General features: G+C 44.0%; 1 protein-coding gene and 1 pseudogene across 1 annotated transcript; both read right to left on the reverse strand.

Annotated features, from left to right (window-relative positions):
- Positions 1-813: 813 nt before the first annotated feature.
- TRIM69 (tripartite motif containing 69) lies at positions 814-39,031 on the reverse strand. Its single transcript, XM_008710840.2, has 6 exons — positions 39,026-39,031; positions 5,545-6,021; positions 4,654-4,749; positions 1,815-2,048; positions 1,035-1,057; positions 814-952 (listed from the first exon to the last, which is right to left on the reverse strand). Exons 1-6 carry the CDS (start codon positions 39,029-39,031, stop codon positions 814-816), a joined length of 975 nt encoding a protein of 324 aa, XP_008709062.2.
- Positions 39,032-53,164: 14,133 nt separating this feature from the next.
- LOC121101629 lies at positions 53,165-53,706 on the reverse strand (annotated as a pseudogene).
- Positions 53,707-72,089: the final 18,383 nt, after the last annotated feature.

Genomic DNA, 72,089 nt, shown 5'->3' on the forward strand with positions numbered 1-72,089 from the left:
AGATGTTTACAAAAGTTTATACATTTGTCAAAACTCATCAAATTGTACACTTAAAATTGGCAAATTTTATTCTATGTTAGTTAAAACTCAACAAAGCTGTGTTTTCAATGTCAATTACTTGGAAAATTTGTTAACAGGAATAAATTTGTGATTTTCATTAAATCACTAACTATAAGCAATAATAATAATGAATCTATGTGAATTTAAAAACATATTAAAAAACTTTATTTAGAACTTTATAAATAAAGCCGGCTTTATTTTAGAACTTTATTTTATGTTCTTGAATTGCCATTTGTATTCTTTTCTCCTGCTCAGTCCTTTGGTATCTGCAGGATAAATAAAAACTTTGTCCTTATTTGGCCCATCTGTGGAAATTATTGGTTTTCTTTTGAAGCACTGAAGATCTCTAAACAGTCTCCTAAAATGTTATACTCTACATTATGAACATCAAACACAAGGGGATCTATAAAGACTCTATTACATACAAGAGTATATGCAGTAACCTCCTCACTCAGGGCAGAGAAGACCAGGGATTTATAGAACTGATTTAGCAAAACAAGGTAAAATGAATGGTTGTCACGTTTGATAGAAAAATGAAACAAAATCATAGGCTGAGAAGTAATTCTCACATCAGACTCTATTTACCAGTGAAAAGTCATGGTACCAGAAGAAACTCAGTCATACTGATGGAAGTCATACCTAGTCTTCTTTTGGCTAAACTCTACCGTTCCGCCATCCCAAACTCTATAGTACTAATTAGTGCCACAGAAGAGGTCCCACAGAAGGAACATAGATTCCAGGAACCAGTAACCACTACCCATTGATACCTGGAGAGAGAGAAAACTGCATTTCCCTCCACATCATGTATTGGATGGGACCTTTGTACAGGCCAGGGTTCAGCTTTCTGGAGATAAGCTCTCTGGGCATCAGCACCTTTGTTCCTTGTTCCAATCTGCAGGGCACATAAATCATTTACTCTTAAACATCCTCCAGGGACTGAAGGAAAGATATTAATACCATACAGAAACACTTACCTATCCAAGAAAGAAGAGATATCCTAGAAGAGAAAAGGAGTAATAAAGAAGTTAGATGTCTGCTTATCAACACCAGAAATTTCTTTGGCGATACTGGCCACCACCACAATTTGACCATCAATACTGGGATCCTGTGCAGATGTCCCCATTCTATCACCACCAACTCCTCCCATCCTCCATATGCCTTTTCTGCTCAGGTGTCCTTCATCTAACCCAGGACAAACTGACTTTATCTTATTTTGATTTTCTAGAGTTCCCTTTTACATGGAATAAGAGGAATTAATAGTTAGGCTATTTCTACCTATACTGCTACATGGTTTCAGTAGAAAAACACCATAGGTCTTTCAGTCCCAAAGCCACTTTTCCTTACTCTGGCTAAGTAAACTTCTGAGTGCTGAGGTGATAATCAATGACTCTTTAGAGGTCAAGCTTCAGGTAGTAAAGACTGGCAAACACTTTCAAATATGTCATTTGAAAGCCAGTCTAAGATACAACTCAGGTTGCAACATTCTTATCTTCAAGAAATAAACCTTCAAAGTTCTTTATGAAGAAATATTAAAATATTAATAGATACCATTATTAATGACATTTATTATCTTTTCAGGAGGGTGAAAGTACAGCTTCCTATTGAGTGTAAGGCAAAAGTAGCCTTCTGCTTTTCTCCCAGGGAACACTACAGTAGGTTTTCCCCCTCCTGGTGGGGGAAAAGCTGCTTCTCCATCTTTCTATCCCTCTTCTTCCCACTAGTGTACCCATAATTATGTTGATAGGGAGTCTCACTTTGAGAAAGTCGAAGGGATTCTGCTGTTCCATCCGTGCTTGGATGCTCACCAGCATCTCCTTGGCTAAGAGACACTGTTCTTGAAACTGGTTCAGATTCAGCTCCATCTCCTCATTCAAGGCTTTCCCCTCTTCTCGGAGCTCATTTAAAATGTTCTTTTCTTTGCTGTGCAGGAACTGATGTAGCTTTAGAAACTCCAAGGAGATGTGTTGCTGCAGATGTAGCTTGTTTTCCTGGAAACCTCCACGATCATCACCATGGTAATTACTGAGACTAGCACTTGGGGATGAGGACCCACACCACCCGTACTCATACAACTTGGGAAATACCATAACAGGAAAATGCATTAAAATGGCTCTTGAGTATCATCACTCAACCATATTAAATAGTAGGAGTCCTTTGGGAAACTTACTTTGTTTTTCTCAGTTAGGTTAATAGTTCAGGAATGAAATAGTCAAAAGTGGTCTCTAGGTACCTATTGCAGTAGCGAGGGTGGTAACCAATGCCATATTAAATAAGGCTGTGAGGTTAATTAATTAATTAAACATTCTAGAATGAATGATAGTACCCTCCTACCCAGAAGTACAAACCGATGTCTACCAAGTGATGCTGTTAAACTAGGGCCATAAGGAGGCTGAAAGAACTACTCTTATCTAGAAATCAGAGTTGGGGGGATGCAACTTCCACTGCCAGGACAATATAGAAGAAAGAGGAGATGAACAATGTCTGAAGCACTGAACTTGATAACTGCTATACCCCTTTTCTAAACTGCAACATCCTGAGGGGTGAACCATCTGCCTTATCCTCCTCATTTCTAGTGATTTCAACCTTTATCTACTCATTCTCTTAATCACACAGGACTTTATCATCCCCAGCAATTTCACTATCTCCAAAATTAATTTCTTACTTACTCAGGTACTTCTATTGCAACAATTACTGGGTCTCATTGAAACCTCTTACTCACTGACCCCTTCATTTCTGTTCCTCACCTTCTTCTGTTCCATGTCTCCTCTTATCCAGCTTGGATTTTACGGTCCATCGTTATAACGGCACTCTTAAAATTCACTCTATTCTCTAGCTCACACTTTTCCAGTTTTCCTTTTACCTATTTCATCGCTATTTCTCTGTCTTATTTGTTGATTCTGTCTCCTCTAACCGAGCTCTAAATATTAGAGTTATTTGACATTCTGTCCTGGGCTCTTTCCCCTTATTCTACATTCTCTTTTTAGGTAATATCCTCTCCTTCCACAGATTTAAATCAATCTCTATGCTGACTTCTTATTTCCAGCCTAAACCAACTTCTGAGCTCCAGATTCCTGTATCCAACTGTCTATTTGACATCTCCACTCACCCCCTCACATCTAATCAGTCACCACATCCAGGTTTGTTGTTGTTGTTGTTGTTGTTGTTTTTAACTCTAAATCATGTGCTGAAGCTGTTTATTTTTCTCTATCTCTGCTGCCCCTCTAGTGCAAGCCACCATCATTACTCTCTGGGATCACTGCATAGCCTTCTAAAATTATCCTTGTCATTGTCTCTCTTCACACAGCCACTAGACTCCTATTTTCAAAATGAGATGAAATCGTGTCCTATTTAAACCCTTTAATGGCTTCTTATTCATAGGATGAAGTTCAAATATCCTAATGTTATCTACAAGGACCTACATAATCGGACTCTTATCTACCTCTTCAGTCTCATCTGGTATACCATGATCCAATTTTATTGGCCTTCTCTCTGTTTAACATAACAGCTAGCTTCCTATATCAGGACTTTTCCATATGCTCTTTGCTCTTCATAGAACATTCTTCTCCAGGCCACTTCCTTCATATTCCCCTCAACCAGTTCACTTGGCTAAGTTACTTATCCTTCAATTCTCAATTTTTAATGGGTGATTTCTTCAGAGAATACCCTTCCCCTAGCCTAGATTAGTTCTTCATGTATATATTCTTATGGTATCCTTTATTTTCATTTATAGTAATTATCACAGTTGTCATTTTATTGCTATTAATGGGATTACTTAATCCCATTAATCTGTCTCCCACCCTAGGAGGTATTACCTAGTGGGTAATACCTTACCCACTCAATAAATATTTTTCGAGTGAATGAATGTCGACTGTAATAGCTGAACTGGGAACTCTTACAACAGAAACAACATTCTCTGGAGACATTATTATTTCCATCTATCCTTCTTCTTTCCCTCATCGTACATATTTCTTCTTCCAGATGCCAAAAGCCAGAGAAGATTCTCCTCCATAGAATAATTAGTGAAGAAATAGAACCCCCAATTTAGCCCCATAACCTAGGGTCTGCTTTGCCAAGTTTCTAACTATTAATGTTCTCCTAGAGCTCCTGTGAAGCTCTAGGTAATAGTTTATTTAGTTTGGGGGAAGCTAGGAAAGATCAAATTGGATGGTAAAAACCAGCAATCCGAGAGACCTTCAATCAGAGGTAGCCTGGTTATAAACCCAAAGAAAAGAAAGGTATTTCTTTGGACATAACAATCTTCAGTGGATTTTTCTGATAAATTCCATATTTTGCCATATATAATGGGAAAGACCAGACAGATCACAACCTCAGAACAATCACCTAGTGACTGAGCCATCAGAAGGATCAGCATTTAACAGGAAAGGTCAGTCTGCTCTCTCTGTTGATCAACCATTGAGAACTTATTTCACTGCTATACTTCTTTCCACCCTACAGTGTCCACTTTCTAATTCTATAGCCCACGTGCCATTTAGTGTATTGATAATATATGTACAGGCACCTTTCTACTCATATAGCTGAAGTTACAAGGAAGGTGTTTCAGTTCTATCTCAACCCCTCTACCCTGCTTCTCACCTTGTAAGCAGCAATAGCATCTTTCTGCGTATTCTTCAGGGACTGAAGTTCCTTCAGGATTGCCTCCAGTTGACCTTGATGGAGGGTGAGCTCCTTCTGAGAATATCACATAGAATTAACCCACATTAACTTGGGAGATGAAGGGCCATAGGGCTATCTCTTCTAAAGCCCCAGGGTGTCAGGGTCTGCTGCAAGTCTTCCCTTTCACCTAAATCATAATTCCTATCTCTTCTAAGAATTGTAAAGAAAATAACCAGCAGCAAAAAAACTCAGTTTTATGCTCTTATTAGCTTACTACAGGGGTTTGAAGAAGATAACTCTACATATTCTTTTCTAGTTAAACTGTTCTCACTAACTATACTTTTACTTACATTGTTCTCATTTAGAATACTCATTTCTTCCTTCTGCCCATTCAAATGCAAATGATTTCCCAATTCAAGCTTTCATTCACCATACAACCCCTATTTCAGTTTTCTCTAATCTTCTTTGAAATTCTAAATCTTTATGAATTACAAGTGTGACAAAATTTAGCTTTCAATAGTAGACTATTTTGCTTCTGTTGTTTTATTCATTTTAAACTTGACTAAATTTCAAGACTTTTATAACAAGCAATATCTTGTACACCATATTCTACACAGTGTCTAGCAGAGTGCTGTCATGGCAGGGTACAGGTAAATATTTGATTGATTGAGGGAGTAGACCAGAGCTACTCCACTGCTCCTTTCCTATAATCAGCAACTCTAGAGAAAGAACTTTGCAAGATATGTTGTATTTTCTGAGCTTCCTAATAATCATCTGAATAAAGGGGTATGGTTGAAAGAGAGAAGAGACCCTACAAAAGATTTTTCCCAGCTTTCCTAAGGCATTATTCAAGGCCCGGGGCTCACCCACCATGAAGAAACGGACAGCATCAGAGATCTGCAGGAAATCTTTAGACTGCCCCACAGACAACCGAGCATCTTTGCATTGAAAGCAGATCAGTTTCCCATCTGGCTTACTGAATAGTTTCAGATTCTCTCCATGCTCTGGGCACTGTGGATGGCCCTTAAGTAAGGGTAGCTTCTTTATCTTCTCTACCAGCTTCTCAAGTACAAGGTTGAATGTACAGTTGCTATATTGACATAGCATCTTACACTCAGGACAGAATGTTTCCTTTGCTTGCTGCTTCCAAAAGTTTTGGATGCAGGCCTGGCAGAAGTTGTGGCCACAGCTTAGCATCAATGGATCATGGAACCAATCATTACACAGTGGGCAGTGTAGCTCCTTAGTAATATCTTGTATCTGCGCTTTAGAGGGTATCTGGGTGATCAGATCACGCACTTCCCCATAGTTGCCTGGGTCGAGGTTGGAGGAGGGTCTGGAAGATACCTTTGGAAAAGAACAACTAAAATGAGTTTCTCTTTCTTGTTGCCCATTTCAGCACTGCAGGGGAGTAGGCTCCATTCTTAAAGGAGCTGAGAATAGGTGCAGCCAGAGTAAAAGCACCAGTCTTCCATATAACATAACTTTTGAGAGTCATCTGTGTTGATACACATAACTGTGTTGATACACATTCATTTTCACTTCCATATTAATATTCTATTGAAAATTTATTTACTCGTTTTACTGTTGATAGCCAATTGGACCATTTTGGTGTTTTGCCATACAACCAATGCTACTATAAACATTCTTTCACATGTTTCCTGGTATATATACATAATGGTTTTTCTAGGTTATTTAATGTTAAACCAGCTTTTCTTTCCTGGAACTAACCTATCTTGATCATGATATATTTTTTATGTATTACTAGATTTGGTTTGGTAATATTTTATTTAGGATTCAACCTCTATGTTCATGACTGAGATTGCTTTTAATTTTCTTTTCTTAAACCATCCTTGTCTGGTTTTCTTATCTAAGTTATACTAACTGATAAAAGTAGTTGGGAAGTGTGCCTTCTTTTTCTCTTCTCTGAGTTTGTGTAAAAGTAATACAATTATCTGTTCCTTGAGTGTTTGGCCAAATTCACCAGCATAACTTCTGAGATTGATGCTTTGTTGTTGTTGTTGTTGTTGTTGTTGTTGTTGTTGTTTTGCATTATCTGAAAGTACTGATTTACTTCTTGAATAGTTATGGGATCATTCAGATTTTCTATATTTTTCTGACACATTTATGGTAATTTATATTTTTCTGGGAATTTACTTTGCCTAAGTTTATAAATATATTGGTATAAAACTATATTCTCTTACTATCTTTTTATTGTGAGATATAGATTCATAAGAGTGTATAAAGCATTTAGATTTTAAATAATAATAACAAAGCAACACTTTGTAATTACCACCCAGGTTAAAAAGTAAAACACTAATTGCCAGTACCTTTGTTGTCCCCTGTGTGTTCTTTTCTAATTGCATGTGCACGTGTCTCCTTTTTTTCTCATAGATACCCAATATTCTGCCTTTTGACTTAAACATTACTATACTTTTCTCTATTATGTCATCATCTATGATTGCATCCATAGCTAATATAGTGTTTAGTTTTTCTTCTGGAATTATATGGTATGTATTTTTCTATGACTTGTTTTCTTTTTTTTTAACATTATGTTCATAAGATTAATCTGTGGCAAACCCATGCAACTGTTCCTTTTCAATTATATATAGTATTTCATTATGTGAATATATCACAACATATGCATCCAGTCTACTGTTAGTAGACATTCATTTCAATTTTTCTGACTATTACACCCAATGCTTTTAATAATATTCTTGTATGTGTCCCTTTGTGAACATGTATAAGAGTTTCTCTAGCACCTATACCTAGGAACAGAATTGCTAGATCATGAGATATGCATCTCTTCACCTTTACTAGATAATACCAAACTGTTTGCCAAAATAAATGTAGCGATTTACACTCTGGTAGTAGAGAATGAGAATTTTGGTTATTCTACAGCCTCATCAACACTTATTGTTGTTATATTTTCTAATTTTTGCCAAACCAGCAGCTGTGTAATGGTATCTCAGTAGAGCTTTAATTTGCATTTCTTAAATTACTAATTCAGTTTAACATTTTTCATGTTAGTGGATCCTTTTTTGTTAAGAAATGTCTAAGTCTTGCTCATTTTTCTAATGGGTTGTCTTTTCCTTATTGACTCAGAGTAGTTCTCTAGTCCAGGTAGTAGTGCTATTTTTTAAAGATTTATTTGTTTATTTGAGAGAGAGAATGGGGGAGGGACAGAGGGAGAAAGTCAAGCAGACGCCTGGCTGAGTGCAGAGCTGGCTGCCGGGCTCAATCCCAGGACCCATGAGATCATGACCTGAGTCAAAACCAAGAGTCTGATACTTAACTGACTGAGCCACCCACGCACCCTGATACTAGTCCTATTTTGGTGGCTTGGGTTATAAATATCTCCTTCCATTTCTCAGTACATGGCTTGTATTTTCACTTCCATTATGGTGTCTTCCCATGAATAGAAGTTCTTGATTTTAGTGTAATTCAGTTTATATATATCTATTTTATATTTTGCCTAGATTAAAGATGAGTCCTTCCAGGGAATATTTATGTTTACTTCTTCTTGAAGATACAAGTTACTACCAACACTCCACCATTTTATATTAATTTTATCGGTTTCAAGTCTCTAGATCATAGGGAGATTATAAATTTTAAGCCTACTCCTGTATGAGGGCAAGCTGTGGTTAAAAATTCTCCAGGGAGTCTCTTATTTTTCATTCAGACCCCAGATCAAAATAGTTTGGATTCTTTATTATCTCTCACTGCCACTCCTTCACCAAGGTTGTACCTCTTCAGATGTCCCAGCTTTATTCAAAAGTCTCAGGTCCAACTCCTTACTTGGTGCAGATCTAAGGAAGAGGGAGTATATTACATTGGAATAATTTCACTTCCAGTAATAATAGCCTGATTTTGTCCTATCATTTGAATGATAGTTTGTATAGATTTCAAATTTTAGGTTCAAACATTTTCCTCTCAGTACTTTATGGACATTTTCCATTATTTGCATTCAGTGTTGCAGATGAGAAATCCAGTGCCAGTTTAATTCTAATTTCTTTCAGGAATGAGTCTCTTNCCCTCTAGATGTGTGTAGGATTATCTTTTTCTCTTTACAGTCACAAATTTTTAGCAGGATGGCTCTAAGTTTTTCTTTTCAGTATTTCTCAGTATTAAGTGATCCTTTCAGCCCTAATCAATTAAAACATTATTTAGCTAAAAAAAAAACCCATTATTAGGTAATTTTTATTTAACTTTATTGGTTATTTCTTCCTGTTTATCTTCAGTTTTCTTCCTTTAGAGTTTATACTGGATGGACATTAGATTTACTACATCTACCTTCTGTGTTTCTTAATTTTTCTCTAAAGCTTCTTTTTCTCTTTGTTTACATCCCAGGAGAATTTTTAAATTTGGTATTTTAACTCACTAATTTGCTTTTGGCTGTATTAGTTCTAATATTCAACCCTTCCGCACAGCTGGGTTTTGGCTAGAAGACAATCATGTTTTTAATTTCAAGACTGCTTTCTTGGTCTCTAGATACTCCACTCTCAAAGACAGGATGAACCTGTTCTCCTAATTGCTATTAAGGTGTAGATGAGATTTTTTAAATTCTCTTTTATGTCCTGCACTAACTCTGTTTCTTAGGTGGCTATTTATGTAACTTGAGGCTTTTCTTTCATGTTGCTAGGATTTCTCAAATTTCTGATGATTCTTGGATATCCGTCTTTATAAATGAGAGCCTAGATCTATTAATAATGAAGTTCTGTGGCCTCTTTGGCATACTAGAAATCATTGTTCTCCAGGAAGTTAATGCAGTGGCAGACTTAAGTGAATCAGATGGGATGTGCCCAGAGATAAACATCCCTAAAGGGTGTGAAGGTTCCACTTGTGTTGTGGAATTTGAAGTTCTCTGGAGCACTGTCCTGTTTTATTTCCAGCTTTCACTCCCATAATGACAGCATACTCCTGCTTTATTTAGTGAGAGGGTCTTGGCCAGCTATACTTGGAGTTGACCCAAAGCCTGAATTGGTCCATCTTTGCCAATCTCTCAATTTATACTTAGCTGACTCCTCCTTAGCCTCATTCTGCTGTGAGCATAAGTGACTGAATTTAGAATTTTTACAGAATTTTGTCAAGATTGAACACTTCAGCATCTTCTCTTTTTCTAGTGTTGTGCTACAGATTTTTCGACAGTTTGATTTCTGTATCACTAAATCCCATTTTCTTTATATTATGCAAAAATTCCCTAGTGTTTTTGGTCTGCTGCGAGGGTATTCCCTGTGTTCTAGCACCATTATATTCTTTGGTATATATACTTTATGAAATTTTTATGGGATTTTGACAAGGTGGACAAGTATGTGCAGCCTGCCATTTTGACCTGGTAATCCAAAGTAATACATTAAATTGTTTTAACTGGAATATAGCTGACATACAATATCATAAAGATTCAGGTGTACACCATATAGTGATTCAACATTTATATACATTATTAAGTGATCACAGTAAACCTAGCTATCATCTGTCACCATACAAAGTTGTTACATCTTATTAACTATATTCCCTATGCAGTACATTGCATTCCCATAGCTTATTTATTTTGTAACTGGAAGTTTGTACCTTTTAATCACCTTCTCCTATTTTGCCCATCCCTTCATCTCTCTTCCCTCTGGTAACCACCAGATTATTTGCTCTATCTGTAAGTCTGATTCTGTTTTATTTTGCTTAGTCATTTGTTTTAATTTTTAGATTCCACATATAAGTGAAGTCATACAGTATTTACTTTTTTCTGTCTGATTTATTTCATTTAGCATAATATCTCTAAGTTCATTCATGTTGTCACAAATGGCAAGATTTCAGTCATTTTTATGGCTGAGTAACATTCCATTGTGTATGTATGTATTATATATGTATATATACAATACACAAATAAACTATCTCTCTCTCTCTCCATATATATATATATATCTCACATCTTTATTCATTCATCTGTTAAACCCTTAGGTTGCTTCCATATCTTGGCTATTGTAAATAATGCTGCAATGAACACAAGGATGTACATATCTTTTTAAATTAATGTTTTTGTTTTGTTTGGCTAAATTCCCAGGAGTGGAATTGCTGGATCAGGTTGTGTTTCTATTCTCATTTTTTCGAAGAAACTCTATACTCTTTTCCATAGTGGCTGCACCAATTCACATTATCACCAATAGTGCATGAGGGTTTCCTTTTATCCACAGCTTCACTAACACTTGTTATTTCTTGTCTTTTTCATACTAGCCATTTTGACTGGTATGAAGTGATATCTCATTGTGGTTTTGATTTGCATTCCTCTAACAATTAATGATAATGAGCATCTTTTCAGATAATGATAAGCCATCTGTATGTCTTCTTTGGAAGACTGTCTATTCAGGTTTTATGTCCATTTTTTAATTGCATTGCTTGTTTTTTCTTTTTGGTGTTGAGTTGTATGAGTTTATATATTTTAGATAGTAACCTCGTATCAGATGTATCATTTACAAATATCTTCTCCCATTCAGTAGGTTTTTCTTTTCATTTTGTTGATGGTTTCCTTCACTGTGAAAAAGCTTTTTAGTTGGATATAGTCCACATTGTTTGTTTTTGCTTTTGTTGCCTTTGCCTGAAGAGACTGATTTAAAAAAATATTGCTAAGACTTTGCTGCAGTAAACTCTTGGAGTTTTATTTGAGGAGTTGTATGGATTCAGATATTACATTTAGGTTTTAATCCATTATGAGTTTATTTGTGTATGGTATAAGAAAATAGTCCAGTTCCATTCTTTTGCATATTAGCTGTCTAGTTTTCCCAATAGCATTTATTGAAGAAACTGTCTTTTCTCCACTGTATATGCTTGCCTTCAATTAATCATCATAGATTAATTGACCACATAAGCATGGGTTTATCTCTAGACTCTCTATTCTGTTCCATTGATATATATGTCCATTTTTTGTGCCAGTACTACACTGTTTTGATTAATGTAGCTTTGTAGTATAGTTTGAAATCTGGGATTGTGTTATCTCCAGCTTTGTTCTTTCTAAGACTGCTTTGGCTATTCAGAGTCTTTTGTGGTTCCATACAAATTTTAAGATTATTTGTCTAGTTCTATAACAAATGCTATTGATATCTTGATAGGTATTACATTGACTCTGTAGATTGCTTTGGGTAGTATGGATATTTTAACAATATTGATTCTTTGAATTTCATGAGCACAATATATCTTTCTATTTGTGTCATCTTCAGTTTCTTTCATCAGTGTCTTATAATTTTCAGAGGATAGGTCTTTAACCTCTTTTGCTAAATTTATTCCTAGGTATTTTGTATTTTATTCTTTTTGGTACAATTGTAAATGGTATTGTTTTCTAAATTTCTCTTTCTGCTACTTCGTTATTAGCATATAGAAACACAATAGACTTCTGTATAGAATTTTTATAATTTTATATGCACATATATAATTATATATGTAATAATATATGTAATCCTACATCTTTACTGAATTCGTTTATTACTTCTAATAGTTTTTGGAGGAGTCTTTAGGGTTTTCTATGTCTAGTATTATGTCATCTGCAAATAGACAGTTTTACTTCTTCCTTACCAATTTGGATGTTTTTTATTTCTTTTTCTTGTCTGATTGCTGTGGCTAGGACTTCCAGTACTATGTTGAATAAAAGTGGAAAGAGTGGACATCCTTGTATTGTTCCTGGTCTTAGAGGAAGGCTTTCAGCTTTTCACCATCAAGTACGATGTTAGCTGTGGGTTTGTCATATATGGCTTTTTTATGTTGAGTTATGTTCCCTTTATGCTGGTTTTGTTGAGAGTTGTTATTGGGAATGATATTGAATTTTTTCAAATGCTTTTCTGTACCTGTTGAGATGATCATATAATTTTTAATCCCTCACTTTGTTAATGTGGAGTATCACATTGATTGATTGGTGGATATTGAACCATTCTTGCATCCCTGGAATAAATCCCACTTGATCATGGTGAATGTTCCTTTTAATGTATTGTTGAATTTGGTTTGCTACCATTTTGTTGAATATTTTTGCATCTATGTTCATCAGGGTATTAACCTGCAATTTTCTTTTTATATAGCATCTTTATCTGATTTTGGTATGAAAGTTCACATAATGAATCTGGAAGCATTTCTTCCTTTTTGATTTTTTGGAATAGTTAGAAGATAGGTATTAACTATTTTTTAAGTGTCTAGTTGCATTAGTCTATGAAGCTGTCTGGTCCTGGATTTTTGTTTGTTGGGATTTTTTTGTTTTTTGTTTTTCTTTGTTTTGTTCATTCAGTTTCAATACTAGTAAGCAGCCTGGACAGATTTTCTATTTCTTCCCAATTCAGTCTTGGAAGATTGTATGCTTCTAGGAATTTTTTTTAATTTTTTATTTTAATTCAACTAATTAACCTATAATGTGTTATTGGTTTCAGAGGTACAAATCTGTGATTCATCAGTCTTATATAATACCCAGTGCTCATTACATCACATGCCCTTCTACTGGGAATTTACCCCGAAATACAAATGTAGTGCTCTAAAGGGGCACCTGCACCCTAATGTTTATAGCAGCAATGTTCACAGTAGTCAAACTATGGAAAGAGCCAAGGCGTCCATCAACAGACGAATAGATAAAGAAGATGTGGTGTATACAGAAAATGGAATATTATTCAGCTATCAGAAAGGATACTTACCATTTACATTGACTTGGATGGAGCCATCCTTGCACCCTAGGGATAAATCCCACTTGGCCTGGTGAATAATCCTTTTGATATACTGTTGGATCCTATTGGCTAGTATCTTGGTGAGAATTTTTGCATCCATGTTCATCAGGGATATTGGTCCGTAATTTTCCTTTTTGGTGGGGTCTTTGTCTGGTTTTGGGATCAACATAATGGTGGCTTCATAGAGTTTGAAAGTTTTCCTTCCATTTCTATTTTTTGAAATAGTTTCAGAAGAATAGGTATTAATTCTTCTTTAAATGTTTGGTAGAATTCCCTTGGGAAGCCATCCAGCCCTGGGCTCTTGTTTGTTGGGAGATTTTTGATTACTGTTTCAATTTCCTTGCTGGTTATGGGTCTATTCAGGTTTTTTATTTCTTCCTGTTTCATTTTCGGTAGTTTATATGTCTCTGAGAATGTATCCATGTCTTCTAGATTGCCTAATTTGTTGGCATATAGTTGCTCATAATATGTTCCTATAACTGTATTTCTTTGGTGTTGGTTGTGATCTCTCCTCTTTCATTCATGACTTTATTTATTTGGGTCCTTTCTCTTTTCTTTTTGATAAGTCTGGCCAGGGGGTTATCCATCTTATTAATTCTTTCAAAGAGCCAGCTCCTAGTTTCGTTGATCTGTTCTGTTCTTTTGGTTTCTGTTTCATTGATTTCTGCTCTAATCTTTAATATTTCTCTTCTCCCGCTGGGCTTAGGCTTTATTTGCTGTTCTTTCTCCAGTTCCTTTAGGTGTAAGATTAGGTTGTGTATTTGAGACCTTTCTTATTTCTTGAGAAAGGCTTGTATTGCTATATACTTCCCTCTTGGGACTGCGTTGGCTGCATCCCAGAGATTTTGAATAGCTGTGTTTTCATTTTCATTTGTTTCCATGAATTTTTTAAATTCTTTAATTTCCTGGTTGACTCATTCATTCTTTAGTAGGTTGCTCTTTAGCGTCCATGTATTTGAGTTCTTTCCAACTTTCCTCTTGTGATTGAGTTCAAGTTTCAAAGCATTGTGGTCCAAAAATATGTAAGGAATGATTCCAATCTTTTGGTACTGGTTGAGACCTGATTTGTGACCCAGTATGTGATCTGTTCTGGAGAATGTTCCATGTGCACTTGAGAAGAATGTGTATTCTATTGCTTTGGGATAGAGTGTTCTGAATATATATGTGAAGCCCATCTGGTCCAGTGTGTCATTCAAAGCCCTTATTTCCTTGTTGATCTTCTGCTTGGATAATCTGTCCATTGCAGTGAGGGGGTGTTCAAGTCCCCTACTATTATTGTATTATTATCAATGTGTTTCTTTGATTTTGTTATTAATTGGCTTATATAATTGACTGCTCCCATGTTAGGGGCATAAATAATTACAATAGTTGGATCTTGTTGTTGGATAGACCCTTTAATTATGATATAGTGTCCTTCCTCATCTCTTATCACAGTCTTTGGTTGAAAATCTAAATTTTCTGATATAAAGATTGCCACCCCAGCTTTCTTTTGATGTCCATTAGCATGATAAATGGTTTACCACCCCCTCACTTTAAATCTGGAGATGTCTTTGGGTCTAAAATGAGTCTTTGGCAGATAGCATATCGACGGGTCTTGCTTTTTTATCCAATCTGACACCCTGTGTCTTTTGATTGGGGCATTTAGTCCATTTACATTCAGAGTAACTATTGAAAGATATGAATTTATTGCCATTGTATTACCTGTAAAGTGACTGTTACCGTATATTGTCTGTTCCTTTCTGGTTTATGTTACTTTTGGACTCTCTCTTTGCTTAGAGGATCCCTTTTAAAATTTCTTGTATGGCTCGTTTGGTGATCACAAATTCTTTTAGTTTCTGTCCTGGAAGCTTTTTATCACTTCTTCTATTTTGAATGACATCCTAGCTGGATAAAGTATTCTTGGCTGTATACTTTTCTCATTTATCACCCTGAATATATCATGCCAGTCCTTTCTGGACTGCCAAGTCTCTGTGGATAGGTCTTCTGCCAATCTAGTATTTCTACCCTTGTAGGTTACAGACCTCTTGTCCTGGGCTTCTTTCAGGATTTTCTATTTGTCTCTGAGATTTGTAAGTTTCACTATTATATGTTGGGATGTTGACCTATTTTTACTGATCTTGAGGGGAGTTCTCTGTGCCTCCTGGATTTCGATACCTGTTTCCTTCCCCAGATTAGGGAAGTTATCTGCTATAATTTGCTCCAATATCCCTTCTGTCCCCCTCTTTCCTCTTCTTCTGGCATCCAAATTATTCTAATATTATTTTGCTTTATGGTATCACTTATGTCTCAAATTCTCCCCTCGTGACCCAGTAGTTGTTTATCTCTCTTTTTCTCAGCTTCTTTATTCTCCATCATTTGGTCTTCTGTATCACTAATTCTCTCTTTTGCCTCATTTATTCTAGCAGTTAGAGCCTCCATTTTTTATTGCATCTCATTAATAGCTTTTTTTGTTTCAACTTGGTTAGATTTTAGTTCTTTTATTTCTCCAGAAAGGGGTTCTCTAGTGTCTTCTATGCTTTTTTTCAAGCCCAGCTAGTATCTTTATAATCATTTTCTGAATTCTAGTTCCAACACCTTACTTATTTCCACACTGATTAGGTCCTGGCAGTCAGTATTGCCTCTGGTTCTCTTTTTTGAAGTGAGTTTTTCCACCTTGTCAATTTGTCCAGAGAAGAATAGATGAACAAGAAAACAGAATACTAAAATGGCAACAATGACCACAGAGAAATATATGCTAAACAAATCAGAAGAGACCTGAAACCAGGAGGAAAAAAAAAAGAATATAATCAGACAGGTGAGCAGAATAGAGCAATACACTGGATTCTGTGTGTATTTTGGTCTGTTTTTTAGAAAACTAGATCCCCAAATCATAAAGAGATAAAAACTTATATATGTACAAAAATAAAATTAAATGCAATGAAAAGATAGAATGTAACTATCAAAATGGAAATAAAAGACAAGAAAAAAACAAAATAGGAGGAAAAAAAACCCTAACAGCAACAACAACAAAAGGAAAGGATATAAACAGACAGGTGGACAAAACAGAGCAATACACTATCTCCTGAGTGTATTTTGGTCAGTTTGTTAGAAGAAACTACATTTCAAAATTGTAAAGAAAGAAAAACTTATATACACAAAAATAAAATTAAATACATTGAAAGGATAGAATGTAACTGTAAAGATGAAAATTTAAAAAGACTAACAAAAAGAAAAAAGAAAAAGAACAAAAACAAAAACAAAGCAAAAGGAAGAAGAAAAAAAAACAAAAAAGAGAAAATGATCAGACAGGTGAATAGAACAGAGCCATACACTAGATTTTGGGTGTATTTTGGTCTGTTAGAAGAAACTGCATCCCAAAGTTGTAAAGAAAGAAAAACTTATACATATACAAAAATAAGATTAAATACAATGAAGGGATAGGATGTAACTGTAAAAATGAAAATTAAAAAAGATTTTTAAAAGAGGTGCTAAAATAAGAATTGGTTGAAAAAGAAAAGAAAAAAATTAAAGTTCAAAGACTAAAGAATCATCATGGAGGAAAAACCAACAAATTCTATGTGCTGTAATCCCCTCCTCTGGAGTTTTGTTTGGCAGTCCTCATTGATCAGTAAACTTGGTCTTGGCTGGGTGTTCTTCCTCATCTTCTGGGGCAGGGGCCTGTTGCCTAGATTCTCAAAAGTCTTTGCCCCAGGCGGAATTTTACCACCCTTGGCAGGCGGCCAGCCTAAGTAATCTGCTCTGATTTGTTTTATGTAGCTTTTGTCTGCTGATGGCTTTCTGTGCAGTTTTAGAGGATGAGAATGAAAATGGTGGCCTCCTAATCTCTGGCCCTGGAGCCAAAAGCTTGGGTCCCCACTCCTCAGTGAGCCCTCAGAGAAAAACAGATGATCATTTCTGTCTCCCTGGTCTCCAGACATGCTCCAGGCTTACCTGGCCTGTGACCAAGTGCTTCTATCTCAGGCACACAACCCCGTTTTGAGTCTCCAATCCCTGCAGACTCCTGCAGTGTGCTCCTGCACTGCTCCTCCCGGGGGAGGAAGGGGGGTCTCGCCAGTTCTGCCACTTGGTAGGCCCCTGCTCAGAGAGCCATCACCCGACTGTGTCACGGTTTGTGGTCTATGGCAACCGCAAGCTGAGAGCTCTCCCAAGGACTCACTGATTGCAGCCGGCTTCCCCACTCTGATGCCTGGGAGCTCCGCCACACACAGGCACCCTCGGTCTCCTATGACCTCGAGGATCCTGAGACCACATTGTCCCAGCTAGGCATCTGTCTCTGCTTAGCCACCTGAACTATGCCCCCCCACCGGAGTAGAGTTCTTAAAGTTATGATTTTGTGCTCCGCTGTTGTATCACTTGCTTGTAGCCAGCTGACAGAGGCTACCCCCATGCAGTCTATCTTCCCATATATCACCTTGGATTCACTTCTCCACACCTCCTACCTTGCAGAAAGTGGTCACTTTTCTATTCACAGAGTTGTAGCTATTCTTTTCTTGATCTCCGGTTGAGTTCATAGGTGTTCAGATGATTTCATAGCTATCTAGCTGAATTCCTGGGACCAGATGATATTACAGTCTCCTACTCCTCTGCCATCTTGGACTCTCCCTGTTTCTAGGAATTTATCTACCTCTTCCAGGTTGTCCAATTTGTTGACATATAATTTTTCTATTAGTCTCATAATCCTTCATGTTTCTGTGGTGTTGATTGTTACTTCTCCTTCACTTCTGATTTTATTTATTTGAGTTTTCTCTTATTTTTTTCTTGATGAGTCTGGCTAAAGGTTTATCATTTTGTTTATCTTTTTAAAGAACCAGTTCTTAGTTTGATTGGTCTTTTCTGTTGTTATTTTTAGTCTTTATTTCATTCATTTCCACTCTGATCTTTATTATTTCCTTCCTTCTACTAACTTCAGGCTTTGTTTATTGTTCTTTTTCTAGTTCCTTTTGGTATAAGGTTAGACTGTTTATTCAAGATTTTTCTTATTTCCTGAGATAGGCCCGTATCACTGTAAACATCCCTCTTAGAACTGTTTTTGCTGCATCCCAAAGGGTTTTGGAACATTGGGTTTCCATTTTCATTTGTCTCAAGGTATTTTTTTTATTTTATCTTTTATTTCTTTGTTGACCCATTGGCTGTTTAGTAGTGTGTTGTTTAGCCTCCATGTCTTTATGTTTTTTCCAGTTTTTCTTGTAATTGATTTCTAGTTTCATATTGTTATGGTCAAAAAAGACACCTGACATGATTTCAGTCTTCTTAAATTTATTGAGATTTTTTTGTGACCTAATGTGTGATCTGTCTTGGAGAATGTTCCATGTGCAGTAGAAAAGAATGTATATTCTGCTGTTCTGGGATGGGATGTTCTGTGTGTATCTGTTAAGTCCATCTGGTCTAATATGTTGTTCGAGGCATTGTTTTCTTATTGCTTTTCTGTCTGGATGATCTGTGTATTTATGTCAACTGTCAACTTTTCCCTTTATGTCTGTTAGTATTTGCTTTATATATTTAGGTTCTCCTATGTTGGGTGCATAGATATTTACACTTGTTGTAATCTCCTTATTGGATTGATCACTTTATCATTATGTAATTCTCTTTTTGTCTCTTGTTACAGTTTTAAAGTCTTTTTTTGTCTGATATATGTATTGCTACCCCAGCTTTTAATTTTTCACTTCTATTTGCATGGAATATATTTTTCTACTCCTTCATTTTCAGTTTGTATATGTCTTTGGGTCTAAAGTGAGTCTCTTATAGGCAGCATATAAGTGGGTCTTGTTCTTTATCCATTCCATCACTCTATATATTTTGATTGGAGCATTTGTCCATTTACATTTAAGGTAATTATTGATATGTGTTTATTGTTATTTTGTTCATTGTTTTCTGATGTTTTTATAGTTCTTCTCTGTTCCTTCCTTCTCTTGCTCCCTAAATTGATGACTTTTTTATTGTTATGCTTGGATTCCTTTTTCTTTATTTTTTATGTATCCATATCCATTATAGGTTTTTGGTTTGTGATTATCATGAGGTTCATACCTCATACATACACAGCAATCTATTTTAAGTTGATGGTCACTTAAGTTTGAATACATTTTCTAAAAGCACTGCATTTTTATTCTGCCCTCTCCATGTTTGGTGTCATATTTGATGTCTTCTTATTTTGTGTATCCTTTAACTAATTATTATAGATATAGTTGATTTTACACTTTTTTCTTTTAACCTTCATACTAGCTTTGTCAGTGAATGATCTACTACCTTTATGTTTGCTTTTACCAGTGAATTTTTTTCTTTAATAATTTTCTTACTTCTAGTTATGGCCTATTCTTTTCTGCTTAAAGAAGTCTCTTTAACATTTCTTGTAAGGTCAGTTTAGTGGTGGAATAAACTCCTTCAACATTTATTTGCCTGGGACACTTTTTATCTCTCCTTCAAATCTGAATGATAATCTTGCTGGGATAGTGTTCTTGGTTGTAGGGTTTTTTCCTTTCAGCACTTTGAATATATTATGGCACTGCCTTCTGACCTGCAAAGTTTCCATGAAAAATCAGCTAATAGCCTTATGGGTGCTTCTTTGTATGTAACTAGCTGCTTTCCTCTTGCTACTTTTAAGATTCGCTCTTTATCTTTAATTTTTGACATTTTATTATGTGTCTGTGTGGACCTCTCTGGGTTCATCTTGTTTGGGACTCTGTGATTCCTAGGCCTAGATGTCTGTTTCCTTCCCCAGATTAGGAAGTTTTCAGCAATTGTTTCTTTAAGAAGGTTATCTGCCCCTGGCTCTCTTTTCTTCTTCTTCTGAGACCCCTATAATGTGACTGTTAGTACACTTGATATTGTTCCAGAGGTCCCTTAACCTGTCTTCATTTTTTATTTTATTTTTTTTAAGATTTATTTATTTATTTTAGAGAGAGAGAGTGCATGAAAGAGCAGGTGGAGGGGCAGGAAGAGAGGGAGAAAGAGACTCCTCCTCAAGCAGACTCCCTGCTGAGCATGGAGCCTGAGATAATGACCTGAACCAAAATCAAAATCAACCACTTAACTGACCGAGCTACCCAAACACCCCATCCTCATTTTTAAAAAAAAAAAAATTTTTTTTTTCTGTTTAGTCTGGACACTTTCCATTAATCACCCAGTCTTCCTGATTACTGATTCATGTTGCATCATCTAATTTGCAGTTGCTTCTCTCTGGTGTGTTTTTCATTTCACTTATTGTATTCTTTAGCTCTGATTGGTTCTTTTTATATTTTCTGCCTTTTTGTTGAAGTTCTTACTGAGTTCATCCACTCTTCTTCCAAGTTCATTGAACTATCTTTATGACCATTACTTTGAACTCTTTATCAAGTAAATTGCTTATCTCAATTTTTTTTAGTTCTCTTTCTGAGTTTTTTTCTTGTTCTTTTATTGGAACATATTTGTCTTCTCATTTTGTCTGATGCTCTGTGGTCAGCTACATTTCCTGTTCTTGAAGGTAGTGGTCTCATGTAGAAGGCATCCTGTGGAGCCCAGAAGTGCAATCCCTCCTGGTCAGCAGAACCAGGCCCTCCAAGGGTGTCTCCTCTGTGGGCTGCCTGTGTCCTCCTGTTGTGCCTGGGTTGCACCTCCTGTGAGCATGCTGGTGAGTGGGGCTGGCTCCTAGTATATCTGGCTGCAAGGCCTGGCTGTGATCATTTCAGGTGTGCTGGTGGGTGGGGCTGGCCCCCTTGCCTCCCAGGACAGGAGTGATTTTTCTTTTCTTTTCTTTTCTTTTTTTTTCTTTTCTTTTCTCTTCTTTTCTTTCCTTTCCTTTTCTTTTCTTATCTTTTCTTTTTCTCTTTCTCTCTCGCTCTCTTTTTTTTAAAGATTCTATTTATTTATCTGAGAGAGAGAGAGCACACAAGAGAACACAAGTGGCAGGGAGGGACAGAGGGAAAGGGAGAATCAGACTCCCTGCCAACTAGGGATCCTGATGTGGGGCTCAATTCCAGGATCCTGGGATCATAACACTGGCTGAAGGCAGACATTTAACTGATTGAATCACCCAGGTGCCCCCAGGAGTCACTTTTCAAGGCACTGCTCCCAGCTGAAGTGGCCCACTTGGTGTGGTGGTTGGGGGGCAACCACTTTGGCAGAACACTTGATGAGTCAGAATGGTTATGGTGGGCCTGCAGGGGAGCACTGGGGCTGGGAAATCAGTGCTAGCAAGGTGCATGGAGAGTGTTAGAACTGTTATCTGTCAGCATCAGTCCAACTATGCTGAAAGAGGACAAGAAAAATGATGCCTGCCATACTTCCTGGAGGAAGTTCCTACAGATCCTTGCCCTGAGAGCACAAACCTAATATTAGTTAATAAATACCTTTCACCTATACTCCAGATGCTTTTCAAATGACTATCTCTGTGCTGAGTCTGGGAGCAAGAGAGATTGTTTGTGGGCCCTTTAAGAGTAGAGTTTTTGTTTCCTATAGCTCTCCAGCAATCCCAGATTTAAGCCCCACTGATTATCAAAGCCAGGTGTTATGAGGACTCATTTTCCCAGTGCAGATCCCCAGGCAGAGAGTACCTGATATGGGGCTTGAACCCCTCACTTCTCAGGGAGGACCTTGGTGCCTGTGATATCCTTCTCCCTTGTGGGTTACCACACCAACATTTGGTTTCCAACCAGACTGTGTCACTGCCCCTCCTGCCTTTCTCAATGTGGCTTTTTCATTATATCTTTGGCTGCGGAAGAGCTGTTCTACTAGTCTCCAGGTCATTCTCTGGGAGAGTTGCTCTATATGTGCTTGTGGGCTTGGTATGTCCATGGGAGGAGGTGAGCTTAGGATCTTCCTACTCTGTGATCTTCCTCTCCAATCCCAAGTAATACATTTTAAATCACAGAATTTCAGACTTGAGTATATAAAATTTCTTTTAGATGTTGCTTTCCTGGTTCTGCTCTAATCATATCACTTACATGACCACCTTTGTCTATGTATAAGGCTACCCAAGAGGAAGTTGTAAAAAACAGAAAAAAAAAAGAAAAAGAAAAGAAATGAAGAGGAAAAGAAGAGAGAAGTCTAGCCAAGGTTCTTTTCCAATGGGCCAATTGGGACCCAGATTCTGATTGATTTCCATAATCCAGACTTTTTACTATTGATCAGTTATTTTGAGCTAGCAGATCTGCTCTTATTTATTCTAGATAGACTCAGGTGCCCAAGTCCAAAGTCAGTGAACTAAGCAGATACTATAATTACCTAGTATTTCCAACCCCTCATTTTGAGAAGAGTACTTAGGAGAAAAATTATTTCTCTGTAGTTCTGAACACTTTTGCAATTTTGGTTTTGGAAGCCAACAGAGGCTCCAGACAGTACTTTAAGAACATCAATCAATGAGGGGCGCCTGGATAGCTCAGTCTGTAAAGTGTCTGCCTTCAGCTCAGGTCATGATCCCAGGGTCCTGGGATTGAGCCCCGCATTGAGCTCCTGCTCAGCGGGGAGCCTGCTTCTCCCTCTCCCTCTGCTGCTCCCCCTGCTTGTGCTCTCTCGCTCTCTCTGTCAAATAAAAAAAAACAAAATCTTTTTTTTTTTAAAGAACATCAATCAATGAAACAAGAGTAGTCAGGAAAAGGATTAAACTGAAAAAGGAGCCCAGTCCTTCCTATTGTTTGAAATGGTAACCATTGCATACTTTTCTACAAGGTAACATTGAAATGGGCCTTTAGCGGCTGCTAGATTCATTTTATTTCCTCACCTAAACTAAATATGCTTAATCTCTAAATTTTAATTTTAAGTGATAAATGCAGAAGATTGAAAAAACTGAATCTAGGACTGACATACTAATAAGGGCAGAATAGGGAATTTCAGGGAGAACTCCACAAAAACAACTATTAAATTTGCAAAACTGTGAGAATTAACTTTTGCAGAACTTTGGGATCTAGTCAAAAACTTATAACAACCAAGGGAAAACTTAAGGAAGAAGCTGCCACATGGTAGTGAGAGTATACTTGTAGCATTTTAAATCATTCATCTACATTTTTCACTCCCTAAATTGTAGGTTGCAGTAGGTGCAGTTTGCTAGTGCCAGAGGGAGTATGGACCTTATTCTCAAAGAACTGTGGTGTGTTCTGTTCTGTCTGGTGGCTCCCTTGAGGACCAGAACAAGGGCTTGCCTTTCTTTTGCCCAACTCAGAGTTCCCAGGGCTGAGGCAGCTTCCTGGGATGCATTTGCTGAAGGTATGTAAAGGCAAAAGGTTAGGAGACAGCAGCCGTTGGGAAGAGAGGATAGTTAGGACAAGAAATAGACTTAAATGCCTAGGAAGGAAGAAGTTGAAAAATAAGATACATGGGGAATAAGAGCTTTTAAAAGCTCCCATGTATGGCAAGGAATCAAGAAGCCCATGTGCATGCCCAGGTCTGGATACCTGCTCATAAACAGCCTGAGAAGACCCTAAGTTTTCACCTCTTACTGACCTTCAGGGTGCATGTGAGCAGGAAGTAAAGGCCACAGCAGAGTTTTAAGTGGCCTGGCTAAGTGTTCAAGGAGTGCCCCATCACAGAGCCAATTAGAAAAGATTAGAAGAGTACTTTTCCTTTTTTTTTTTTAATTCTCTTCTTGGCTCCAAGCATTTAAGGAAACTCCGTCAAACTGCTAGCTGACCATTAATCTCATGGAAAACAGGTTTCAGTGGCCACATGTGACAAAAATAACACACTTAAAAAAAGTAGTTTAGAAAAGTTATTAAGCAGGGTGCCTGAGCGGTTCAGTCAGTTAAGCGTCTGCCTTCAGCTCAGGTCATGATTCTGAGTCCTGGGATTGAGTCCTGCATTGGGCTGCCTGCTTGGCAGGGATTCTTCTTCTCCCTCTGCCCCTCAACCTGCTCGTGCTCGCTCTCTCTGTCTCTCAAATAAATAAAGAAAATCTGTTAAAAAAAAAAGATAGAAAGAAAGAAACAAGCAAAAAACAACAACCCCCAACAAGCAGCAACAACAAATACCAGGGAAGGGGAAAATCTGATTTCCAGAGTTGCCACATTAAAATATTCAGAATATCCAATTTTAAACAAAAAAGGCATGCAAAGAAACAAGAGAGTATGGCCCATTCACAGAAAAAAACAAAACAAAACAAAAAAACCAACCCAATTGATACTGTCCTTAAGGGAACCCAAGGACAAACTAGACAAAGACCTTAAACCATCCATATTAAATATGCTTAAACAGCTAAAGGAGCCATCAACAAAGAACTAAAGAAAGTCAGGTGTACAATATCTCACCAAATAAAGAATATCAATAAAGAGATAGAAATTATAAAAAAGAACCAAATAGAAAATTTGGAAATGGAAAGTACAATACTGAAATTAAAAAAATTCACTGGAGAGCATAAAGAGAAAAGAATGAACAAATACAAACAGAGCCTAAGAGACCTGTGAGACACTATCAAGAATACCAACATATACATAATGGGAGTCCCAGTAAAAGAGAAGAAAAAAAGAAGTGAAGAAAAAATATTTGAAGAAATAATGGCTGAAAACTTCTCAAATATGATGAAAGACATGAATCTATACATCCAAGAAATTCAACAAACTCCAAGCAGGATAAATTCAAAGAGACCCACACCAAAACACATTATAGTCAAATGGTCAGATGACAAAGACAGAATCTTAAAAGCAGCAAGAGAGAAGCAATACATCATGTACAAGAGATCCTCAACAAAATTTATAGCTGATTTCTCCTCAGAAAACATGGAGGCAAGAAGGCAATGGGATGGGGGTGCCTGGGTGGCACAGCGGTTAAGCATCTGCCTTCGGCTCAGGGTGTGATCCCAGCATTATGGGATTGAGCCCCACGTCAGGCTCCTCCGCTATGAGCCTGCTTCTTCCTCTCCCACTCCCCCTGCTTGTGTTCCCTCTCTTGCTGGCTGTCTCTATCTCTGTCGAATAAATAAATAAAATCTTAAAAATAAAAGAAGGCAATGGGATGACATATTTAAAGTATAGAAGAAAGAAAACTGTCAGCTAAGATTACTATATCCATCAAAACTATCCTTCAAAACTGCAAGAGGGGTTAAGGCATCCCCAAATAAACAAAAACTGATGAAGGTCAACACTAGTAGTTCCTACTCTGCAAGAAACACTAAAGGGAGTCAGTCCTTCAGGCTATAATAAAAGGACACTGAGAAGTAATTCAAAGCTATATGAAGAAATGAAAAACAATGGTGAAGGCAGCTGCATAGGTAAATATAAAAGCCAATATTTTTGCAGATTTTTATTTTTAACTTTTTTTCATATGATTTAAAAGAAAAATATATAATACAATAATTATAAGCATATGTTAACGGGCACACAATATATAAAGATGTAATTTGTGACAATAACAAAATAAAGGGGGAAATGGAGCTGACAAGGAATAGAGTTTCTCTATACTATTGAAACTAAGTTCGTATCAGTCTACACTTGATTGTTTGGAATTTTAGATATTATTTGTAACTCCCTGGGTAACCTCTAAGAAAAAGTACTAAATAATACATAGAAAAAGAAATGAAAAGGGAACCAAAATGGCTCACTAAGAAAAGATCAGTTTGAATGCAGTAATAGAGGAGTTTAGAAAAAAAGAAGATACCACATGTGGAAATTGAATAGCAAAATGGTAAAATGCATCTTTCTATAATTAGTCATTACTTTATAAGCAAATATCTTAAATTCTGATTAAGAGACAGAACTTGGGAGAATGGGGGGTGCCTGAATGGCTCAGTCGTTAAGCGTCTGCCTTCGGCTCAGGGCGTGATCCCGGGGTCCTGGGATCGAGCCCCACATTGGGCTCCCTGCTTCACTGGGAGCCTACTTCTTCCTCTCCCACTCCCCCTGCTTGTGTTCCCTCTCTCACCGGCTGTCTCTCTCTCTGTCAAATAAATAAATAAAATCTTTTAAAAAAAAAGAACTTTGGAGAATGGATAAAAGAAACAAGATCCAACTATATGCTGTCTGCAGGAGACTCACTTTAGATGCAAAGATACAAATAGATTAAAAGTATAAAGGGTGGGAAAATATATTCCATACAAATAGTTACCAAAAGAGAGAGGGAGCGGCTTTACTAATATTAGACAAAATATTATTGCAAATATTAAGACAAAACTTATGGCATGTGGTGAAAGCAGTACTCACAGCTAAATTTATAGTGATAAACACCTACATTTAAAAAACAAAGACCACAAATCAATGACCTAACTCTCTACATTAAAAAAACAAAACAAAAACAAAAGAGCAGGCTAAATCCAAAGCTAGCAGAAAGAAGGACAACATGGTTAGAGTGGAGATAAATGGAATAGAGAATAGAAAACAATAGAGAAAAATTAATGAAACCAAAAGTTGATTCTTTTTTTTTTAAAGATTTTTTTATATTTTTTTATTTATTTATTCGACAGAGATAGAGACAGCCAGTGAGAGAGGGAACACAAGCAGGGAGAGTGGGAGAGGAAGAAGCAGGCTCATAGCAGAAGAGCCTGATGTGGGGCTCTATCCCAGATCTCCGGGATCACGCCCTGAGCCAAAGGCAGACGCTTAACCGCTGTGCCACCCAGGCGCCCCTAAAAGTTGATTCTTTGAAAAACATCCACAAAATTGACAAACCTTTAACAAGACTAATGATTTTAAAAAGGAGAGAGAAGACTGAAATTATTAAAATCAGAAATGAAAGTAGGGACATTACTACAGGCCTTAGAACTAAAAAAGGATTATAAGAGAACACTATAAACAATTGTATGCCAACAAATTGGATAACCTAGATGCAACGGAAAAATCCCTAAAAACATAAACTACCAAAACGGACTCAAGAAAAAATAGTAAATCTGAATAGACCTATAACAAGAGATTAGTAATCAAGAACCTACCAATAAAGAAAAGCCTAGGACCAGATGTCCTTACTGGTGAATTCTACAAAACATTTAAAGAATTAAAATTGGTCCTCAAACTCTTTCAGAAAATAATATAGGAGGGAGCACTTCCTAACTCATTCTGTGAGGCCAACATTGTCCTGATACTAAAGCCAGATAAAGATTATCACAAGAAAATAAACTAATTTTAGGGTTTTTTTTCCACAAGAGAATGAAAAGGCAACTCAAAGACTGGACAAAAATATTTGTAAAGCCTATACCTGATAAAGGTCAAATATCCAGGATATATAAAGAACTCTAACAACTCAACAGCAAAAAGACAAACACTCAATTTAAAAATGAGCAAAGAACTTAAATAGACATTTCTCCAAGGAATACTGATAGACAGTCAACAAGCACGTGAAAGATGCTCAACATCATTAAGGAAATGCACATAAAAACCACAATGATTGGTTCACACCAACTAGGATTGTTATAATTTTTTTAATAGAAAATAACAAATATTGGTGGGGATGTGGAGAAATTGGAACCCTCGTACATTGCTGTTGAAAATATAAGATGGTACAGCCACTGTGGAAAACAGTTAGGCAGTTGCCTGAAGCGTTAGACATAGAATTAACATCTAGCCAACTATTCCACAACTAGGCATATACCCAAAAGAATTAAAAACAGGTATTCAAACAAAAACTTGTTTATGGATATTAACAGCAGCACTATTCACATTTGCCTCAGGTGGAAACAACCCAAATGTTCATCAGCCGATAAATGAATAAACAAATTGTGGCATATCCATGAAATGAAAGATATTCCATCATAGAAAGGAATGAAGTACTGATATATGCTACAACATAGATGAACCTCAAAAACATTGGTTTTGAGGCACAAAAGGTCACATATATTATTTCATTTGTATGAATATCCAGAAAAGTTATGGGGTGCCTGGGTAGCTCAGTTGATTAAGCATCTGCCTTCTGCTGAGGTCATGATCCCAGAGTCCTGGGATTGAGCCCCACATTGGGCTCCCTGCTCAGCGGGGAGCCTGCTTCCCCCTCTCCCTCTGCCCCCCCACCCGACGTGTGCTCTCTCATGCTCTTTCTCTCTCTCAAATAAATAAATAAAATCTTTTTTAAAAAATCCAGAAAAGGTAAATAAATAGAGACAGAAAACAAATTAGTTGTTGCCAAAGGCTGGAGGGAGGGAGAAATGGGGAGTGACAGGTTAACAGGTATGGGGTTTCTTTTGAGATCATAAAAATATTTTGGAACTAAATAGAGGTGATGGTTACACAATATTGGGAATGTGCTAAATATCAATCACTGAATTGTATGTACATTTTAAGATTGTTAATTTTTTGTAAATTTTACCACAATTTAAAAAAACTGAAGCCATATCTGACTCCAGAGCCAAAATTCTTATACTGAACAGTATCCTTCTTTGAATAGTACTGTATTATGGCTACTGTTTGATGTGTAGCCATCAGAAGTGGCTTTGATCTCAATACCTAAGAGTCTGAACAAGTAAGCATTCAATAACGCTAGCTTTGTTCTAATGCCTATACTCGCTGGGGAATGAAAATGAGTAAAATAGAGAGAGGCTCTGCCTATAAGCTGCTCACATCTGAGTCTCCACTAACATTTGTGGGTCAGGATAAAGTACAACTAGAAGCCCCTAGCCCATTCTTCTTTTCACTTCCCAGACTCCTTACCCTGTCCCATATACCTCATAATCACGTATGTGGAAAACCGAGTCCACACAACCAAGCTTCACACACACACACACACACACACACACACACACACACACACAGGCACACCTGCACAAAGCTACCCTTTGAGCACACAGCTGGGAGCTACAGAGGCCATAGCAGTGGGCTCAGAATCTTTTGGGCAGAGAATTTTAGAGACCTGGATACATGGCATGTGATTCAAAGTAGGAGAGAGTACACGTTCCTTAGTCTCATGGACTCCTTGTCTTATGAAGAGGAACATAGCTGAAAGAGGCTCAGACTAGGAGCCTCAAAGCACAGGCCCAGGAAAGAGCCCCCTCGCCATTGCCCAGGTCTAGGGGTGGTACTGCCCTTCTGTCCCATTCCATTCACCTTTATCCTATGTCATCTAAGTACCAGCTATGGGTTGGGCTTGTCTGTGCACTGAAATCAACAAGGAGGTGCTATAGTTTTATCTAACAAGCTATATCCTTACCAGAATTGAATTCCTGGAGTTTCAGGGGCCCAGTGGGGCTTGTCTCACCTAACTATTGACTGCTCAGATTTCAGGATTCTAGGTTCTGCTTTCTAAAAGGTTTCCTACCAGAATTCCTAAAATGACCTTGCTCACCCATACTTTCAAATGTGAGCACCCATTGCTCCCAGCATATACCATGGCCATCTCTGTGTATTCATACACTTTTCCTAAATAAATGCTAAAGCTGAAAGGCTGTGATCCAGGAGCAAAAAAATGGGGACTGAGGTGAGACCTCCTCAAAGTAGGAAAATAATTTGTATGATGGAGATAAGAATGTTTTAAGGGAGCATAATGGATAGGTCCCTGACACTTGATTAGTGTGTATGGTCAAGAGAAACATCTAGGATCTCTAAGATGGGACTTGAAAGAACATATCTTAGGCAGGCAAAAAGTGAGGAAGATTAATATGAGGGGGAGAAATATTAAATGTACATATAGTATTTCTCAACTTGAATATTATGTCCTCTGAAGAAAGAAAAACTTAAATATAGACAGAACATATATTCTGAGGCAGAATCCTTGAGGAGTGGTTCATGGATTATGTCTCATGCTCTTGAAAGGGAAACTAGAACTCAGAACTTGTTCTGATACTCAAGTTACTAATAGAATCAAGCTAATCCAAAGAATTCTAAGACCAGAGTTCTCTTCATCTGCTGTACATTCCCCTCGAAATTTTGAGTATCCAGAACTGCTTTATTTCTCATTCTTAGCCCCCCATTCCCAGGGAGAAGTTTGTATTTGCCTCTATCTATGAACTTAGTTCCACTCATATGCACATCTATTCTAGCCAGGGGAACATGGCTAAAAATTATTTAACTCATCATCAAATTCCAATCTCATTGATGTCTATTTTTGTTGCTCTCTTCCCATACCTAGATTTTCATCTGTTTCTGTCCAGGTGCTTTGGCCTGTGTCCCTAGACCTTGGGTCCCTAATCTTGCATACCACCTATGTTCACTATCCCTGACACCTGATCTCCCCAAACCTGGATCTTGCCTGCTTGGATCTAACATAGCCATTTTCTCTTTGAATATTACCTCTCCACCATTCTCTCCAGTCTCTTTTTCTATAACTCCCATCAGACAAACATCAGAGCTTCTTACTCAGCCTCCTGTCCTCTTAATTTCTTTTCCTTATTTTCTAACTACCTTTTCTAGCTGTCTGTGCTTTGCTCTGGACATTTTATCCCACTCTTTTTTATAGATGCTGTTTATTTTTTGTTTCTTTAAACATCTTTGAATGAAGTGAGTTCTTCCTGAATCAACTTTTTATAAGAAATTTACAAGAGGATGGAGACAGGGCCATATTTGAGGCTATTTGCTTTATGAAACAATGTGTATATGAGTTCTTATAGACCTTAGTTTTCCCCATGATCAGTACTGCAGGGCTGCTTACAATGTAGTCCATCTCTTCCACTCTTCCTCGTCAACAGACTGCTTCCACAAATATAGCTTGTTTGTCCTTGTTCACCTTTACTTTCCCTATGTCTCAAATCTTTGGTGACATGGGTACATGAAAGCTCCTGCTTTAGCTTGCTTGCCTGTTTTCATTGTTCTGTATAAGTGTTTGCAGGTCTTGGGGCACTTCTGTTGGAGAAATGTCACTCTTGCTTTGTATAAAATCTGCATCCCTAAGCATCCATTATCACATTCCTGTTTGACTTTCACTATATTGGTATGGCAGTCCTTCTTCATAGGGTTGTAATCCAGGCTTACGGATGTCTCTAGTTATATTGCAAGTAGAGTTTGTCTAGTTTTCATTCTCCTTGTAGTTTTGAGTTAAACAAGGATAAATTTCTGAGAGAAGAAGAAATAAAACCACTATTTTTATTCTACCATTTGAAAACCAAAGCTTAAATTGTTTTTGACACTTTATCCAACATTTCTATGTGTTTGGGGGGAGCGGATTATAGAGATATTTCAATATGTCCTTCATACACCATCTTGACCAGATTTGGTAATGTGCTTTCAGCAGTAATCAGTGTGGATGCCTCTCCTCAATGATTACAAGTTGAATTTCTTTCCAGCCTATAGGAATGGGGACTCAAAGTCAGTTTTAAGCACTGTTACAGAAAAGGCTATGCACTATTCTTTTCACACCTGGATTTTTTTTTATAATGATTTTTTATTATATTATGTTAGTCACCATACAGTACATCCCCGGTTTTCAATGCAAGGCTCGATGATTCATTATCACACCTGGATTTTTAAAACCAAGATTCATCCCAATACCTACTAGATGTGTTCATCATAGTTGCGGTCATTTGCACAGTCCATGCTAAAGGTCAAGACTACATTCATGGGGCACTTGGGGTGGCACAGTTGGTTAAACATCTGACTCTTGCTTTCAGCTCAGGTCGTGATCCCAGTGTAGTGAGATCGAGCCCTAAATTGGGCTGTGTGCTCAGCACAGAGTCTGCCTCAGATTCTCTCTCCCTCTTACTCTGACCCTCCCACTTGTATTCACGCTCATATTCACTCTCTCTCACTCTCCTATCTCAAAATAAATAAATAAACCTTTTAAAAAAAGGAAGACAACATTCATCATGTGGGCTTTCCTCTCTCTCCCAGGCCGCAGGTGAATAAAATACAGGTGGGCTTCTGACCCATTCAACAACCCAAGGTGTGACCTAATACAAAAACCCAGAAATGGACCCTCAGCTCTTTGGGCAACTAATCTTTGATAAAGCAGGAAAAAACATTCAGTGGAAAAAAGACAGTCTCTTCAATAAATGGTGCTGGGAAAATTGGATAGCTATATGCAAAAGAATGAAACTTGACCACTCTCTCACACCATACACAGAGATAAACTCCAAATGGATGAAAGACCTCGATGTGAGACAGGAATCCATCAAAATCCTAGAGGAGAGCATAGGCAGCAACCTCTACGACATTGGCCACAGCAACCTATTTCATGACACATCTCCAATGGCAAGAGAAACAAAAGAAAAAATGAACTTGTGGGACTTCGTCAAGATAAAAAGCTTCTGCACAGCCAAGGAAACAGTCAAAAAAAGTAAGAGGCAGCCCACAGAATGGGAGAATATATTTGCAAATGACACTACAGATAAAAGACTGGTGTCCAAGATCTACAAAGAACTTCTCACTCAATACACAAGAAACAAATAAATCAAAAAATGGACAGAAGATATGAACAGACACTTTTCCAATGAAGACATACAAATGGCTAACAGACACATGAAAAAATGTTCAAAATCATTAGCCATCAGGGAAATTCAAATCAAAACCACACTAAGATACCACCTTACGCCAGTTAGAATGGCAAAAATGGACAAGGCAAGAAACAACAATTGTTGGAGAGGATGTGGAGAAAGGGGATCCCTCCTACATTGTTGGTGGGAATGCAAGTTGGTACAGCCACTCTGGAAAACAGTGTGGAGGTCCCTTAAAAAGTTAAAAATTGAGCTACCCTATGATCCAGCAATTGCACTACTGGGTATTTACCCCAAGATAGAGACGTAGTGAAGAGAAGGGCCATATGCACCCCAATGTTCATAGCAGCATTGTCCACAATAGCTAAATCGTGGAAGGAGCCAAGATGCCCTTCAACAGAAGACTGGATTAAGAAGATGTGGTCGATATATACAACGGAATATTGCTCAGCTATCAGAAAGAACGATTTCTCAACATTTGCTGCAACATGGACGGCACTGGAGGAGATAATGCTAAGTGAAATAAGTCAAGCAGAGAAAGACAATTATCATATGGTTTCACTCATCTATGGAACATAAGAAGTAGGAAGATCGGTAGGAGAAGAAAGGGATAGAGAAAGAGGGGGTAATCAGAAGGGGGAATGAAGCATGAGAGACTATGGACTCTGAGAAACAAACTGAGGGCTTCAGAGGGGATGGGGGGGTAGTAAGGAGGGCACATATTGCATGGTGCACTGGGTGTTATATGCAACTAATGAATCACGGAACTTTACATCTAAAACCAGGGATGTACTGTATGGTGACTAATATAATATAATAAAAAATACTATTATAAAAAAAAGATGATCTGGGCAAACTAGAACCTCTTTCGAATTTAACTTTGGAAAAAGAATCAGGAAATTGACAGTTGAATCAAATCATGTAGATAGCCATTAGGTAGAATTTGGGACATGAAAAGACATGGCATGAAGAATTTTAAAGGAAACAGAACCTAGGAGCTTTATTTTAAATAGAAGTTAGAAGAAATACAGATGTAGGATGGAGTCAAGTTAATTGGTAAAGACAAGAATAATAGAGAGAAACAAATGTGAAGAGTGGCTCTGTTACATTAATCACAGCACTGTTTTAACTCTTGGATTCTGGTGCCTAGCACAATTCCTTGTCATAGTAGGGGCTCAACAAATGAGTTGGAGGAATGGATGTTTATCCTCATGGTAAGTGGTTACCTCTTACTTAAGATAACTTGTCTGAATCTCTGCTCTTGTAACAGACCCTCTACCTCAGCATACTATAAAAACTGTTTTCTGAAATCTTGCCGTGGAGTTGCTAAACACTCATTTAATGACTTACTCTCAATCTTCACTCTCCTTGCTTATGAGTCTCTCTCCTTTGACTCTTGTGGTATGATACTGTTCTAGTTCTGTCTCTGACTACTCCTATGCCTTGGTTGGTTTCTCTTCCTCTTCTCATTTTCTTAAGTGTATCACCATGGTCTATCTTCAGCTCTCTTCTAGCTCTATACTCTTCTTCCCAAGTGAGCCATTCATTCCCAACTTTGTGTACAACCTCTATAGAGGTGACTCCCAAATCTGAATCTCTAAGCCCACATCTTTGATCTCATGACTGAATCCTTGAAACTCAATAAGCCTGAAGCATAATTCATCTTTCTCCCTAAGTCAGTTCCTTCTTTTGACTTCCCTATTTCTGTGTGTTGCACCATCAATATCCCAGTTTTGAAATATGAGTTATCTTTGGGTGTTTGCTTCTTCCTTTCCCATCATCTAGTCAGTTACAAAGTCTAGTTAATAGTAGTAGAAATAATAATTGCTAACCCTTCTCTGCCTCAAAAATCTTCTTTTGCTCTCCATAGCCTACCAAAATAAGTTGTGTGGGGTTTTTTTTATTATTAAAAAGGCCCTAGATTTCAGAATTCTCTACATGTTACAAATTCCTATTTCTAGTTTTATCTCCCATGGTTCTGTTGTACAGTGAAAATTTTTGATTTACCATCCTTTCATATGTCAATGATTCATTTAAGTTCCATTAACCAATAGATAACCCCCAAAAGTTTTTTTTAAAGATTCTTCCATTTTTTGCACTAGGCTGAGTGGGCAATTCTATGGAAAAAAAGAGAAAAAAAATCTATTCTTCATCCTCTCAATATGTGCTTAGAAGAACAAACTGAGAAAAATATGCCTCTCAGGGAATATGCAAATACAAGAAAATATTGTATTTTAAGCCAATCAGCCTGTTGGGAATGCATCTAAAATTAGATGCATTCTGATTAAGATAAAACTTGGAGAACCTAGCCAATTGGCACTTTAAGAGAAATGTTGCCTACCAAAGCCAGTTGTTAGTCCTAGTGAATGCAGTATCTTTTAGAAATGGATGCCATTTAGGAATTTTATTCAATATGTTTTAAAAATACATTTAAAGTAAACTAGTGGTTTCCAGGGCTGGGGCAAGATGGAAATGAGTGATTGCTAATAGGTATGGAATTTCTTTTTGTGGCGATGAAAATACTCTAGAATTAGTGGTGATGGTTGTACAGCTTCATGATTGTGAAAAACCACTGACTCATACACTTTGTAAATGAAAAAATATATTTAATGTTATTGTTGACATTATATGATTTTTTGTTATTTGATTGTTAATTCATCTTGCCAATTGAGGTTTTGCCAATTACTCTTTCAAGAATATAACCTCTTCTATAAAACAAGATATTAGTTTAATCATATTAACTAATATTTACTGACCATTTACTGTACAAAATGTTTTGTGCACATTATTTCATTTAATCCTCATAACAGCCTTATGAGATAGGTATGATTCTGCCATTTTTAAGGAAATTGAATCTTAGAGAGGCTAAATAACTTGGCCAGGTCACATGGTAATTAAGTGGTAGAGCCTGGATTTGAACTGATTATCTGACCCCAAAGCCCATTTTCCCAGTCATTGAGTCAGCAGAGGGCCAATCAATGTTTTGTGCAATTGAATTTATTAAATGGATCAAGCTTGTGGGGCGCCTGGGTGGATCAGTTGGTTAAGCATCTGCCTTCTGCTCAGGTCATGATTCCAGGGTTCTGGGATCGAGCCCCACATCAGGCTCCCTGCTCAGCAGGGAGTCTGCTTCCCCTTCTTCCTCTTCCTGTGCCCCTCCTCGCCCTCCTGGTCTCTCTCTCTCTCTCAAATAAATAAATAAATAAGTCTTAAAAAAAAATAAATGGATCAAACTTGTGAGACAAAATTGCTGGAACAGTTTCCCACTACTCTAGAGGGGAAATATAGGAGATTCTGAAAATTGGAAAACAAAGGAGATTCTGAAATTTCTCTATCTGGAAATCTTAGGAAATCATACCCACTGCCAGCTCCAGGTCCTTAGGGAAAGTCAAACCTGAAGGTAGAAGGAGAGAAATTCAAGTCCAGGCTAGGAATTCATCCTTAGAAAGCACCTGGCTGGCAGCAGTCACCTTCTAAGAAAACACATCCATCTCCTTCCACTCACCTTGTATATTCTCATAAAGCAGAAAAAAGGCAAGGAAGGAGTAGAGCAATGAAGTCATTGGAAATTTGAAGAAAAAATGCTTAATTTTTCCCAGGTTTTTTTTTTTCCTGAGAAGTTTTTGAAATCATGGTTAGTAAAAAATTTAAAGGGATTTGTTGTTTTTTTAAAGGGCATTTGTTACTTTTCAAAAAGCTTTTATTTCTTCAAAGTAATTTTTAAAAACTCTGATGGGCATATTTCTGAAGAATTAAACCTAAGAGCAGAGAAATACAATTCATCTATAGAAGACAAATTATGTGGTACACCTAGCTCAAACACAAGAGGAAGATAAAGTCCTGCTTCGTGTGCCCTGTCACTTTCACTCTTATAAGAAAGATTATGAACTTGTTCACTTAATCTGAGCTTATCAGAGTTAAAAGGGATCATAAGTCATTTAATTCACTCCTTCCTGGCCACTGCCTGAACATTTCAAATAATGGAAAGCTCACTGTTACACAAACAATTTTTTTTTACCATTATGGAAAAGTGTCTACTTTTACTAACTTCACCTTATTTAATAACAGTGTAGTAGGCATAGACAATAATAATAAGACATAGTAGTAATAGATAGTAGTGTCTATTTTTCCCTCTAGAAATTATAAACAAAATACGTATAACTCTGTTTCATCAACTAAGGACAGAAAAGTAAGAGCAAATCTAAAGGTTCCATAACTGAAGAAATTAAAACCTTATCTTAATGATTAATATATGTTTAATTAAACCTTATAAGAAGTGGAAACTGATGGAAATGATGATAAATCAGAACATAAGGACTTATCTGTCAAAATTTCTTGTTCATGAATTTTAGTATTTTTCAGCTTTCTTTTTGTAAATATACATTTTCTTTTGTCTATCAATAAAACACTTAGTTTGGACAAATATAACTTCCTTTGTTTTAGCTCTGAAGAGATCTTAAAGGAATTCAATTTAAAATGTTTAACTCCTCAACAAAACTAAAAACAACCTACTGAATGGGAAAAGATATTTGCAAATGACATGTCCGATAAAGGGTTAATATCCAAAATATAAGAAGAACTTACACAACTCCTATAGTTTTTATAACAAAAACAAATAATCCAATTAAAAATGGGCAGAAGACATGAATAGACATTTCTCCAAAGATATACAGATGGCCAACAGACACATGAAAAGATGTTCAACATCATTAATCATCAGGGAAATGCAACCCAAAACCCCAGTGAGATACCACTTCATACCTGTCAGAATGGTTAAAATAAAAAACACAAGGAATAACAAGTGTTGGTGAGGATGTGGAGGAAAAGGAGCCCTTGTGCACTGTTGGTGGGAATGCAAACTGGTACAGCCACTGTGGAAAACAGTATAGAGGTTCCTCAAAAAATTAGACATAGAACTACCATATGAGCCAGTTATTCTACTACTGGGCACTTACCCAAAGAATTCAAAAACACTAATTTGAAGGGATACATGCACACCTGTGTTTATTGCAGCATTATTTACAATAGCCAAGTTATGGAAGCAGCCCAAGCATCCATCGATAGATGAATGGATAAAGAGGGGTGGTACATATACACAATGGAATATTGCTTAGCCATAAAAAAGAATGAAATATTGCCATTTGCAGCAACATGGGTGGCTCTAGAGGGTATAATGCTAAGCAAAATTAGCTAGTCAGAGAAAGAAAAGTACCATATGATTTCACCCATATGTGGAATTTAAGAAACAACGCAAATGAACAAAGAAAAGACACAAACCAAGAAACAGAATCTTAACTATAGAGAACAAATTGGTGGTTACTGCAGGGGTGGTGGGTGAGGGCATCAGTGTAACAGGCAAAGGAGATTGAGAATACACTTACTGTAATAAGCCCTGAGTAATGTTTAGAATTGTCATGTCACTATATTGTACACCTGAAACTAATAAAACACTGTATGTTAATTATACTGGAATTAAAAAAAATTTTAAATTATGTCTTGGTGAATGCTAATTCCATTTATAACTTTTGAGAATTCTAACAGGCATAAATAACCCCAGACTTCACTGTAGTAAAAAAAAAAAAGTGATTAGTTCTTCAGTCAATTTTGTAAGATACAGCTAAAGATAAAAATAACTCGCTGGAAGACAAAAAAATGTTTAATTCCTGTGAGTATCAGTTCTATTGTAAATATAAAATATCAAATGTGATAGCATAACTGGCAAACCAAGTTATATATAATAATTTTTTTCAACCTAAAATAAAGTGATTAGGATGGGTGAAATAGGTGATGGGGAATTAAGAGTACACTTACCTTGATGAGCACTGAGTAATATATAGAATTGTTGAATCACTATATTATACACCTGAAACTAATATAACACAGTATGTTAACTATAATAGACTTAATATTCAAAAAGGATGAAACAGATCCATGCATACTGAAATAAGACAATCTTTAAAATATTAAAAAATAAGGTGATTAGTTAATAAATTTTTGTATAGCATTTAGTTTAATTTTTCTCAAAAGTTTATGGTGGGCATCACTACTTACCTACCAATCTGTCTTATCAAGTTCTCAGTTATTCCAGGGACACCTGGGAGAATCAGTCAGTTAAGCAGCCAGCTCTTGATTTCCACTCAGGTCATGATCTTGGGGTCGTGGGACTGAGCCTCATGTCCACCTCTGTTCTCTCTCCCTCTCCCTCTGTCCCTTCCTGTCACCCCCTCTCTAAAATAAATAAATCTCTAAAATAAATAAATTCTCAGTTATTCCAATACCCGAAGAGAGTATAGCAGCTATAAGCTGTCACAAATTAAATATTTCCGGAATTTCCTTTCATGCTCTAAAATCCATACCCCCTTCTTTGCTCCAGTTTTCCACCCTATGCCTAGAAAGTGAGCTGAGTTAGAGAAGTGTCACTCACCTCCATTAAGCTCTGTCATCAGGCCACCAGGGGGCAGATGCAGGCACTTGGATCAGCACAACAAGCCCAGGGTAGCTGTACACCAGGAGTCGGGGACCTCGTAGTTTGCTAAGAATGTGCTCAGAGCATGACAGAAGGAAGAAAAGCTCAGGAGCTGGGGAGATACAGCAAGGCCAGAGTGAGGTCTGCCAGATTCCGTGGCAGTTTGTCAGTTGCTTTGATCATCATTAGCTTAAGAGAAAGAGAAACCCTGATTGGAATGGCCTACCCACCCACCCTTTTTTTTTGTGAGGGAGGGGGAAGGCAACTCATTTAGATTTAAGGTGGCAGTCCAATCTTGAGATTGACATATCCCCAATTCTGAGTTGGGCTTCTCTATAAAAGCGGAAATAAACATCATCTGTTTGTAAGCCTAATGCATGAGAAATAACCACATCATCTCTGCTTGTGATCCCAGCACTGAGATACTACCTAAGTGGCTTTAATAGAGAGCTATTCCACTCTCAGAGCTCACATTCCATTGAAACAGCCCCGACTGTATTTCTGAGACAGTAACAAATGCCTGGAAAACACTAGCCCTAAGGAAGCAAGATGAGAAAAGCCTCATTTCTTTCTTGAGCAGTTTTAATTCACAGAGATTTGTACCTAGACTGTGCTTCTGAGTGACCAACTTATAAAGAGCCATCATGGAGGCAGATTTTCTTACAGTAATTCTTCTAACTCAATAGATTTTATTGAATGTCTATCTTCTACTGAATGCCTCACTGTCCAGTCTTAATGCCCACAGCTATTCCTCTGGTGTTTGGGATTGCCCAAATACGCCAGGGTCTGTGGGTTTGCAAACATTGTCCCTTCTGCTGGAGATCCTCTCTCTCCCAACCCCAATCATTATCTCTTTAGTAAACTCTTCCATAACCAGCCTCACCAAGTTTTAATCCCCTCCCCCATCCATTGTAGAAAATATTTTGCTGGCTCTGTACTAGAGTTTCTCATCTTCAGCCCTGTTGACATTTTGAGCTGGCTAAGTTTTTGTTGTAGGGGGCTGTCCTATGAATTTTAGGATGTTTAGCAGCATCTCTGGCCTCTGCTCACCAGATGCCAGGAGCACCTCCCTAGTTATGACAGTCAAATTGTCTCCAGTTATTGCCAAATGTCTGCTAGGTGTATGGGGGTGGGACTCACTCCCAGTTGAGAATTAGTGCTTTACACATTTCTATAGCACCCTAGATCTTTGTGCATACCTGTACATAATTATTTTGTTTGATTTCATGTCTGCCCCTTCATTAAATTATGGACAATTGCTGGGTAGTACTGTATCTTGCTCACCTTGACAGTACATGGCATTCGTTGAATAAAACTCCTTATCAAATAAATGGCTAAGAAATTCAGCTAGGAACTATGTTCCTAAGTAAAAAAAATTAATTTTGTTTCATCTTGAATATTTTTGTTGTTGGCTGAAATTTTTTAAAAAAATTTTTATTTATTTGAGAGAGAGCAAGAGAGGGAGAGAGGGGCAGAAGGAGAGAGAGGGGCAGGCTCCCTGCTGAGCAAGGAGCCTGATGCAGGGCTTGATCCCAGGACCCTGAGATCATGACCTAAACTGAAGATAGATGCTTAGCCGACTGAGCCACCCAGGTGCCCCTTGGCTGGAATATTTAACATCATTCAGTAAAGATGATCCTTGAGCCTCTAGCCCTGGGGCAAAAATATTGGCCTAGAAGACAGAAGCCTTCTGTCCCACTTGAAGAACCCAGAGCACTGAATAATGTTGGCTAAAATGTTTAACTCCTCTGGGAATCAGTTCCTCCTATAAGATGTGACTTCCTAAGACCCCCTTCCACCTCTAAAGGTTGTGATGCCAAAATCTATATGGCATGAGATGCCAAATTTCACAAAGGGGCACTTTCACTATTTAAAAACAAAGTTGGGGGGTGTCTGGGTGGCTCAGTTGGTTGAGCATCTGCCTTCAGCTCAGGTCGTGATCCCAGGGTCCTGGGATCGAGCCCCACATCAGGATCCCTGCTCAGCGGGGAGCCTGCTTCTCCCTCTCCCTCTTCCCCAACCTTGTTCCTGTTCCCGCTCCCACTCATGCTCTCTCTCACTATCTCTCTCAAATAAATAAATAGAATCTTTAAAAAAAAAAGCCAAATTTGGGGGTAGGCAGTGGACAGTGATATCTAAGAAGCTACACATTCCAGGTTTTACCATGTAATTTGTAGGGGGGTGGAGACAAAAACAAAGTCATAAATCAAAGTTACTTTTCTTTTTCCAAGCCTCATTCTTATCATATACAAAATATAGATGATAATGCTTACCTTATAGGATTGTGGTGAGAATTAAAAGAGATGATGTATATAAAGGGCTTAGCATCACTTGGTACATGGTGAGCGCCCAGTAGTTGGTAAGAGCTACTGTCATTGTGCTGACATTGGTATAGCAGATTATTGACGAATCTTCTCCCTCAAATTAACTTTCTGTCTTGAAATATAACAAGAGTTATAAGTAGGTATTAATCTTTAAGAACTCCAACAGAGCTGAATATAAATTAAAAGTTCAATTTTCCATCTTCTAGGCTCCAAGGAAGTTACTGAGAAGTCTGAGTTATTTCCTCTTTTATGCTTCACCAAGGACATGGAAGATATTTCTATCATAGCTTTTATTACACTGCATTATTTCTTTCATTGTATTACAACTGTTTTTCACATCTCTTCTCCACTAGCTGTGAGCTTCTTGGAGAAAAGGACTGTCTTATACCTCTTTTTAACTACACAGGCCTACCACACTATGAAAATTTAATAAATACCAGATAAATGAACAGATGAATTAGCCATGAATTAATGAATAGCCCATGCCTAGCAATGCACTGCACCTTCTCTCTTCTGGTTGGAGAAAAGAACAGCTGTTATCTCTGTGGCTTGGGCTTGTTGAGAGGAAAGGCAGGGACAAGTTGTTTCTCTAAAGGCTCTTTTCTCAGCAGGGAAGCCAAGTGGTATGAGTAATTACTGCCTCTATCCTGTCACACCACCTCGCAGCCCCTCTGCCCTCCCTTTAGAGAGTCAGTGATACTGGCAGAGCCACACCTGGGGCCTATGCCTTCTATGTACTACTCCACAGGAAAAGGGAATATACCCTGTAGGATCTTTTTGCCTGCTGACAGCTAAGGAGGTCAGGGAAGGGTGCATATCAAATGCTACCCTGATTAATGTCTCCCATACAGTGACAGTTACCACGTTAGAGCAGTCTGCAAATAATCTCTGGATAGTGAAGCAGAAAAAGATTGTCTCAAAGTCAGAAACCCACCTGCATAATACCATGAAACTGAACTATGAAACTGGAGATGGAAGAAGAGAACTTCATGTTTTACTTCTAAAATACTGTATATTAACAAATGTCTAAAGCTGTTTGTAAATAAGTCTGGCAGAATAGCCTGCTGTCTAACCATGAATACCCAGTAGGGCCCAACCTTGCCTCCTAGCCTTAGATCCCAACCCAGCCAGGGAGTACTGGGTAGGGCACTAGAATAGCAGGGCCTACAGACAAAGGCCTGTGCCTCCCTGAGACCTTTGGTGGTTCTAGGTATCCATGAGCCTGTCAGGAAAGCCCAAGGAGGCCAGTAGGTAAGAAATACTTGGAGTTCACGTGCATTTGTGCAGGTGCCAGCTGCCGCTGCTCCGTGCTCTTGCTGTAGGGAAGCTACCATTTTACAGACAGACATGGAGCTAATGATGTCATTGAAACCTATTTTACTCTAACACTCCCTGAGACAGTCATCCGAGTACACAGATTTTAGTATCAAATCAGTGGGACCTAATTGATGTAGCTAAAGAAAGACCTAAAAGTTTAATCCTTTGTAACAATTTTAGGTTCTTGGAAAGTAATTAATTTTTCCTGGCAGGTGTACTTAATATTTACTGTAGGGATGAATTCAGTGTGGACCAGACAATAGAAAAGACCAGTCCTTGATGAAACTTGGGTCAAAACTACTCTGTCTCTCTTAACCCCTTTCTTGAATAGTTCAGTTTCAATCTGTGGTTGATGAAATCCATATATATCACAGCTCAAGATATTTGGCTTTCATTCTCTTCTGTAACCTCAGCGAACATCAGGAAATGATAAATGTACGTTTCCGGATTATCTCCCTGTGGGGCTAACTTAGGTTAAAGCTAGATCAGGCCTCAAGTGAATAAATTTGAATGCCCACCTCTCCTAATCCCATATCCACTCTCATCAAATGAGCTTCTTCTTTTCCAAAAAGATACCTGAAAGCTAAATCCAGACTTCATAGCTGTTCTCTGGGAGTCCTATCATTGCCATCTTAGAACAAACACCATCTCCTAGGAGCTGCCACAGCTCAAAAGGCTTGCACAGCTCTGCTGGCTGTACTAAAATGAAACTGCTAGACATCCGAGGGCAGGAGAGTACCAGTGGACTACCAAAGTCCTCAGACTAAGGGTACTTCCTCCTTTTTCCTATACAATTCATAAAATTCATTCTATTTTGAGAGGAAAATCAATATCAGGATCTTCCCTTCTTAATTCCACCTCCATTTATTTTTTAAGATTTTATTTATTTGAGAGAGAAAACGAGAGAGCATGAGCAGAGGGACAGGTGCAGAGGGGGAGGGGCAGAGGCAGAGAGGGGGCTTGATGCGGGGCTCCATGCCAGGGCTCCATCCCAGGACCCTGGGATCATGACCTGAACCAAAGGCAGATGCTTAACTGACTGAGCCACCTAGGCGCCCCACCTTCTCCAAATTTTTCCCAACTTTCAAACAGCATCTTTGACCTTCACTGAGATCATGCTGAATCCTTAAGAATCTTTCTCCAGAGGCTCTCCTCCAGAGCCTTTACAGGCTCCTTAGCACCTGTAGAATAAACTCGAAACTCCATAACACAGCACACAATGCTCTATTCTGATATGGCCTTAATCTTTTCTTTACTTCTCACTTCTTCCCACAGCCATGTACAATAGTCAGCCACATTATTCATGTCAATGTGCTCTGCGGCAGTTCACTTCAACTTCTGCTTTTACAACCTGTTGGGTTCCTGTTCTTTTTTTTTTTTTATAAAGATTTTTTATTATATTATGTTAGTCACCATACAGTACATCCCGGTTTTCGATGTAAGGCTCGATGATTCATTAGTTGTGTATAACACCCAGTGCACCATGCAATATGTGCCCTCCTTACTACCCATCACCGGCCTATCCCATTCCCCCACACCCTCCCCTCTGATGTCCTCAGTTTGTTTCTCATAGTCCATAGTCTCTCATGTTTCATTCCCCCTTCTGATTACCCCCCTTTCTTTATCCCTTTCTTCCCCTACTGATCATTCTAGTTCTTATGTTCCATAGATGAGAGAAATCATATGATAGTTGTCTTTCTCTGCTTGACTTATTTCACTTAGCATTATCTCCTCCAGTGCCGTCCATGTTGCAGCAAATGTTGAGAATTCGTTCTTTCTGATAGCTGAGTAATATTCCATTGTATATATGGACCACAACTTCTTAATCCAGTCATCTGTTGCAGGGCATCTCGGCTCCTTCCACGATTTAGCTATTGTGGACATTGCTGCTATGAACATTGGGGTGCATATGGCCCTTCTCTTCACTACGTCTGTATCTTTGGGGTAAACACCCAGTAGTGCAATGGCTGGATCATAGGGTAGCTCAATTTTTAACTTTTTAAGGGACCTCCACACGGTTTTCCAGAGTGGCTGTACCAACTTGCATTCCCACCAACAATGTAGGAGGGATCCCCTTTCTCCACATCCTCTCCAACAATTGTTGTTTCTTGCCTTGTCTATTTTTGCCATTCTAACTGGCGTAAGGTGGTATCTCAGTGTGGTTTTGATTTGAATTTCCTTGATGGCTAATGATTTTGAACATTTTTTCATGTGTCTGTTAGCCATTTGTATGTCTTCATTGGAAAAGTGTCTGTTCATATCTTCTGCCCATTTTTTGATTTGTTTATTTGTTTCTCGTGTATTGAGTTTGAGAAGTTCTTTGTAGATCTTGGATACCAGTCCTTTATCTGTAGTGTCATTTGCAAATATATTCTCCCATTCCGTGGGCTGCCTCTTAGTTTTTCTGACTGTTTCCTTGGATGTGCAGAAACTTTTAATCTTGATGAAGTCCCATAAATTCATTTTATCTTTTGTTTCTCTTGCCTTTGGGGATGTGTCATGAAAAAGGTTGCTTTGGCCGATGTCGTAGAGGTTGCTGCCTATGTTCTCCTCTAGAATTTTGATGGATTCCTGTCTCACATCGAGGTCTTTCATCCATTTGGAGTTTATTTTTGTGTATGGTGTGAGATAGTGGTCAAGTTTCATTCTCTTGCATGTAGCTGTCCAATTTTCCCAGCACCATTTATTGAAGAGACTGTCTTTTTCCCACCGGATGTTTTTTCCTGCTTTATCAAATATTAGTTGCCCAAAGAGCCGAGGGTCCATTTCTGGGCTCTCTATTCTGTTCCATTGGTCTATGTGTCTGTTTTTGTGCCAGTACCATGCTGTCTTTGTGATCACAGCTTTGTAGTACAGCTCGAAATCCGGCATTGTGATGCCCCCAGCTTTGTTTTTCCTTTTCAACAGTTCCTTGGAGATTCGGGGCCTTTTCTGTTTCCATACAAATTTAAGGACTGTTTGTTCCAGTTCTTTGAAAAATGTCCTTGGTATTTTGATCGGGATAGCATTGAAAGTGTAGATTGCTCTGGGTAGCATGGACATTTTAACTATGTTAATTCTTCCGATTCATGAGCATGGAATATCTTTCCATCTTTTTATGTCTTCCTCAATGTCTTTCAAGAGTGATTTATAGTTTCTAGAATATAGGTCCTTTACGTCTCTGGTTAAGTTAATTCCAAGGTAACGTATGGTTTTTGGTGCTATTGTAAATGGGATGGATTCCCTAATTTCTCTTTCTTCGGTCTCGTTATTCGTGTATAGAAATGCAACTGATTTCTGAGCATTTATTTTGTATCCTGCCACGTTACTGAATTGCTCTATAACTTCTAATAGTTTGGGAGTGGCTTCTTTTGGGTTTTCCATATAGAGTATCATGTCATCTGCAAAGAGAGACATTTTGACTTCTTCTTTGCCAATTTGAATACCTTTGATCCCTTTTTGTCGTCTGATTGCTGTTGCAAGGACTTCTAGTACTATGTTGAATAATAGTGGCGAGAGTGGGCATCCTTGTCGTGTTCCTGATCTTAAGGGAAAGGCTTCCAGCTTTTCCCCATTGAGAATAATATTTGCAGTAGGCTTTTCATAGATGGCTTTTATGAGATTGAGAAATGTACCTTCTATTCCTACACTCTGAAGGGTTTTAATCAGGAAAGGATGCTGTATTTTGTCAAATGCTTTTTCGGCATCGATTGAGAGGATCATATGGTTCCTGAGTCTTTTCTTGTTGATATGATGTATCACGCTGATTGATTTGCGAATATTGAACCACGCTTGCATCCCAGGTATGAATCCCACTTGATCGTGATGGATAATCCTTTTAATGTACTGTTGGATTCTATTAGCAAGTATCTTGTTGAGGATTTTGGCGTCCATATTCATTAGGGAAATCGGTCTGTAATTCTCCTTTTTGAGGGGGTCTTTGCCTGGTTTGGGGATCAAGGTAATATTGGCCTCATAGAATGAGTTTGGTAGCTTTCCTTCTGTTTCTATTTTTTGAAATAGCTTTAGGAGAATAGGTATTATTTCTTCTTTGAATGTTTGGTAGAATTCCCCAGGAAAACCGTCCGGGCCTGGAGTTTTGTTATTTGGAAGGTTGTTTATCACTGACTCAATTTCTTCATAATTAATTGGCCTGTTTAAGGAATCAATTTCTTCCGGTTTCAATCTTGGTAGTTTATAGGTTTCCAGGAAGGATTCCATCTCTTCCAGATTGCTTAGTTTATTGGCATATAGCTGTTGATAAAAATTTCTAATAATCCTTCCAATTTCAATGGTGTTCGTCGTGACCTCTCCTTTTTCATTCATAATTTTAATAATCTGGGTCCTTTCTCTTTTCTTTTGGATAAGTCTTGCCAGTGGTCTGTCAATTTTATTGATTCTCTCAAAGAACCAGCTTCTAGTCCTGTTGATCTGCTCTACTGTACTTCTGGTTTCTGCTTGATTGATTTCAGCTCTAATTTTGGTCAACTGCTTCCTCGTGCGTGGATTAGGCCTGTCCCTCTGTTGCTGTTCCAGCTTCTTGAGGTGAGAATATAAAAACTGCATTTTAGATTTTTCTATTCTTTTGAGTGAGGCTTGGATGGCTATGTATTTCCCCCTTAGGACTGCCTTTGCAGTATCCCATAGGTTTTGGACTGTTGTATTTTCATTCTCATTGGTCTCCATAAATTGTTTAATTTGATTTTTGATTTCCTGGTTTATCGAGTCATTCCTGAGCAGGATGGTTCTTAGTCTCCAAGTGTTTGAGTTTCTTCCAAATTTTTCCTTGTGGTTGAGTTCCAATTTCAGAGCGTTGTGGTCTGAGAATATGCAGGGGATAATTTCAATCTTTTGGTATCGGTTGAGACCTGTTTTGTGTCCCAGAACATGGTCTATTCTTGAGAATGTTCCATGGGCATTAGAATAGAATGAGTATTCTTTGGTTCTGGGGTGTAGTGTTCTATATATATCTATGAGGTCCAACTCGTCGAGTATGGCATTCAAAGCCTTTGATTCTTTGCTTAGTTTTTGCCAGGGTGTTCTGTCTATTTCTGAGAGTGGAGTGTTGAGGTCCCCTACTATTAATGTATTTTTATTTATATGTCTCTTTATTCTGGTTAAGAGTTGGCTTGTGTATCTTGCTGCTCCCCTGTTGGGGGCATATATATTTATAATTGTCATATCCACTTGTTGAATACTTCCCTTAAGAATAATATAGTGCCCTTCTGCATCTCTAACTATAGTCTGTAGTTTAAAATCCAATTTATCTGATATGAGAATTGCTACCCCAGCTTTCTTTTGAGGTCCATTTGCGTGAAAGATGGTACTCCATCCCCTTACTCTCAGTCTGAATGCATCTTTGGGTTCGAAATGAGTCTCTTGTAGACAGCAAATGGATGGGTCATTTCTTTTTATCCAATCTGCAACCCTGTGGCGTTTTATGGGATGGTTCAAACCATTTACATTAAGACTGATTACTGAGAGATATGATTTTAATGTTGCCATGTTGCCAGTAAAGTCTTTGTTTGTATTGGCTGTGACTTTCTGTTCTGTATCACTCTTGGGGCCTTTTTACTTTTATAGAACCCCCCGTAATATCTCCTGTAGGGCTGGTTTCGTGGTTACAAAATTGGTTAGTGACTGGCGATTCTGAAATGTCTTTATTTCTCCATCAATTCTGAATGACAGCCTTGCTGGATAAAGGATCCTTGGCTGCATGTTTTTCTCTGAAAGAGCTTTAAATATGCTCCCCCAACCCTTTCTCTCATTCCAGGTCTGTGTAGACAGGTCTGACGTAATTCTGATGCTTTTGCCTTGGTACGTGAGAAATTTCTTTGCCCTGGCCGCTTTCAATACTGTATCCTTGCATCTAATATTTGCGAATTGCACTATGACGTGACGTGGCGTAGGTTTGTCGTGGTTGAGCTTGGGAGGGGTCCTCTCTGCCTCTTGGACACGAATGTTTGTTTCCCTTGCTAGATTAGGGAAGTTTTCAGCTACAATTTGTTCAAATATCTCTTCTAGACCTCTGTTTTTCTCCACCCCCTCGGGGATGCCGATGATTCTAACATTGGATCGTTTCATTGAGTCAGTAATCTCCCGTAACCTACATTCGTGGGCGTGGATTTTTTTAAGACCATCTTCTATTTTCATTTTTTCCTCTATTAACCCATCCTCCAATTCACTAACCCGTTCCTCTGCTTCTGCGACCCTGGCCGTCAGAGCCTCTAGTTTTGCCTGCATTTGGCTCATAGAATTTTTAATTTCTGTCAGATTCGCTCTCATTTCTGTCCTTAGGGATTCTATATTCTCAGTAACCTTTTCGTTAATAGTTTTTTCAATTCTACTCATCATTTTGACCATCGTTACTCTGAATTCCATTTCTGATAATTTGGTTACATCCATATCCATTATTTCTGTGGCAGAGGCCACAGAATCACTGTCTTTTCTTTGCTGGGGGGGGCTTCTCCTTCTTGTCATTCTGATGAAGAGAGGTTGCGGGGTTTCCAGAGCCCAAATTATTGACTGGGTCCCAGGCCGTGCCCCTTGTTTTATAGGGATCTTAGGGATGTGGGCTTCTTCTTTAAAGATTTTATTTATTTATTTATGTGGCAGCCAACCAGCGAGAGAGGGAACAGAAGCAGGGGAGTGGGAGAGGAAGAAGCAGGCTCCCAGCGGAGGAGCCCGATGAGGGACTCCTTTCCGGAACGCCGGGATCACGCCCTAAGCCGAAGGCAGGCGCTCAATGACTGCGCCACCCAGGCGCCCGGGTTGTGGGCTTCTTGATTTTTCAGCCTGCCTTCTGTGTTCTGGGGGAGGGGCCTGCCGCGCCAATACTCAGGCAACCCTGTTTGGGTAGAGTCTCCGTGTCCCCTGCGAGGGAGGATGGGGATGGGCACTCTCTGAGCCGGTATTTCCAGGCTTTTGTTCTCTGGCGGCTTTCCCTGGCGGTTTGCTGTGCCTCTTCTGAGAGTCAGAGCAGCAGCGGCCAAATTTCAGCCTCTGTCACGGAACAGAAGGATTGCGGCCCGTTCTCTACTAATGTTCTGGCCACTTTAACTCTGTTTCTGTTGGTGCTGCTCAACCCTGCAGCGTCCCGGGATGTGCGCCCCACACCCGGCGTCCCAGCCCTCACTTCCAGGGCAGGCGCGTCTGTCCTTTGTGTTCCTAATGCCGCCAGCCGCCCCAGCGGCCTCCGGATCTCCCGGTCTCAGTCTATGCCCGGTGAGCACACCCGATTCCGGAGTTTTTGTGAGAAGCCTGGTGGTGCGCGCACCCCGGTTCAGGGTCTCAGTCTGCTGTTTCACGGGTGCCGCGCCGTGAGTCCGCCCAGCTCCCGTGCAGGTGGCCCTACCAGCCGCCAGCCGCCCGCGCCCGAGCTCCCGGTCTCAGTCTGGATCCGTGAGCACACCGGGATTCTGGTGTTCGGAGATGCTCTGGTGGCGCGCCTGCGGCTCACCGGTCTCAGTCCACTCTCTCGCGGGTGCCTCCGTGAGTCGCCCTCCCCGTGCAGGTGGCTGCTGCTTCCCGGCACCCAACGCGGCGGCTCCCTCCCCTTCCGTTTATCTTCCGATATCTGTGCACTGCGTTTACAGCTCCCCTCTTGGTACCTCAATACTCAGCGCTGGAGATGTTCATTTGTAGAGATCCAGATGTATCTTCCTGCGTCTCAGGCTGATTCTGTGGTTATTTAGGCTGGTCTGTTATCTATCCGGCTCGACTCAGGGGACTGGCTGAAAAAGGGGTCCCCTACTCCTCCGCCATCTTAACTCCCCCTGGGTTCCTGTTCTTGCCTAAGTGTATACCTTGACTGCCTGGGACGTGTGAAGTGCCTAGTACTGTGCCTGGAACGTAGCTATTACTTCATAAATGGCAGGTGTCATTATTAATGATACTTTCTTGCTTCAATTCTCTTTTTTTTTGCATTCAATTAATATTTATTAATAGTTATTGTACCCCTGACTGTCCACATAAAAGGCTTTTGTTTTGTTTTTGTTTCATTTTGTTTTAAAGTATCATTTTATTTTACTTTCTTCAAGGTCTTATTTAAATTCAAGTTAGTTAACATATTAGTTTCAGGTATAGAATTTAGTGATTCATCACTTATATACAACACCCAGTGCTCATCACTACAAGGGCCCTCCTTAACCTATCACCCATTAAACCCATCCTCCTGCCCACCTCCCCTCCAGTAACCCTCTACAGTTCTCTGTAGTTAAGAATCTGTTTCCTGGTTTGCCTCTTTTCCCCCCGTATGTTCATCTGTTTTGTCCCTTAAATTCCACATATGAGTGAAATCATATGGTATTTATCTTTCTCTCATTGATTTATTTCTTGCTTCAATTCTTAAAACAGGTAATATTAGTTATGCTGCCACTAAAACATTTGATCCCTGCTTAGTGCTTATACTCCAAATCCCTATCAAATTTTCCTCCCTGATGAGCTGGGCTAGACAATGAAGTAATAAAATTCAGTGTTCCCAAGCATATGTATGGTGATAGTAATCGGAACAGTGGTTGCTTATGGGGGGAGTAGTTGACCAGAAGAGGGCATAAGGGCACTTTCTAGAATGACGGAATTGTTCTACGTTTTGATTGGGGTGTTGGTCATTATGACTATATATATTTGCCCAAATGCATCCAATTATACACTTAAAATCGGTTCATTTTCCTGTCTACAAAATTTATCTTGGTTTTTTGAAAAAGTCAGAATCCCCTCTATTTTTTTCCCCCTAAAGCAGAGTAAAAAACTTAAATGTCTATATGAGCTTTGCAGGTCAGGGAAATGTGTAGTGGGTTAGGTAAAATACAATAGGGAGGGTTGAGGGCTGCTGACAAACTGGAGAGAGTCTGCTCTTTATCCTGATCACATAGACAGTATGTGTAAAAGCAGAATCTGTATTTAATAGGCACCTCAGATGTTTGAATCCTTAGCCAGTTTTCTGATTCACTGTGCTATGTCACAGAGCAATTAATAGTCTCCAAAGTGGGATACATAAGATGATCTACCGAAATGTAGGAAGATAACATTTAGAAGTTGTTTCAATCTTTTTTCATTTTCCTGTTTTTTCTCTTCCTTTTTCATTTTAGAATATACAAAGGAACCCACAGAAGGAAGTTTACCACATTTATCTTTTTTTTTTTGAGATTTTCATTATTTAAAGAGAGAGAGAGCACATGAGCAGGGGGAGGGGCAGAAGCAGGCTCCCCGCTGTGCAGGGAGCCCAATGCAGGGCTCCATCCCAGGTCTCTGGGATCATGAACTGAGCCTAAGACAGCCACTCAACCTACTGAGCCACCCAGGCACCTCCTACCACATTTATCTTGCATATCCTGTGCCAAGTCAAGCAACTGAAGCCTGGAGTGTGGGGACATTTCAGAGAAGGCAGTATGTAGACAGATATGACACAGGGATGGGCACAGTTCCACTGGCACAACTGAGCCTCCATGTTGGAGAGCATTGCTGCTATAGCCACAGAAAGTAAGGCACAAACTTTACTGCCCATTTCATTCTGAGGGAAAAGGAGAGAGAACTGTAGAAATCACATCCTCTCTAATTTTAAAATGCAGGCTGAATTGTGAGTGCTATATGATCCTTTGCAAAAGAAGGAAGAGGTGGAGCATGGGTGGTGAGGAGGTCTTCTCAAAGCCTGTGACGTTGGAGCATCTGGGATGGTGATGCTTCACAGAGAAGCATGCCAGCTTGTTGATTAGCTGACCAGTGTGGTGGAGGCAGGCACACCTGTAAAACCAGGGTGATGGCATCTCCTCTCTGGCCTGGCAGGTCGGAGAGCACAGAACCACAACTCTAGATTACCCAGTGCCTAGGCAACTCCTCAGACTAGCTTCAAAGGCCAGTAGGAGTCCCAGGGGACATGGTGCCTGCCCATATACCCAACTGAACCCTGCTGGCTGGAGATGTGGTCAGAAAGGACTGACTTCCTTCCACTCCAGGGGAATCAGGAAATCCACAGAAACCCAGAGACAGCACCCTGCCTGGTCCCTTAATTAAAATAAAGATTCCATTGCTCTAAATAAGACCTTGTATATGTTGCTTAAACAAAAACAATGTTTATTTATCTCTCAAGTAAAAGTCCAAATTTGTATGGTGGTTCTGACTTGCAAAGTTGTCAGTCTCCCAGGTTCCTTCCATCCACTTGCTCCACTATCTCTAGGATGTTGCCCTTGTTTACATGATCCAAAATGCCCCTGTGTGGTCAATTAAAAATTGATTACTATGACGGAAAAAGGAAGAATTGCTTTGAGGACAAAGTCCAGCCCTGAAGCATGAAACTAAAGGAATCAAAAAGCAGTCTCATAGTGTGTGAGAAATGAAAGAGTTTGTTATATACTCCAGTGAACAATTTTTAAAACAGCCTTTTTGAGTCCAGTGTGTTAGGTGCCAACAGCCCATGTTTCTTCACAAGGACATGTTTCCATGCCAAGCATTCTGTCTGTCCTGAATGACACAGCACACCTCATATATAAATGCGGTGGTACTGATAGCAGTTGAGTTTTTTCAAACAATCTGGGCAATTTTTATTATATTTAAGGGAAGGGCAGAGGCACCGACTACAGAAGATGTGGCCACATTCTGTAGAGTAAATGTGTCGCCTACTCAGTTCAGTCTCAGAGTACCCATCCATACAAATTCGACATCGGATATAACCAGGTACTGTGCAACTTAGAGCTTCTTCTTCCAGGGCATTATGGCAGGTACTGTTGGTCACATACACATCTCTGTTTCTCATCAACTCCTCCCTATCCCTGCTCACTACAGAGCTGCCAATTTGGCCTTGGAGCGACCTTGCATTTCCCTCTGGCCACCTCCTTTCTTCAGTAATCACAACAGAGTCATGGCAAGTTAGGTCAATCACTGTAGGTTCTAGGATTCACAGGTGAGGTCAACTATTTCGTCACTTTCCCTGAGATCTATCAGTTCTGCTTCTAAGACCATCTCGGGAGTTGGGCCTCTTTCCCCAGCTGTATGGAATTCTTGGGTTTGTCTGGAATTCACCATGCTACCATAGCACATTCTTATATTCATTATGCTTGTTGGATCCAGTCTTCAGAGAAGTGATCTGTGCCAAAGTTTACAGTGAAAGTTCAAGTCCCCAGTGTCTCACAGCTGTTGGTCAGTTACTCTCTGACTTACATAAGAATTTAGAGGCCAGAGTTTCTGGCATATTTGAACTCTGATTCTGGTTCTTCTTGTCTCCACCTACACAACCACTGTGTTCCCACGTGGGTGAGTGGGTATAGGTTTGTGACTTTTAAGACAACTCAATCTGAATTTTTAATGGAAAAAAAGAGAGAGAGGGAGAAATTAAGTTCTGGTAATATCTAAAGTAAGATTGGTAAGTAGTGTAAAATGGATAAATATCCAGAGAAAATAATGTGTACTCAAAATATTTTGAGTGATGCTGTTAGGGCTCAGACCGTTCCCGGGCACTATTGTTTCTTACAGATATGTGTATGGAATTATCTTTACCTTGCCACTACCACTTAGGATAGGGTTTGCACAAGAAGAGAATATTTTTCGTTGGAACCGGGTTTTTTCCAAATGTACCTGAGTGCTGTGTTCCTCGGGTTTAACTCATGCTCCCAAAAGCACAGTGATGATGTTAGGGCTCAGACCGTTCCTGGGCACTGTTGTTTCTTACAGATAATCGTATGGCATTTTCTTTACCTTGGCACAAGCACTTATAATAGGGTTTGCAAGGGAAGAAAATATATTTCGTTGGAAGCCGGTTTTTGCCAAATGTGTCTCAGTGCTGTTTGCCTCGGTTTAACTCATGCTACCAAAAGCACAGTGATGATGTTAGGGCTCAGACCATTCCTGGGCACTGTTGTTTCTTACAGATAAGTGTATGGCATTTTCTTTACCTTGCCACAACCACTTATGATAGGGTTTCCACATCAAGAAAATATTTCTCGTTGGAACTCCTTTTTTCCCAAATGTGCCTCAGTGCTATTTTCCTCGGGTTTAACTCATGCTACCAAAAGAAAAGTGATGATGTTAGGGCACAGACCGTTCCTGGGCACTGTTGTTTCTTACAGATTAGTGTATGGCATTTACTTTACCTTGCTACAACCACTTCTGATAGGGTATGCACGTGAAGAAAATATTTTCGTTGGAAGGCGGTTTTTCCCAAATATGTCTCAGTGCTGTGTTCCTCGGGTTTAACTCATGCTGCCAAAAGCCCAGTGATGATTTTAGGGCTCAGACCGTTCCTGGGCACTGTTGTTTCTTACAGATAAGCGTAGGGCATTTTCTTTACCTTAGCACAACCACTTTTGATAGGGTTTGCACATAAAGAAAATATTTTTCGTTGGAAGCGGGTTTTTGTCAAATGTGTCTCAGTGCTGTTTGCCTCGGTTTTAACTCAGGCTACCAAAAGCACAATGATGATGTTAGGGTTCAGACCGTTCCTGGGCACTGTTGTTTCTTACAGATAAGCGTATGGCATTTTCTTTACCTTGCCCCAACCACTTATGATAGAGCTTGCACATCAAGAAAATATTTCTCGTTGGAACTCCTTTTTTCCCAAATGTGCTATTTTCCTCGGGTTTAACTCATGCTACCAAAAGCACAGTGATGATGTTAGGGCTCAGACCGTTCCTGGGCACTTCTGTTTCTTACAGATAAGTGTATGGCATTTACTTTACCTTGCCACAACCACTTGTGATAGGGTTTGCACGTTAAGAAAAATTTTTTCATTGGAAACCGGTTTTTGCCAAATGTGTCTCAGTGCTGTGTTCCTCGGGTTTCACTCATGCTACCAAAAGCACAGTGATGATGTTAGGGCTGACACCATCCCTGGGTACTGTTGTTTCTTACAGATAAGTGTGTGGCATTTTCTTTACATTGCTACAACCACTTTTGATAGGGTTTGCACATAAAGAAAATATTTTTCGTTGGAAGAGGGTTTTTGTCAAATATGTCTCAATGCTGTGTTCCTCGGGTTTCACTCATGCTACCAATAGCACAATGATGATGGTAGGGCTCAGACAGTTCCTGGGCACTGTTGTTTCTTACAGATAAGCGTATGACATTTTCTTTACCTTGGCACAACCACTTATGATAGGGTTTGCAAGAGAAGAAAATATATTTCGTTGAAAGGCGGTTTTTGCCAAATGTATCTCAGTGCTGTTTGCCTCGGTTTAACTCATGCTACCAAAAGAACAGTGATGCTCTTAGGGCTCACACCGTGCATGGGCACTGTTGTTTCTCACAGATAAGCGTATGGCACTTTCTTTACCTTGACACAACCACTTATGATAGAGTTTGCACATCAAGAAATATTTTTCGTTGGAACCCATTTTTGCCAAATGTGTATCAGTGCTGTGTTCCTTGGGTTTAACTCATGCTACCACAAGAACAGTATGATGTTAGGGTTCAGACCGTTCCTGGGCACTGTTATTTCTTACAGATAACTGTATGGCATTTACTTTACCTTGCCACAAGCACTTGTGATAGGGTTTGCATGTTAAGAAAAATTTTTTCCTTGGAAGCCGATTATTGCCAAATGTTTCTCAGTGCTGTGTTCCTCCGGTTTCACTCATGCTACCAAAAGCACAATGATGATGTTAGGGCTCAGACCGTTCGTGGGCACTGTTGTTTCTTACAGATAAGTGTATGGCATTTTCTTTACCTTACCACAACCACTTATGATAGGGTTTCCACATCAAGAAAATATTTCTCGTTGGAACTCCTTTTTTCCCAAATGTGCCTCAGAGCTATTTTCCTCGGGTTTTACTCATGCTACCTAAAGCACAGTGATGATGTTAGGGCTCAGACTGTTCCTGGGCACTGTTGTTTCTTACAAATAAGTGTATGGCATTTTCTTTACCTTTCTACAACCACTTGTGATAGGGTTTGCATGTTAAGAAAAATTTTTTCATTGGAAGCCGGTTTTTGCCAAATGTGTCTCAGTGCTGTGTTCCTCGGGTTTAACTCATGCTACCAAAAGCACAATGATGATGTTAGGGCTCAGACCGTTCCTGGGCACTTTTGTTTCTTACAGATAAGCGTGTGGCATTTTCTTAACCTTGGCACAACCACTTATGATAGGGTTTGCAAGGGAAGAAAATATATTTCGTTGGAAGGCGGTTTTTGCCAAATGTGTCTCAGTGCTGTTTGCCTCGGTTTAACTCATGCCTGCAAAAGCACAGTGATGATGTTAGGGCTCAGGCCATTCCTGGGCACTGTTTTTTCTTACATATAAGTCTATGGCATTTTCTTTACCTTGCCACAACCACTTATGATAGAGTTTCCACTTCAAGAAAAGATTTCTCGTTGGAACTCCTTTTTTTCCCAAATGTGCCTCTGTGCTATTTTCCTCGGGTTTATCTCATGCTACCAAAAGAAAAGTGATGATGTTAGGGCACAGACCGTTCCTGGGCACTGTTGTTTCTTACAGATAACCATACGGCATTTTCTTTACCTTGGCACAACCACTTGTGATAGGGTTTGCGCGTGAAGAAAATATTATCGTAGGGAGCCGGTTTTTGCCAAATGTGTCTCAGTGCTGTGTTCCTCGGGTTTAAATCATGCTGCCAAAAGCACAGTGGGTATCTTGGCTCAGACCATTCCTGGGCACTGTTGTTTCTTACAGATAAGTGTATGGCATTTACTTTACCTTGCCACAACTACTTGTGATAGGGTTTGCACGTTAAGAAAAATTTTTTCGTTGGAAGCCGGTTTTTGCCAAATGTGTCTCAGTGCTGTGTTCCTCGGGTTTCACTCATGCTACCAAAAGCACAGTGATGATGTTAGGGCTCAGACCGTTCCTGGGCACTGTTGTTTCTTACAGATATGTGTATGGCATTTACTTTACCTTGCCACAACCACTTGTGATAGGGTTTGCATGTTAAGAAAAATTTTTTCATTGGAAGCCGGTTTTTGAAATGTGTCTCAGTGCTGTGTTCCTTGGGTTTCACTCATGCTAGCACAATGATGATGTTAGGGCACAGACCGTTCCTGGGCACTGTTGTTTCTTACAGATAACCATACGGCATTTTCTTTACCTTGGCACAACCACTTGTGATAGGGTTTGCATGTTAAGAAAAATTTTTTCATTGGAAGCCGGTTTTTGAAATGTGTCTCAGTGCTGTGTTCCTCGGGTTTCACTCATGCTAGCACAATGATGATGTTAGGGCTCAGACCGTTCCTGGGCACTGTTGTTTCTTACAGATAACCATACGGCATTTTCTTTACCTTGGCACAACCACTTGTGATAGGGTTTGCATGTTAAGAAAAATTTTTTCATTGGAAGCCGGTTTTTGAAATGTGTCTCAGTGCTGTGTTCCTCGGGTTTCACTCATGCTAGCACAATGATGATGTTAGGGCTCAGACCGTTCCTGGGCACTGTTGTTTCTTACAGATAACCATACGGCATTTTCTTTACCTTGCCACAACCACTTGTGATAGGGTTTGCATGTTAAGAAAAATTTTTTCGTTGGAAGCCGGTTTTTGCCAAATGTGTCTCAGTGCTGTGTTCCTTGGGTTTCACTCATGCTACCAAAATCATAGTGATGATGTTAGGGCTTAGACCGTTCACGAGCACTGTTGTTTCTTACAGATAAGTGTATTGCATTTTCTTTACCTTGCCACAACCACTTATGATAGGGTTTGCACATCAAGAAAATATTTTTCGTTGGAAGGCGGTTTTTGCGAAATGTGTCTCAGTGCTGTTTGCCTCGGGTTCAACTCACTCTAACAAAAGCACAGTGATGATACTAGGGCTTAGACCGTTCTTGGGCACTGTTGTTTCTTACAGATAAGCATTTAGCATTTTATTTACCTTGCCACAACCACTTAGGATAAGATTTGCAGATCAAGAAAATATTTTTCGTTGGAAGGCAATTTTTGCCAAATGTGTCTCAGTGCTGTGTTCCTCGGGTTTCACTCATGCTAGCACAATGATGATGTTAGGGCTCAGACCGTTCCTGGGCACTGTGGTTTCTTACAGATAAGTGTATGGCATTTACTTTACCTTGCCACAACCACTTGTGATAGGGTTTGCACCTTAAGAAAAATTTTTTCGTTGGAAGCCGGTTTTTGCCAAATGTCTCAGTGCTTTGTTCCTCGGGTTTCAGTCATGCTACCAAAAGCACAGTGATGATGTTAGGGCTTAGACCGTTCCTGGGCACTGTTGTTTCTTACAGATAAGTGTATGGCATTTTCTTTACCTTGCCACAACCACTTACGATAGGGTTTCCACATCAAGAAAGTATTTTTCTTTGGAACCCATTTTTGTCAAAAGTGTCTCAGTGCTGTGTTCCTCGGGTTTAACTCATGCTACCATAACCGCCGTGATGATGTAAGGGCTCAGACCATTCCTGGGTACTGTTGTTTCTTATAGATATGTGTATGACATTTACTTTACCTTGCTACAACCACTTGTGATAGGGTCTGCACGTTCAGAAAAATTTTTTCATTGGAAGTCGGTTTTTGCCAAATGTGTCTCAGTGCTGTGTTCCTCGGGTTTCACTCATGCTAGCACAATGATGATGTTAGGGCTCAGTCCGTTCCTGGGCACTGTTGTTTCTTACAGATAAGCGTATGGCATTTTCTTTACCTTGGTAAAACCACTTATGATAGGGTTTGCACATAAAGAAAATATTTTTCGCTGGAAGCGGGTTTTTGTCAAATGTGTCTCAATGCTGTGTTTCTCGGGTTTCACTCATGCTACCAATAGCACAATGATAATGTTAGGGCTCAGACCATTCCTGGGCACTTTTGTTTCTTACAGATAAGCTTTTGCATTTACTTTACCTTGCCACAACCACTTAGGGTTTGCAGATCAAGAAAATATTTTTCGTTGGAAGGCAGATCTTGACAAATGTGTCTCAGTGCTGTTTGCTTTGGATTTAACTCACGCTACCAAAAGCACAGTGATGATGTTAGGGCTTAGACCGTTCACGAGCACTGTTGTTTCTAACAGATAAGTGTGTGGCATTTTCTTTACCTTGCCACAACCACTTATGATAGGGTTTGCACATCAAGAAAATATTTTTCGTTGGAAGGCGGTTTTTGCGAAATGTGTCTCAGTGCTGTTTGCCTCGGGTTCAACTCACTCTAACAAAAGCACAGTGATGAAGTTAGGACTCAGACCGTTCCTGGGCACTGCCTCAAACTTCCGCTCGGCTGCCACCTGGGCCACTTGAGTTGCTGCTGGTCATTGGGGGGGGGAGAACAGGGAGGGCCCTAAGAGCCCCCGGCGACCTTTGAAGGCCCCCCGAGCCAAAACGTTTAGGCCCAAGTTCATGCTTGCTGGTGCTCTCACCTGGAACCGCCCCTCCACTTGCCGAACAGCTGGTGGATCAGGCCTGCTTACCTCCTGGGGGCTAACCTTAACACTAGGTCGGTCCCCAAGGGGCCACTTCTAAGGGGCCTGGCGCCGCAATGCCTTGAATTGGGGACCACCGATCCATGGCGCCGGACTCACCCTGCCACCCCGCTGCCACCTGTGCCGCTAGCGATGCTGCTGGTCATTCTTTGCGGGAGAACAAGCAGGGCCCTCCGAGGCCCCGGCGACCTTCGAAGGCCCCCACCGCAAAACGCTTGGGCTCATGCTCCCGGTCGCCAGCGCCCTCACCTCGGCCCACCCCTCCACTCACCACACAGCCAGTGAATCTGGCCTGCCGGCCACCTGTGGGCCTAACACTAGGTCGGCTGCTGAGGGGCCCCTCCCAAGGGGCCTGGCGCCGCAACGCCGGGGTATAGGGTCCCCGAACCCCAGCTCCGGACTCACCCTGCCACCCCATTGCCACCCGGGCTACTAGGGGCACTGCCGGTCATTCAGGGCGGGAGTACGGGCAGGGCTCTCTGAGCCCCCGGCGACATTCAAGGATGATGTTAGGGCTTAGACCGTTCACGAGCACTGTTGTTTCTTACAGATAAGTGTGTGGCATTTTCTTTACCTTGCCACAACCACTTATGATAGGGATTGCAAGGGAAGAAGATATATTTCGTTGGAAGGCAGTTTTTGCCAAATGTGTCTCAGTGCTGTGTTCCTCGGTTTTATCTCATGCTGCCAAAAGCACAGTGATGATGTTAGGGCTTAGAACATTGCTGGGCACTGTGGTTTTTTACAGATAAGTGGATGGCATTTTCTTTACCTTGCCAGACCACTTAGGATAGGGTTTGCAGATCAAGAAAATATTTTTCGTTGGAAGGCGGTTTTTGCCAAATGTGTCTCAGTGCTGTTTGCCTCGGATTAAACTCACGCTACCAAAAGCACAGTGATGATGTTAGGGCTCAGACCGTTCCTGGGCACTGTTGTTTCTTACAATAAGCATATTAAGTGGCCTGGCGCCGCAACGCCGGGGATGGGGACCCCAAGCCCAAGTGCCGGACTCACCCTGCTGCCCTTCAGCCACCCGAGCTGCTAGGGGCCCCGCCGGTCATTCAGAGTGGGAGAACGGGCAGGTCCCTCCGAGCCGCCGCCGACCTTCAAAGACCCCCCGCGCTAAAACGCTTGGGCTCATGCTCAGGCTCGCCAGCGCCCTCACCTCGGCCCAACCCTCCGCGTGTTGCACAGCCGCTGATTGGGTCCACCGGCCTTCTGGGGGCTAACCGTAACCCTAGATCAACCCCCTAGGGGCCCCTCCCAAAGGGTCTGGCGCCGCAACCCCGGGGGTTGGGGACCCCCGAGCCTCAGCACTGGACTCACCCTGCCGCCCACCCGCCACCCGGGGGCTTGGGGTGCTGCCGTTCATTCAGGGCGGGAGAACAGGCAGAGCCCTCAGAGACACGGCGACCTTCAAAGGCCCCCTGCGCCAAAACGCCCGGGCCCACGTTCCTGCTCACCAGCGCCCTCACCTCGGTCCGCCACTCCGCTCTCCACACAGCTGGCGAAAAGGGCCTGCCGGCTTCCTAGGGGCTAAACCTAACCCTCCCAAGGGGCCTGGCACCGCAACGCTGGGAATTGGAGATACCCGAGCCTCAGTGCCTGATTCACCCTGCTGCCCCACCGCCACCTGGGCTGCTAGGGGCGCCACTGGTCATTCAGGGAGGAGAATGGGCAGGGCCCGCCGAGTCCCCGGAGACATTCGAAGGCCCCCGGCGTCAAAACGCTTGGGCCCACGCTACCGCTCGACAGAGACCTCACTTCAACCCACCCCTCCATTCGCCACACAGCTGGCAGATTGAGCCTGCCGGCGTCCTGGGGGCTAACCCTAACCCTAGGTCAGCCCCTGAGGGGCCCCTCCCAAGGGGCCTGGCGCCGCAACGCGGTGGATTGGGGGCCCCCAAGCCCCAGCGCCGGACTCACCTGCCACCCCGCAGCCACCCGGGCCGTGGGTCATTCAGGGTGGGAGAACTGGCAGGGCCCTCCGTTTCCCCTATGACCTTTGAAGGCCCCCAGTGGAAAAAAGTTGGCTCCCACGCTCCTGCTCACCAGCGCCCTCACCTTGGCCCGCCCCTCCGCTTGCTGCAGAGCCTGTCGTTAGGGCCTGCCGGGCTCCTGGGGGCTAACCAAAAACCCAGGTAGGCCCCGTGGGGCACATCCCAAGGTGCCTGCCTCTGCAATGCTGGGGATTGGTGACTCAGAGCCCCAGAGCCAGACTCACCCTGCTGCACTGTCGCCACCTGGGCCGCTAGGGGCGCCGCCGGTCATTCAGGCCAGAAGAATGGGCAGTGCCCTCCAAGCACCTGGCTACATTCGAAGGCCCCCCGCACCAAAACACTTGGGCCTACGCTCCCAAACGTCCTCACCTCGGCCCGCCCATCCACTCTCCGCACAGCCGGTGGATCGGGCCTGCTGGGGGTAACCCTAACCCTAGGTCGGCCCCGAGGGACCCCTCCTAGGGGACTGTCGCCGCAATGCTGTGGTTTGGGGACCCTCTAGCCCCAGCGCCAGACTCATCCTTCCGCCCCGCCATCACTCGGGCCTCTATGGGCGCCGCCAGTCATTCAGGGCGGGAGAACGACCAGGGACCTCCGAGCCCCCGGCGACCTTCGAAAGCCCCCGCGTCAAAACACTTGGCACACCCTCCCGTTCGCCAGTGAAATCACCTCGGCCCGCCCCTCCACTCACCGCATAGCTGGCGGATCGGGCCTGCGGCCCCCTGGGTGCTAACCCTAACCCTAACCTTAGGTTGGCCTCTGAAAGGCCCCTCCCAAGAGGCCTGGCGCCGCAACGCCAGGGATTGGGGACCCAGGAGCCCCAGCGCCAGAGTCACCCTGCCGCCCTGCCGCCACCCAGGCCGCTAGGGGCGCCGGCGGTCATTCAGGCGGGAGAACGGGCAGGGCCCTCCGAGCCCCTGGCGACCTTCGAAGGTCCCCCGCGCCAAAAGGCTTGGGCCCACGCTCCCACTGGCCAGCTCCCTCACCTCGGCCCGCCACTCCGCTCACCGCACAGCCGGCGGATTGGGCCTGCTGGCCTCCTTCAGCCTGCTGGGGGCTAACCCTAACCCTATGTTGCCCCCCGTGGGGCCCCCCAAGGGTCCTGGCACCGCAATGCCGGGGATTTGGACCCCCGAGCCCCAGCGCTGGAATCACCCTGCCATCCCGCCACCTTCTGGGCCCCTAGGGGTGCACCGGTCATTCAGGCCGGGAGAACGGGCAGGGCCCCCCGAGCACCGGGCTACATTCGAAGGCCCTCCGCGCTAAAACACTTGGGCCCATGCTCCCACTTGCCAGCGTCGTCACCTCGGACCGCCCGTCCACTCTCCGCACAGCCGCTGGATCGGGCCTGGTGTTGCAACACCGGGGATTGGGGTCCCCCGAGGCTCACCTGAGGCCAGACTCACCCTGCCGCCTCGCCAGGACCCGGGCCGCAAATGGCGCCGCTGGTCATTCAGAGCGGGAGTACAGGCAGGGCCCTCCGAATCCCCGGAAACCTTCGAAGGCCCCCCGCGCCAAAACGCTTGGGCCCAGGCTCCCACTTGAAGCGTGCTCACCTCGGGCCGCCCTTCCACTCTCCGCACAGCGGGCAGATCGGGCCTGCCAGCCTCCAGGGGGCTAACCCTAACCCTATGTTGGCCCACAAGGGGCACCTCCCAAGGGGCCTGGCAATGCTACGCCAGGGATTGGGGATCCCCGAGCCCCAGCGACAGACTCACCCTACCGACCAGCCACCACCCGGGCCGATAGGGGCACCAACGTTCATTCAGGGCAGGAGAACGGGCAGCGCCCTCCAAGCCGCTGGCGACCTTCGAAGGCCACCCGCCCCAATACGCTTGGGCCCACGCTCCTGCTCGAAGCGCACTCACCTCAGCCTGCCCCTCCACTGGCCGCACAGTGGGTGGATCAGGCCTGCCAGCCTCCTGGGGGCTAACCCTAAACCTAAGTCGGCCCCCGAGGGGCCGGTCCCAAGGGGCCTGGCGCCACAACGCCGGGGATTGTGGACCCCCGAGCCCCAGCGCCAGACTCACCCTGCCGCCCCGCCGTTACCCGGGCCTCTAGGGGCGCATCCGGACTTTCAAGGCGGGATAACGGGCAGGGCCCTTCTAGCCCCCAGTGACCTGCAAAGGTGCCCCCACCAAAACACTTGGGTCCACGCTCCCGCTCGCCAGCGCCCTCACCTCTGACCGCCCCACCGCTCGCCGCACAGCCGGCGCATCGGTTCTGCTGGCCTCCTGTGGGATAACCCTAACCCTAGAGCGGCCCCCGAGGGACCCCTCCCTAGGGGCCCTGAGCCACCATGCCGGGGATTGGGGACGCCTGAGCCCCAGCACCGGACTCAACCTGCCGCCCCGCCGCCACCAGGGCCACTTGGGGCGCCGCCGGTCATTCAGGGCGGGAGAACAGACAGGGCCCTCATAGCCCCCGGCGACTTCTGAAGGCCCTCCGCACAAAAACGCTTGGGCCCACGGTCGCGCTCGCAAATGCCCTCACCTCGGCCCCCCCTCTGCTCGCCGCACAGCTGGCAGATCAGGCCTGCCAGCCTCCTGGGGGCTAACCCTAACCCTAGGTCGGCCCCCAACGGGTCCATCCCAAGGGGCCTGGCACCGCAACGCCGGGGATTGGGTACCCCCGAGCCCCAGCCCCAGACTCACCCTGTCGCCCCACCGCCACCCGGGCCGTTAGGGGTACCTTCGAAGGCCCCCCGCGCCAAAACGCTTGGGCCATGCTCCCGCTGGCCTGCGCCCTCACGTCGTCCCACCCCTCTGCTCGCCCACAGACGAAGTATCGGGAATGCCGACCTCCTGGGTGCTAACTCTAACCCTAGGTCAGCCCCCGAGGGGTCCATCCCAAGGGGAGTGGCGCCGCAACGCTGGGGATTGGGGACCCACGAGGCCCCAGAGCCAGAATCACCCTGCCACCCTACCACCACCCGGGCTGCTAGGGGTGCCTCTGGTCATTCAGGGCGGGAAAACGGGCAGGGCCATCCGAGAGCCCTGCAGCTTTCGAAAGCCCACCATGCCAAAAGACTTGGGCCCACGCTCCCACAGGCCAGCACCCTCACATCGGCCCGCCCCTCCACTTGCCGCCCAACTGGCGGATCGGGCCTGCCGGCCTCCTGGGTGCTAACCCGAACCCTAGGTACGCCCCCGAAGGGCCCCTCCCAAGGGGCCTGGCGCCCTAATGCCATGGATTGGGGACCCCTGAGTCCCAGCGCCGGACTCACCCTGCCACCCCGCCGCGACCCAGGCTGCTAGGGGCGCCGCCGGTCATTCAGGGTGGGAGAACGGGCAGGGCCCTCTGAGCCCCCGGCACCTTCAAAGGCCCCCCGCACCAAAACGCTTGGGGCCACGCTCCTGTTCACCAGCGCCCTCACCTCGGTCCGCCCTTCCGCTCGCAGCACACCCGGCGGATCAGACCTGCCGGCCTCCTGGGTACTAACCCTAACCCTAGGTCGGTCCCCGAGTAACCCCTCCCAAGTGGCGTGGCGCCGCTACACTGGCGATTGGGGACCCCCGAGCCCCAGGGCCGGACTCATCCTGCCACCCCGCCACCTTCCGGGCCACTAGGGAAGCCCCGGTCATTCAGTGTGGGAGAACGGGCAGGGCCCTCCGAGCCCCCGGCGACCTTCGAAGGCCCCCTGGGCCAAAACCCTTGTGTCCATGCTCCATCTCACCAGCGCCCTCACCTCAGCCCGCCCCTCCACTCGCCCCATAGCTGGAAATCATGCCTGTAGGCCTGCTGGGGGTAAACACTAACCCTAGGTGCGCCCCCGAGAGGCTCCTCCCTGGGGCCTGGCACTACCACTCCAGGGATTGGGGACCCCCGAGCTCCAGCACCGGACTCACGCTGCCGCCCCGCCGCCACCTGGTCCGGTTGGGGTACCGCCGGTCATTCAGGTCGGGAAACGGGCAAGGCCCTCCGAGCCCCAGGCGACCTTCGAAGGCCCCCCGCACCAAAACGCTTGGCCCCTCGATCCCGCTCGCCAGCACCCTCACCTCGGCCCGCCCCTTCGCTCACCTGACAGCAGGCGGATCGGACCTGCCGGCCTCCTGGGGGCTAACATTAACCCTAGTTCGGCCCCCCAGGGGCCCCTCCCAAGGGGCCTGGCGCCACAATGCCGGGTATTGGGGAACACCGAGCCCCAGCCCCGGACTCAACCTGCCGCCGTGCCGCCACCCAGGCCGCTAGGGGCGCTGCCAGTCATTCATGGCGGGAGATAGGGCAGGGCCCTCTGAGCGCCCGGTGACATTCTAAGGCTGCCCGAGCCAAAACGCTTGGGCCCACGCTCCAGCTCCCCAGCGCCCTCACCTCGGCCCACCCCTCTACTCGCAGAGCGGGAGGATCGGGCCTTCTGGCCTCCTGGGGGCAAACCTAACACTAGGTAGGCCCCAGAGGGGCCACTCCCCGGGGCCAAGCGCCGCAGTGCTGGCGATTGGGGACCCCTGCACCCCAGCGTCAGACTCAACCTGCCACCCCGCCGCAACCCGGGCCGCTATGGGCGCCGCTGGTCATTCAGGGCAGGAGAACGGGCAGGGCCCTCGAGCCCCTGGTGACATTCGAAAGCCCCCCGCGGCAAAACGCTTGGGCCCACAATCCCGCTTTCCAGCGCTTTCACCTCGGCACGCCCCCCACTGACCCCACAGCTGGCTGATCGGGTCTGCCGGCCTCCTAAGGTGCTAACCCTCACACTAGGTTGCCCCCAAGGGGCCCCCTCCCAAGGGGCCTGGTGCCGCACTGCTGGGGATTGGGGACCCCTAAGCCCCAACGCCAGACTCACGCTGCCGCCCCGCCGCCACCCAGGCAACGAAGGGCACTGCCGGTCATTCATGGCAGGAGAACGGCAGGGCCTTCCGAGCCCCCTGCGGCCTTCGAAGGCGCCCCACGCCAAAATGCCAGGGCCCATGCTCCCGCTTGCCAGCGCCCTCACCTCGGCCCTCCCCTCCGCTCGCTGTCTAGGCGGCGGATCAGGCCTGCCAGCTTCCTGGGGACTAACCCTAAACCTACGTCGGCCCCCCAGGGGCCCCTCCCAAGGGACCTGGCTCCGCGACGCCGGGGATTGGGGACCCTGAGCCCCAGCGCTGGACTCACCCTGCCGCCCCCGAGGGCCCCCTCCCAAGGGGCCTGGCGCCGCAACAATGGGGATTGGGGCCCCCAGAGCCCCAGCGCCGGAATCACCCTGACGCCCCGCTGCCACCCTGGCCGCTATGGGCGCCGCGGTTCTTTCAGGGCGGGAGAACGGGCAGGGCCCTCCGAGCCCCCGGTGACCTTCGAAGGTCCCCCGTGCCAAACCGCTTGGGCCCACGCTCCCGCTCCCAGCGCCCTCACCTCGGCCCGCCCCTCCTCTCACCGCACAGCCGGCATATCGGGCCTGCCGGCCTCCTGGGGGCTAACCCTAACCATAGGTCAGCCCCCGAGCGGCCCCTCTCAAGGGGCCTGGCGCCGCAACGCCTGGGATTGGGGACCCCGGAGCACCAGCACCAGAATCACACTGCCGCCCCGCCACCACCTGGGCCGCTAGGGGTGCCGCCGGTCATTCAGGGCGGGAGAACGGGCACGGCCCTCCAAGCCACTGGTGACCTACGAAGTCCCCCGTGCCAAAACGCTAGGGCCCTCGCTCCCGCTCGCCAGCGCCCTCACATCGGCCCACCTCACTGTTTGCCCGACAGCTGGCGGATCGGGCCTGCCGGCTACTTGGGTGCTAACCCTAACCCTAGGTCAGCTCCTGAGGGGACCCTCTAAAGGGGCCTGGTGCCGCAACGCGGAGACTGGGGACCCCCGAGCCCCAGCACCGGACTCACCCTGCTGCCCTGCCACCACCCGGGCCAATAGGGGTGCCTTCGGTCATTCAGCGCGGGAGAACGGGCAGGGCCCTACGAGACCCTGGCGACTTTCGAAGGCCTGCCGCGCCAAAACGCTTGGGCCCACGCTCCTGCTGCCCAGCGCCCTCACCTCGGCACGCCTCTCCGCTCCTCGCACAGCTGGCGGATTGGGCCTGCTGGCCACCTGGGGGCTAAACCTAACCCTAGGTCGCCCCCCGAGGGGCCCCTCGCAAGGGTCTGGGGCTGCAACGCCGGGGTATGGGGACCCCCATGCCCCAGAGCCGGACTCACCCTGCCACCCCGCCGAAACCCAGGCCACTAGGGGTGCCGCCGGTCATTCAGGGCGGGAGAATGGGCAGGGACCTCCGAGCCCCCAACAACTTTTGAAGGCCCCTCGCGCCAAAATGCTTGGGCCATCGCTCCGGCTCGCCAACGCCTTCACCTCGGCCCACCCCTCCACTCGCCACACACCCGGCGTGTCGGGCCTGCCGGCCTGCTGGGGGCTAACCCTAACCATAGGTCGGCCCCGAGGGGCCACTCCCAAGGGTCTGGGGCTGCAACGCTTGGGTCTGGGGACCCCCGTGCCCCAGCGCTGGACTCACCCTGCCGCCCCGCCGTCACCTGGACCGCTAGGGGTACCACTGGTCATTCAGGTCGGGAGAACGTGCATGGCCCTCCGAGCCCCAGTCGACCTTCGAAGGCCCCTCGCACCAAAATGCTTGGGCCCTTGCTCCCGCTCGCCAGCGCCCTCACCTCAGCCCGCCCCTCCGCTCGCCGCACACCCAGCGTATGGGGACTGCTGGCCTCCTGGGGGCTAACCTTAACCTTAGGTCAGCCCCCGAGGGGCCCCTCCCAAGGGGCCTGGCGCCGCAACGCCGGGGATTGTGGGCCCCCGTGCCCCAGCGCCGGACTCACCCTGCCGCCCCGCTGCCACCTGGGCCACTAGGGGCGCCGCCGGTGATTCAGGGTGGGAGAACAGTCAGGGCCCTCCGAGCCCCCGGCGAACTTCGAAGGCCTCCCGCGCCAAAACGCTTGGGCACAAGCTCCTGCTCGCCAGCGTCCTCACCTTGGCCCGCTGCTCCACTCGCTGCACAGCTGGTGTATCGGGCCTGCCGGCCTCCTGGGGGCTAACCCTAACCATAGGTCGGCCCCCGAGGGGCCCCTCCCAAGGTCTGGGGCTGCAATGCTGGGGTCTGGGTACCGCCCTGCCCCAGCGCCAAACTCACCCTGCCGCCCCGCCGCCACCCGGGCCGCTAGGGGCGCCGCCGGTCATTCAGGGCGGGAGAAGGGGCATGGCCCTCCGAGCCCCCATCGACATTCCAGGCCCCTCGCGCCAAAACGCTTGGGCCCACGCTCCCACTCACAAGCGCTATCACCTCGGACTGCCCCTCCACTCGCTGCACAGCCGGCGGATCGGGCCTGCAGGCCTCCTGGGGGCTAACCCTAACCCTTGTGGGCCCCCGAGGGGCCCCACCCAAGGGGCCTGGTGCCGCAACGCCGGGGATTGTGGACCCCGTGCCCCTGCGCCAGACTCACTCTGCCTCCCCGCCACAACCCGGGCTGCTAGGGGCGCCGCCGGTCATTCAGGGCGGGAGAATGGGCAGGGCCCTCCGAGCCCCTGGCGACCTTCGAAGGCCCCCTTGCCCAACCGCTTGGGACCACGCTTCCGCTCGCCAGTGACCTCACCTGGGCCCGCCCCTCCGCTCCCAGCATAGCCGGCGGATCGGGCCTGCCGGCCTCCTGGGTGCTAACCCTAACCTAGTTTGGCCACCAAGGGGCCCCTCCCAAGGGGCCTGGCGTCGCAACGCCGGGGATTGGGGACTCCCGAGCCCCAGCGCCGACTCTCCCTGCCGTCCTGCCGCCACCCTGGCCGCTAGGGCGCCGACGGTCATTCTGGGCGGGAGAACTGGCAGGGCCCTCCGAGGCCCCAGCAAACTTTGAAGTCCCCCCGCGCCAAACGCTTGGGCCATCGCTCCCGCTAGCCAGCGCCCTCACCTTGGCCCACCCCACTGCTCGCCCCACAGCCGGCGGATCGGGCCTGCCGGCCTCCTGGGTGCTAACCCTAACCCTAGGTCGGCTCCCGAGGGGACCCTCCAAAGGGGCCTGGCGCCACAACACCGGGGATTGGGGACCCCCAAGCCTCAGCGCCAGACTCAACCTGCCGCCCCGCCGCCACCTGGGCCAATAGGGGCGCCATCGGTCATTCAGGGCGGGAGAACGGGCAGGGCCTTCCGAGCCCCCATCGACCTTCGAAGGCCCCTCGCGCCAAAACGCTTGGGCCCACGCTCCCGCTCATGAGCGCTATCACCTCGGGCCGCCCCTCCGCTCGCCACACAGCCTGCGGATCGGGCCTGCTGGCCTCCTGGGTTCTAACCCTAACCCTTGGTCGGCCCCCAAGGGGCAACTCCCAAGGGGCCTGGCACCGCAACACCGGGGATTGTGGACACCCAAGCCCGAGCACCTGACTCACCCTGCCGCCCTGCCGCTACCCGGGCCGCTAGGGGCGCCGCCGGTCATTCAGGGCGGGAGGAAGGCAGGGCAAGCCCCCGGCGACCTTCGAAGGCCCCCCGCACCAAAACTCTTGGGCCCACGCACCAGCTCGCCAGCGCCCTCACTTCGGCCCTACCCTCCGCTCGCCGCACAGCCGGAGGATCGGTCCTGCCAGTCTCCTGGGGGCTAACCCTATACCTAGGACGGCCGCCAAGGGGCCCCTCCTAAGGGGCCTGGCACCCTAATGCCGGGGATTGGGGACCCCCGAGCCACAGTGCCAGGCTCACCCTGCAGCCCCACTGCCACCCGGGCCAATATGGGCGCCTCTGGTTATTCAGGGCGGGAGAACGGGCAGGGCCCTCAGAGCCCCCGGGGACTTTCGAAGGCCCCTGCACCAAAACGCTTGGGCCCACGCTCCAGCTCGCAAGTGCCCTCACCTCGGTCCGTGCCTCTGCTCGCCGCACAGCCGGCGGATAGGGTCTGACGGCCTCCTGGGGGCTACTGTAACCCTAGGTCGGCCCCCGAGGGGACCATTCCAAGAGGCCTGGGGCCACAATAACGGGATTTAGGGAAGCCCGAGCCCCAGCGCCAGACTCACCTTGCCGCCCCGCCGCCACCCAGGCCGCAGGGGCGTCGCCGGTCATTCAGGGCGGGAGAACGAGCAGGGCCCTCCGAGCCCCCGACGACACTCGAAGGCCCCCCGGACCAAAACGCTTGGGCCCACGCTCCTACTCGCCAGCGCCCTCACCTCTGCCCGCCCCTCCGCTCGCGGCACAGCCGGCGGATAGGGCCTCCCGGCCTCTTGTGGGATAACCCTAACCCTAGGTTGGCCTCCGAGGGCCCCCTCCTAAGGGGCCTTGTGACGCAACGCCTGTGATTTTGACCCCCGTCCGAACAACGGACTCACCCTGCCGCCCCGCCGCCACCCAGCCCGCTAGGTGCGCTGCCGGTCATTTAGGGCGGGAGAACGGGGTGGGCCTTCCAAGCCCCCGGCGACTTTCGAAGGCCCCCCACGCCAAAACGCTTGGGTCTATGCTCCCGCTCGCCAGTGCCCTCATCTCGGGCCGCCCCTCCGTTCGCCGCACAGCCAGCGGATCGGGCCTGCCGGGATCCTGGGGGCTAGCCCTAAGTCAAGTCTAACACCGAGGGATTGGGGACCCAAGAGCCCCAGCGCCGGACTCATCTTGCCTCCCCGCCGTAACGCGGGCCGCTAGGGCTCCGCCGGTCATTCATGGAGGGAGAACGGGCAGGGCCCTCTGAGCCCCCGTCGACCTTCAAAGGCCCCTCGCGAAAAACTCTTGGGCCCACGCTCCCGCTCCCCAGCACCCCTACCTCTGCCCGCCCCTCCCCTCACCACACAGCCAGCGGATTGGCCCTGCCGGCCTCCTGGGGGCTAACCCTAACCCTAGGTCGGCCCCTGAGGGGCCCCTCCCAAGGGGACTGGCGCAGCCACGCTGGGGCTTGGGGACCCCTGAGAACCAGCGCCAGACTCACCCTGCCGCCCCGCGGCCACCCGGGCCGCTAAGGGCAACGTCCTCACAGGGTGGGAGAATGGGCAGGGCCCTCCGAGACCCCGGCGAATTTGAAGGCCCACTGCGCCAAAATGCTGGGGCTCAAGCCCCCGCTCACCAGCGCCCTCATCTCAGCCAGCCCCACTGCACGCTACACAGCCAGCAGATCAGACCTGCCGGCCTCCAGGAGGCTAACCCAAACCCTACATCCGACCCTGAGGGGCCC

This window comes from Ursus maritimus, unplaced genomic scaffold (genome assembly GCF_017311325.1).
Source record: "Ursus maritimus isolate PB19 unplaced genomic scaffold, ASM1731132v1 scaffold_84, whole genome shotgun sequence".
NCBI classification, from domain to species: Eukaryota; Metazoa; Chordata; class Mammalia; order Carnivora; family Ursidae; genus Ursus; species Ursus maritimus.

Coding starts and splice junctions, on each gene's coding strand:
- TRIM69 (XM_008710840.2), bottom strand. Junction 4,750..5,544: donor ATGCTGTCCGTTTCTTCATG/GTGGGTGAGCCC, acceptor TGATATTCTCAG/AAGGAGCTCACCCTCCATCA. Junction 953..1,034: donor ATCTCTTCTTTCTTGGATAG/GTAAGTGTTTCT, acceptor TGTGCCCTGCAG/ATTGGAACAAGGAACAAAGG.